General features: G+C 45.2%; 1 protein-coding gene across 1 annotated transcript; it reads left to right on the top strand.

The window, feature by feature from the left end:
- The first annotated feature begins 27,766 nt into the window (after nt 1-27,766).
- Nucleotides 27,767-64,017, top strand: RAMP3 (receptor activity modifying protein 3). Its single transcript, XM_064290249.1, has 4 exons — nt 27,767-27,853; nt 57,524-57,656; nt 62,606-62,857; nt 63,036-64,017. Exons 1-4 carry the CDS (start codon nt 27,793-27,795, stop codon nt 63,052-63,054), a joined length of 465 nt encoding a protein of 154 aa, XP_064146319.1. The 5' UTR covers nt 27,767-27,792; the 3' UTR covers nt 63,055-64,017.
- Nucleotides 64,018-71,714: the final 7,697 nt, after the last annotated feature.

Here is a 71,714-nt window from a genome sequence, read left to right as displayed (position 1 = left end):
CAAATATTATATGAGACCACTACTGTAAAAACTCATGAAAAGGTTCATGTACAAAAAGAAACAATATTTGATGGTTAAGAGGGAGGGGAGAGGTGGAGATGGAAAAACACTTAATAGATAAGTGGTAACTTTAGTGAAGAGTAAGACAGACGGTACACAGTACTGGGGAAGTCTGCACAACCTGTACAAGGCAAGGTCATGGTAGCTCCATGGACACATCCAAACTCCCTGAGGGGCCATATTGCTGGGCTGAGGGTTGTGGGGACCATGGTCTCAGGGAACATCTAGCTCAATTGGCATATCATAGTTTATAGAGAAAATGTTCTACGTTCTACTTTGGTGAGTAGCATCTGGGGTCTTAAAATACTGTGAGCGGCTATCTAGGATACTCCATTGGTCTCACCCCTTTGGGAGCAAGGACGAATGAAGAAAACTAAAGACACAAGGGAAAGATTAGTCCAAAGGACTGGTGGACCACATGTACCACGGCCAGACTGAGTCCAGTACAACTAGATGATGCCCAGCTACCACCACTGACTGCTCTGACAGGTATCACAATAGAGGGTCCCAGACAGAGCTGGAGAAAAATGTAGAACAAAATTCTAACTCAAAAAGAAAGACAAGACTTGCTGTCCTGACAGAGAATGGAGAAACCCTGAGATTATGGCCCCCAGACACCTTTCAGGTCAGTAATGAGGTCACTCCTGAGGTTCACCCTTCAGCCAAAGATTGAACAGGCCCATGGAACAAAACAAGACTAAAGCTGTGCACCAGCCCTGGGGCCGGGACTGGAAGGCAAGAGGGAACTGGAAAACTCGCAATAGGGAACCCAGGGTTGAGAAGTGAGCATGTTAACATGTTGCGGGGTTGTTAATCAATGTCACACAATAATGTGTGTACCGTTTGATGAGAAACTAGTTTGTTCTGTAAACATTCATCTAAAGTTCAATTAAAAAAAAATACACAGGTAAACATCTTTCTGGTATTCTCTGCTTTCAGCCAAGGTCCATCTTACATCAGCAATGGTATTCGTCATTCCACTTCCTCTTCTGAATCTGGCTTGAATTTCTGGTATTTTCCTGTTGAGGTACTGATTATAGATTAGAGAGAGTGAAATGAGTACATAAATGGTGGCAAAGCTGATTTTCCCACAGGGAGAGAATGTGGATAATGGGGCAGTGGAGGTTCAGTGGTAGAATTCCCACCTTCTGTGTGGGAGACCAGGATTCAATTTCTGGCTAATGCACTTCGCACAGCCAGTGAGTCTGTTAATGGAGGCTTGCAAGTTGCTATGATGCTGAACAGGTTTCAGTGGAGTTTCCAGGCTAAGATGGACTAGGAAGAAAGGCCTGGGAATCTACTTTCAAAAATCAGCCAATGAAAACTCTGTGAATCACAGCATTTGATCCCCAACCGATCATGGGATGGCATAGGACCAGGCAGTGTTTTGTGCAGTTGTGCGCAGGCTTGCCATGAGTCGAGGGCAGACTCGACAGCGGCTAACAACACTGCGCTTTTCCCATTGAAATGAATGTTTTTTTCCTACAGTGTTGAAGTCAAGTAGAAAGTTACAATTCCCTCAAAAATAGGGTATAGTATCTTAGGATGACATTTCTGGAAACAATTTCTGGAAAAGTCCAGGGTGTCAAGAAGGCTCCCCTGAGGAGAGCAGCAGTGGGCAAGGCCCCTCCCAGGCCCTTTGACAATTTTTTGAATTTTTCTTTCTTTTTTTTTTTTATTGTGCTTTAAGAAAATTTGCAATTCCAGTCAGTTTTTCATACAAAAGCTTATACACACATTGTTATGTGACCCTAGTTGCTCTCTCTGTAATGTGACAGCACACTCCTTCTCTCCACCCTGTATTTCCCGTGTCCATCCAACCAGCTCCTGTCCCCCTCTGCCTCACCATCTCACCTCCGGACAGGAGTTGCCCACTTAGTCTCATGTGTTGACTTGAGCTAAGAAGCACACTCCTCACCAGTATCATTTTATGTCTTATAGTCCAGTCTAATCATTGCCTGAAGAGTTGGCTCGGGAATGGTTTTAGTTTTGGGGTAACAGAGAGTCCGGGGGCCATGACCTCTTGGGTCCCTCCAGTCTCGGTCAGGCCATTAAGTCTGGTCTTTTTACTAGAATTTGAGTTCTTCATCCCACTTTTCTCCTGCTCCATCAGGGATTCTCTGTTTTGTTCCCTGTCAGGGCAGTCATTGGTGACAGCCAGGCATCATCTAGTTTTTCCATTCTCAGGCTGATAGAGTCTCTGGTTTATGTGGCCCTTTTTGTCTCTTGGGCTCATATTTTCCTTGTGTTTTTGGTGTTCTTCATTCTCCTTTGCTCTAGGTGGGTTGGGACCAATAGTTGCATCTTAGATGGCCACTTGCTAGTTTTTAAGACCCCAGACTCTGCTCACTACAGTGGGACACAGAATGTTTTCTTTTTTTGTTTCTTGATTTTATTTTTTACATTTTTATTGTGCTTTAAGTGAAAGTTTACAAATCAAGTCAGCCTCTCATACAAAAATTTGTATACACCTTGCTCTACACTCCTAATTGCTTTCCCCCTGACGAGGCAGCACACTCCTTCCCTTCACTCTCTGTTTTCGAGTCCTTTCAGCCAGCTTCTGACCCCCTCTGCTCTCTCATCTCCCTTCCAGACAGAAGATGCCAACACAGCCTTATATGTCTATTTGATCCAAGAAGCTCATTCTTCACCAGTATCATTTTCTATCCCATTGTCCAGTCCAACCCCTGCCTGAAGAGTTGGCTTTCGGAATGGTTCCTGTCTTGGGCTAGCAGGAGGTCTGGGGACCACGACCTCCAGGATCATTCTAGTCTCAGTCAGACCATTAAGTCTGGTGTTTTTATGAGAATTTGGGGTCTGTATCCCACTGCTCTCCTGCTCCCTCAGGGGTTCTCTGTTGTGTTCCATGTCAGGGCAGTCATCGGTTGAAGCCAGGCACCATCTAGTTCTTCTGGTCTCAGGCTGATGTAGACTCTGGTTTATGTGGTCCTTTCTGTCTCTTGGGCTCATAATTACCTTATGTCTTTGGTGTTCTTTTTTCTCCTTTGCTCCAGGTGGGTTAAGACTCATTGATGTGTCTTTGATGGTCGCTTGCTAGCATTTAAGACCCAAGACACCACTCTCCAAAGTGGGATGCAGAATGTTTTCTTAATAGATTTTATTATGCCAATTGACTTAGATGTCCCCTGAAACCACGGTCCCCAAACCCCCACCCCTGCTACTCTGGCCTTAGAAGTGTTCAGGTTATTCAGGAAGCTTCTTTGTTTTTAGTTTACTCCAGTTGTGCTGACATCGCCTGTATTGTGTGTTGTCTTTCCCTTCACCTAAAGTAGTTCTTATCTACTACCTAATTAGTGAAGATCCCTCTCTCGCCCTCCCTCCTTCCCTCCCTCCCTGCCCTCGTAACCATCAAAGAGTATTTTCTTCTTTGTTTAAACTATTTCTCCAGTTATTATAATAGTGGTCTTATATAATACTTGTCCTTTTGCACCTGGCTAATTTCACTCAGTATAATGCCTTCCAGATTCCTCCACATTATGAAATGTTTCATGGATTCATGATTGTTATTTATCGATGCGTAGTATTCCATTGTGTGAATATACCATAATTTATTTATCCATTCATCCGTTGTTGGGAACTTTGATTGCTTCCATTTTTTGCTGTTAGAAACAGTGCTGCAATGAACATGAGTGTGCATATATCTGTTCATATAAATGCTCTTAATTCTCTAGGATATATTCCAAGGAGTGGGATTGCTGGATCATATGAGAATGTTTTCTTAACACAGTTTGCTATGCCAATTGACCTAGATGTCCCCTGAAATCATGGTCTGCAGGTCCCTACCCTTGCCACTCTGTCCCTTGATGTATTAGATTGTATTCAGGAAACTTCTTAGCTTTTGGATTAGTCCAGTTGTGCTGACTTCCCTTGTATTTTGTGTTGTCCTTCCCTTCACCCAAAATAATTCTTGTCTACTATGTAGGTAGTGAATACTCCTCTCCCTCCCTCCCCATCCTCGTAAACACCAAAGAATGTTCTCTTCTGTGTTTAAACCTTGTCTTGAGTTCTTATAATAGTGGTGTCATATAATATTTGCCCTTTCGTGACTAATTTCACTCAGCATAATAGCTTTCTAGATTCCTCCGTGTTATGAGATGTTTCACGGATTTATCATGTTCTTTATCGTTGCCTAGTATTCCATTGTGTGAATATACCATAATTTGTTTATCCATTCATCAGTTCACGGGCACCTTGGTTGTTTCTATCTTTTTGCTGTTGTAAACAATGCTGCAATGAACATAGGTAGGCATGTATCTACTCATGTGAGGGCTCTTATTTCTCTAGGATATATTTCAAGGAGTGGTATTGCTGAATCATATAACAGTTCTATTTCTAGCTTTCTAAGGAAGTGCCAAATTGATTTTCAAAGTGGTTGTACCATTTTATATTCCCACCAGCAGTGTATAAGTGTTTCAGACTCTCCACAACCTCGCCAACATTTATTATTTTGTGTCTTTTGGATTAATGCTAGCCTTGTTGGGGTGAGATGGTATCTCATTGTAGTTTTGATTTGCATTTCTCTAATGGCTAACGATCGTGAGCATTTCCTCATGTAACTGTTAGCCGCTTGAACGTCTTCTTCGGTGAAGTGCCTGTTCATGTCCTTTGCCCATTTTTTAGTTGAGTTATTTGTCTTTTTGTTGTTGAGGTTTTGCAGTATCTTGTAGGTTTTAGAGATTAGATGCTGATTGGATTTGTCGTAGCCAGAAGCTTTTTCCCAGCCTATAGGTAATCTTTTTACTTTTCTGGTGAAGTCTTTGGATGAGCACAAGTGTTTGATTTTTAGGAGCTCCCAGTTATCTAGTTTCTGGTATTAGTAATGTTTTGCATACTGTTTAAGCCATGTATTACAGTTCCTAGCATTGACCCTATTTTTTCTTCCATGATCTTTATCGTTTTAGATTTTATATTTAGGCCATTGATCGATTTTGAGTTAGTTTTTGTGCATGGTGTGAGGTACGGGACTTGTTTCATTTTTTTGCAGATGGGTATCCAGTTATGCCAGCACCATTTGTTAAACAGACTGTCTTTTCCCCAGTGAACAGACTTTGGGCCTTTGCCAAACATCAGCTGCTCATACGTGGATGAATTTATATCTGGATTCTCAATTCTGTTCCATTGGTCTATGTTTCTGTTGTTGTACCAGTACCAGGCTGTTTTGACTACTGTGGCATTATAATAGGTTCTAAGATCACGTAGTGTGAGGCCTCCCACTTTATTCTTCTTCTTTGAGGCCTTTTCCCTTTCCATATGAAGTTGGTGATTTGTTTCTCCATCTCATTAAAAAATGCCATTGGAATTTGGATCCAGATTGCATTGTACGTATAGATGGTTTTGGGTAGAATAGACATTTTCACAATGCTGAGTCTTCCTATCCCTGAGCGCAGTATGTTTTTCCACTTACGTGGGTCTCTTTTGGTTTCTTGCAGTAGTGTCTTGTAGTTATCTTTGTATAAGTCTTTTACATTTCTGGTTAGATTTATTCTTAAATATTTTATCTTCTTGGGGGCTATTGTAAATGGTATTGATTTGGTGATTTCCTCTTCAATATTCTCTTTGTTGGTGTGGAGGAATCCAACCGATTTTTGTAAGTTTATCTTTTATCCTGATGCTTTGCTGAACTCTTCTATTAGCTCCAATAGTTTTCTTGTGGATTCTTTAGGGTTTTCTGGGTATAAGATCATATCTTCTCTAAATAGAGATATTTTTACTTCTTCCTCACCAATTTGGATGCCTTTTATTTCTTTATCTAGCCTAATTGCCCTGGCTAGTACAATGATGAATAAGAGTGGTGGTAAAGGGCATCCTTGTCTGATTCCTGTTCTCAGGGGGAATACTTTTGGAGCCTCTACATTTAGAATAATGTTGGCTGTTGGCTTTGTATAAATGCCCATTTCTTATGTTGAGGAATTTCCCTTCTATTCCTATTTTGCTGAGAGTTTTTTGTTTTTTTTTTATCACGAATCGGTGTTGGACTTTGTCAAACGCCTTTTCTGCATCAATTGATAAGATCATGTGGATCTTGTCTTTTGTTTTATTTATGGGATGGATTACATTGATTGTTTTTCTAATGTTGAACCGTCCCTGCATACCTGGTATGAATCTCACTTGGTCATGGCGAATTATTTTTTTGATATGTTGTTGAATTCTATTGGGTAGATTTTTTTTTCTTTTTAATTGTGCTTTAAGTGAAAGTTTACGAACCAAGTCAGTCTGTCATACAAAAACTTAAATACACCTTGCTCTATACTCCTAGTTGCTCTCCGTCTAATGAGATAGCACACTCCTTCCCCCGACTCTTTGTTTTCATGTCCATTTTACCAGCTTTTGACCCCCTCTGCCCTCTCATCTCCCCTCCAGAGAGGAGATGCCCACATAGTCTCATATGTCTACTTGATCCAAGATGCTCACTCTTCACCAGTATCATTTTCTATCCCATTGTCCAGTCCAATTCCTATCTGAAGAGTTGGCTTTGGGAATGGTTCCTGTCTTGGGCTAACAGGAGGTCTGAGGACTATGACCTCTGAGGTCCTTCTATTCTCAATCAGACCATTAAGTCTGGTGTTTTTACAAGAATTTGGGGTCTGCATCCCACTGCTCTCCTGCTCCCTCAGGGATTCTCTGTTGTGTTCCACGTCAGAGCAGTCATTGGTTGTAGCCGGGGACCATCTGGTTCTTCTGGTCTCAGGCTGATGTAGTCTCTCGTTTATGTGGTTTTTTCTGTCTCTTGGGCTCATAATTACCTTGTATCTTTGGTGTTCTTCATTCTCCTTTGTGCCAGGTGAGTTGAGACCAAACGATGCATCTTAGATGGCCGCTTGCTAGTGTTTAAGACCCCAGACACCATTCTCCAAAGTGGGATGAAGAATGTTTTCTCAATAGGTTTTATTATGCCCATTCACTTAGATGTCCCCTGAAACCATGGTCCCCAAACCCCTGCCCCTGCTACTCTGGCCTTAGAAGCGTTCAGTTTATTCAGGAAACTTCTTTGCTTTTGATTTAGTCCATTGTGCTGACCTCTCTTGTATTGTGTGTTGTCTTTCCCTTCACCTAAAATAATTCTTATCTACTACCTAATTAGTGAAAACCCCTCTCTCTCCCTCCCTCCCCCATCTCGCAACAATCAAAGAATATTTTCTTCTCTGTTTAAACTGTTTTTTGAGTTCTTATAATAGTGGCCTCATACAATATTTGTCCTTTTGCAACTGACTGCTTTCACTCAGCATAATGCCTTCCAGATTCCTCCACATTATGAAATGTTTCACAGATTCATGATTGTTATTTATTGATGTGTAGTATTCCATTGTGTGAATATACCATAATTTATTTATCCATTCATCCATTGTTGGGTACCTTGGTTGCTTCCATCTTTTTGCTATTGTAAACAGTGCTGCAGTGAACATGGGTGTGTGTATATCTGTTCGTGTAAAGGCTCTTAATTCTCTAGGATATATTCCAAGGAGTGGGATTGCTGGATCATATGGTAGTTCTATTTTTAACTTTTGAAGGAAGCGCCAAATTGATTTCCAAAGTGGTTGTACCATTTTAAATTCCTATCAGCAGCGTATAAGTGTTCCAGTCTCTCCACAACCTCTCCAACGTTTATTATTTTGTGTTTTTGGGTTAATGCCAGCCTTGCTGGAGTGAAATAGAATCTCATTGTAGTTTTGATTTGCATTTCTGTAATGGCTAATGATCGTGAGCATTTCCTCATGTATCTGTTAGCTGTCTGAATGTCTTCTTTAGTGAAGTGCATGTTCATATCTTTTGCTCATTTTTTAATTGGGTTATTTGTCTTTTTGTAGTTGATTGTTTGCAGTATCATATAGATTTTAGAGATCAGATGCTGATTGGAAATGTCGTGGCTAAAAATTTTTTTCCAGTCTGTACGTCATCTTTTTACTCTTTTGGTGAAGTCTTTGGATGAGTGTAGGTGTTTGATTTTTAGGAGCTCCCAGTTATCTGGTTTCTCTTCTGCACTGTTAGTAATGTTTTGTATACTGTTTATTTATGCCATGTATTAGGGCTCCTAGCATTGTCCCCATTTTTTCTTCCATGATCTTTATTGTTTTAGATTTTATATTTAGGTCTTTGGTCCATTTTGAGTTGGTTTTTGTGCACGGTGTGAGGTATGGGTCTTGTTTCATTTTTTTGCAGATGGATATCCAGTTATGCCAGCACCATTTGTTAAAAAGACTGTCTTTTCCCCATTTAACTGATTTGGGCCCTTTGTCAAATATTGGCTATTCATATGTGGATGGATTTATGTCTGGATTCTCAATTCTGTTCCACTGGTCTATGTGTCTGTTGTTGTACTAGTACCAGGTTGTTTTGACTACTGTGGTGGTATAATAGGTTCTAAAATCAGGTAGAGTGAGGCCTCCCACTTTGTTCTTCTTTTTGGTAATGCTTTACTTATCCAGGACCTCTTTCTTTCATATGAAGTTGGTGATTTTTTTCTCCATCTCATTAAAGAATGTCCTTGGGATTTTGATCAGAATTGTATTAAATGTATAGATCTCTTTTGGTAGAATTGACATTTTTATAATGTTAAGTCTTCCTATCCACAAGCAAGGTATGTTCTTCAACTTATGTCTCTTTTGGTTTCTTGCAGAAGTGTACTGTAGTCTTCTTTGTATAAGTCTTTTACATCTCTGGTAAGATTTATTCCTAAGTATTTTATCTTCTTGGGGGCTACTGTAAATGGCATTGATTTGGTGATTTCCTCTTCGATGTTCTTTTTGTTGGTGTAGAGGAATCCAACTGATTTTTGTATCTTTATCTTGTATCCCAGTAGTCTGCTGAACTCTTCTATTAGTTTCAGTAGTTTTCTTGAGGATGCTTTAGGGTTTTCTGTGCATAAGATCATGTCACCTGCAAATAGAGATACTTTTACTTCTCCTTTATATTGGCTAGAATTTTGTTGAGGATTTTTGCATCTAACTTCATGAGGGATATTGGCCTGTAATTTTCTTTTTTTGTGGTGTCTTTACCTGGTTTTGGTATCAGGGTTATGCTGGCTTCATACAATGAATTTGGGAGTATTCCATCCTTTTTTATGCTCTGAAATACTATTAGTAGTAGTGGTGTTAACTATTCTCTGAAAGTTTGGTAGAATTCTCTGGTGAAGCTGTCAGGGCCAGGACTTTTTTTTTGTTAAGTGTTTTTTAATTACCTTTTCAATCTCTTCTTTTGTTATTGGTTTATCTAGTTGTTCTACCTCTGTTTGTGTTAGTTTAGGTAGGTAGTGTGTTTCTAGAAATTTGTCCATTTCCTCTAGGTTTTCAAATTTGTTAGAGTAGAATTTTTCATAGTCTTCTGTTATGATTCTTTTAATTTCAGTTGAGTCTGTTGTGATATCACCCATCTCATTTCTTATTTGGGTTATTGGCTTCGTCTCCTGTTTTTCTTTTGTCAGTTTGGCTGATGGTTTATTGATTTTATTGATCTTTTCAAAGAACCAGCTTTTGGTCTCGTTAGCTCTTTCAATTGTTATCCTGTTCTCTATTTCATTTAATTCTGTTCTAAATTTTATTATTTGCTTTCTTCTGTTGCCTGAGAGTTTCTTTTGCTGCTCTCTTTCTATTTGTTTGAGTTGTAGGGGTAATTCTTTGATTTTGGCCCTTTCTTTTTTTTGGATGTGTGCATTTATTGCTATAAATTGGCCTCTTCTTTTGCTGGGTCCCAAAGTTTCTGGTAGGAAGTGTTTTCATTCTTATTGGATTCTATGAATTTCTTTATTCCATCCTTAATTTCTTCTATAACTCAGTAGTTTTTGAGCAAGATGTTGTTCAGTTTCCATGTGTTTGATTTTTTTTCCTTGCTTTTTCTGTTATTAATTTCTACTTTATAGCTTCATGGTACCCTGACCATTTTGAAATCACATCTCAGTTTTAGCCCTAGAGTGGGAGGGAGTGTGATGTAGGGCAGATTCAAGGAGGAAAGAGCCTCACTGAGGTGACAGACATTCCCTCGCTGCCTGCTGTTAGCAGTCTAGCTTACTGGGTGAATAGAATGTAAACCTCTCAGCCTGGGAGCACCTCCCCAGCTCCTAGTGGGGGGCCATTGAAAGGCTGTCCTTAGGATTAACCATAATGAGAAAGATGGAGGGTGGGATGGTGTGCTCTCCATGGTAGCCTCTGCCATCCCAGGCCCGGTGCCCTCATGCCTGGCCTGGAGCTGAGACCAACAAAACCGTGCATCCCAGTGAGCTGTGTGTGGCCTGAGGAAATGTTAGCAGAGGGAGTGGTTGGCCCAGAGCTCTGCTGTGTAACAGGACTCCCAGGGACCTGGAGCAGTCTCCAGCCTAACACTCCCTGTAATCTCTCCTTTGCCCTCCCTGTTACACTGGAACTCTTGTCAAGTTTACCAGGTCCAGGGTTGTGGACAGAGGCCTCAGCAACCTCTGAGCTCCAAGGCCTCCTCACAGGGTCAGTTCCTGCTTTTGTCCTCAAGCAGTAGGCCCAGCTGGCCCCTCTGAAAAGGGTCTGGCTCAGGAAAGCCCCTAGTGGCCCTGCTGTGGACATTCAGAGGTCAGCTCCATGTCTCCCACCTGCCAACTAGCTCTCCTTCCCTGTGAGCCACCCAGAACCTCCTTCCCCCCAGCTGCCTTCCCACCAGACTGGGGGCTGCTGAGGGCAAGACCTGTGCTTGTTTTGTTTCTCACAGCAGGTGCCCAGGACAGACAGACGGTGAGGCATGAAGAAGGGTGGAAGCATTATTAGCAACAGGCAGGAGGTATAAAGAGCTCTCTGGATCCAAGAGAGGAAGTTCTTGCTGAGAAGGTTTGGGGTCACACCTGGAGGCAAGGACCGGCAGCTCAGCTCGGTTTCTCTCATTGGAGAGGCTCCTTTGAAGGGGGCGGTGGTGGGACGGGGTGGGGGGGGTGGGGGGACACCAGGCCGTCAGACCCAGCCAGGTGCTGTGATTTACATGCTAATATGCTTGCGCTATCCTTCCCTGAGACTACTCAACCTGACTGGGGTGGGGGGACATGTATTCAACCTCACTGTGAAGTTGTGCAGACTGGGCCTTCCCAGCTACTGCCCCACCTGACTCTCCCAGCACCCGCAGGCCAGGTTGCTGAGCAGAGGTCACAGATATGTGTGAGGCAGGGCAAGCCTAGACCCCATATCTTGGTTTCCTAGCCTGGCGCCTTTTCTAAGATCTGGGACCTGAGTTGCCTCCTACATTTATGGGCACAGGCCTTGCATCCAGGCACAGCAGGGGTGAGTTCTAGGCCCACCCACCATCCACTTTGACCCTCAGCAAGTCTCTGTTTCTCTGCTGCCCCTCTGCTCACCTGGGACAGCTTCCCCTCACCTGACTGCCAGAGCACTACCCAGGCAGCCCTGCAAGTGCTTGGCAGGGGCCCTGGAATATCCTCAGCACTTCACACCCACCAGCCTTGCTGGGTCACCTCCGCTTTGACCGAAAACCCTTGTTTATAAATAGGGGACATTGAGCCATAGTAGATCAACCAGTGAGTTCTGTGCCTGGGGCCTCGCTTCAGCTCTACTCAGCTCTCCCCACCCCACCCTTGGCTGGCCTAGAGCCCTCAGGGAGCAAATTGGGAGGGAGAGCCCAAGGGCCTGGCCAGGTGCTGGTCCCAGGCCAAGGCTGCTGCTGTGTGGCTGTGACACCCTAGCTAGTGTGAGCTTGCATTTTGGGGGACGTAGTTCAATCCATAACAGCATCCCATACTTCTACTACTAAAAAAAAACAAACAAACCTGTTGCCACTGAGTTGATTCTGACTCACAGTGACCCTATAGGACAGCATAGAACTGCCCCATAGGGTTTCCGAGGAGAGTCTGATGGATGGGAACTGCTGACATTTTTTGGTTAACAGCCATAGCTCTTAACCACTATGCCACCAGGGTTTCCACCTCTACTACTACTAGTAGTAATAATAACTTTTCAATTGTTACTTACAGCAGTCCTTTTAAATGATGGTGGAAGCAATTATCCAAAGACAATCCAATCCCAATTCTGTAAGAAGTCACAGAAAACAAAATTAGGAGGTAGATGCCAAGTGCCAGAGGGTATTTTATTTTCCTGATTGTGTTCTTTATATTTTCCAAATTGTTGACAGTAAGAATGGGCTATCTTGTTCTGTGAACCCACATACTCACAGGTGATGGACATCTCAGAATGAGCACAGTTTGAGGACATTTGTGTCTCATGTGAATACTCAGCAAAGAGTGTCCACTCAATAGTCAGGTGGACACCATGGCTCATTTTGTGAATGTCAGTCAGCTGCCTTCCCCAGCAACACTGGATATCATCAAAATTTAATCTAATGGATAAAAAATGACTCCAGGGGTTAAAAAAATTTTTTTTATTGTGTTTTCTGTAAGGGTTTACACAGCAGTTTAGTTTTTCATTCAACAATTTCTTCACAAATTGTTCAGTGACATTGGTTATAGTCTTCACAATGTGTAAACATTCTCAGTACTTCCATTCTGGTTCTTGTGTTTCCATTAATCCAGTTTCCCTGGCCCCTTACATTCTCATCTGTGTTTTGAAGTAATTGTTTACTATTTGGTCTCACATAGATGATTTTTTTAAAGGAACACATTACTCATGGGTGATGTTCTATATTTTATGAGCCAATCTGTTATTTAGCTACAGGGTGACCTTAGAGGTTAGTTTTGGTTCACGGTTTAAAGAGTATTGCAGAGCAATAGTCTCAGGGAGTCCTCCAGTCTCAACCAGTCCCGTGTCTGGTTTTGTTTGTTTTTTTAGGAATTTGAGGTTTTGTTCCAGATTTTTTTCCCATTCTATCAGGATCCATCTATTGTGGCCCTGATCAGAATGGTTGGTAGTGGTAGCCAGGTACCATCTAGTTTTTCTGGTCTCAGGGTAGATGAGGCCGTGGTTCTCGTAGACTGTTAGTCCTATAAACTGGTTTCTTCTTTTGAGTTTTTGGTTTTCTTCTTTCTCTTTTGCTTCAGATGAGTAGAGACCAATAGTTGTATCTTAGTTTGCTGCTAATACACTTTTAAGACCATAGACACTACTCACCAAACTGGGATTAGAACATAAACTTTATGAAGTATATTACGCCACTTGATTGAGATGTCCTATGAGACTATGGTCCTAATCCTTCAAACCTGTGAGGAGCATCTATAACCCCAGTAGATATTTTAATTTTATATTTTCTCAACTACTGGTGAGGTTGGCCATCACTTTTATGCTTATTGGCCATTTTCATTTCCTCTTCTCCAACTTGCTTGTTTATATTCTTGTCTTCTCTTCTATTAGGTTATTATTGATTTGTAGGACTTCCTCATACCTTTTGGATATGAATCTTATGTGTGGAATTACTTTCAGTATTTTGTTTTCCTTTCCATTCTATGGTATTTTTTGTCTTATGAAAGATTTGAAATTTTATGTAGTTAAAATTATCTGCTGCTTTATAGCTTCTTGCTATAAGAAGGACTAACCTACCCCAAGGCTGTAAACACATGCTGCTATATTTTTGATAATACTTTAATTTTTTTTTTAACATCAGTTTCTTTTGATCCATCTGAAATTTTTATGCATATGATGTGTGGTTGGAGCCCTGGTGGTATAGTGGTTAAAAATTAGGCTGCTAACCAAAGTTTAGCAGTTTGAACCCACCAATCACTTCTTGGAAACCTTATGGGACAGTTCTACTCTGTCTTAGAGGGTCACGATGAGTCGGAATCAACTTGACGGCAATGGGTTTGTTTTTTTGGATGTCACGTTAAGAGTAAACTTAGTTATTTTCCTGAAAAGGTAATGAATTGCGACAGCACTATTTCCTCTTTGATTTGAAATGCTGCCTGTATCACATGCTGATTTCTCTATTTCATGGGTCTATTTAAGGCCTTTTTGTTCTGTTCCATATATCTATGTCCTCCTTCACTATTACTCTGCTCTAGCTTTACTGTATGTTTTGATGCAGTGTGGAGTAAAAGAAGGATATTGTCTCAGGCAGGGCTCTCTAGAGGAACAAAACCAGTAAAGTGTATAAACGTATAAATGTATATGTATAGAGAGATTTATGTCAAAGAAATGGCTTACTTGGTTGTAAAGGCTGTAATGTCCCAAGTCCGTGGGTTGGGATAGAGACTTCTACTGGTTCATGTAGCCACAGGGGCTGGTGAACCCAAGATCAGCAGGTCAGACAGCAGGGCTGTTGCTTACAGGCTGTTAAGATCAATGAATCCCAAGATTGGCAGGCAAGATTGCAGGTAAGCTGCTAGCTCAAGTCCCAAGAACTGGAGGTCAAATAAGCAGGAGCCAGCTGAAGGATCCAGAATGAATAAAAGCCGCTGAGCCCTGCCTGAATGTCCATCCACATAGATGCAGGCCACATGCCCAAGGAAACTCCCTTTCAGCTGATTGGCTGTTCACAGCAGATCTCATCATGCAGGTGATCACATATCAAATCTCAACAGAGAAGTGATCATAACATTATATGACTGCCAAAACACTGAGAATCATGTCCCAGCTAAGTTGACACACGATCTTAACCATCACAGATATATATATGGACAATATATGGAGTCAGAGGCCTGGACCATTGCAACTCTTCAAGGGGGTCTTCTTCACACAATTTTAAAGGTAAAGGTACTGAGATTTGGAGTTTAGGTGACTTGTGCTAGGGCACACTGGTAAGTGGCAGAGCCAGGATTGAATCTGAGATAGCCAGGCTCCAGAGCCATGCTGTTCTGCTTCAGTGTGCTAACTCCCAGGATGCATGCATGCTTTTCTGGAAATGTGAGCCAGGAGAGAGGTCATGGACAGAGATCTAGGTGGTTCGGAAAGGGTGCTCCATGAACAACTGAGCAACTTGGCCCTGAATATTGGAGTTACCCAGGCCTCTCTCCTGGGTCTTGCCTTCTCTTCACACTTTTCCTAGGAATTGCATGCTTTCCTTTGGCTTCAAGTACTATCTGGATGCCATAGACTTCCAGGCTTATTTCTCCATCCCAGGCCTCTCTCCTATACTCTAGGCCCAGGCATCTAACTGAACCCTGGACTTCTCCACTGGGAGACCCACAGGCATCCCAAATGCAACCTGCCTAAAGCAGAATACGTCTCCCCTCAGGCTTATACCTCCCCCTTTCTTCTCCTTGCCCAGTAAATATCACTGTGGTATGATGGATCACTTTTATGTGGCCTCTCTAGCCATGGTCTTATAACTACCACCAAATGATTGGGTGAGACTATGCAAATAAGGTGCTTGTGGTCCACTAAGGGATTGGACAGCTTGTTAATAATGCAAATAAGGTGCATGAACCCTAACAAGGGGATTGGTCAGTTTTGCCATCCTGCTAGGCTTACAATGAGCCATCTCAGAGGTGGAACGGGGAGACCTCACTTGCACCAAGAAGAAAAGAATGGAGTGCAGTGCATCCTTTGGACCTAGGGTCCCTGTGCTGGGAAACTCCTAGACCTAGGAGATACACAGATAGACAGCTGTAACACCAGAGAAGCAAAAGATGGCGAGAAGCAGCAGTAGAGAGATGGTAGCAACAGAACAGAACCAGGAGAATGGTGCAAGATGGTGCAGTGGGCTTCCTGGCCCATGGAGCAAGTGGTTACAGTGAACGTGCCAGCCCAAGGAGTGAGATAGCTGAAAGCCTTTGGCCAGGAGGCTTCCTGGTGGAGTGGGGTACCCCCGGGGCACTTAATGGCGGAGGTTAAGAGCTTTGTAACACTTGCCCGAGGCAGAGGCCGGGCTGAGGGGCTGAGAGGCTGAGGGCCCGAAGGAGGCCTGCCTGTGGGCATGGCTGAGAAGTGGCTGTCCTGATCCTGAATTGTAACCTGTTATTTCCCTAATAAACCCCATAACTGTGAGTAGGATCTGTGAGTTTTGTGTGGCCATTGAAACAGCTAATTGAACCCAGCAGAGAAGTAGAGAGTGCCATGAGAGGGATGGCTGGTGTAAGAACTGGTAAAAAGTTTGGAGAGAGGAGGTATACCTGACCTCTACTTCATAGGAATCAGTCTTGGGCTGTTGATCTTGATTCTCCTTCCCCCTTGTGAATTTAAAGGAGGTCAGATGCCTCAGCCACAGAGTTTTTAGTCACCAACATCCACCCATTTGTTTGAACAGAAAATTTGGGAGTCACCCTTGACTCCTCACTCTCCTTCATTGCTACATCCAATTAGTCCTCAGGTCCTACCAGCTCTGCTTCCAAAATATGCATGTCCCACCCACCCATGTGCTCCGTCTCTACCACCACTGCCCTGGCCTGAGCCACCTTGCCCCTCCAGGGCCCCTGGCTTTCACATGTGCTCCTATCTGACTAGCTCTCCACACAGCAGGCAGAGAGGTCTGCTTAAAACACCTCACTCCAATCAACTTAAAATAACATTTAAATTCTTTGCCCTGTCTGTCAGGATTTGATTTTATTTTGGCCTTGCCCAAACTCTTCTCTCTGGCTTGCTCCATACAGCCACCTTTGCCTTCTCCATCACACTCTGACTTCAGGATCCTTTCATGTGCCATTCTCCCTGTTTGTTTTCTCTCTTTTCCTGCACCCTCCGCTCCTACCCATGCCATCGGCAGCCTCCTAAAGGTCTCCAGCTTAAGCCTTATTCCTCAAAGGGGCCCACCTTGCCCCCATCTAAAGCATGCACCTACTTCCCTGAACCTCCCAATCCCAAACTCAGACATTGATCATATTTGTTTTTTTAGTTTTAGCTTGTGTTAATTTCCCATGGTTGCATTAACAAATTACCACAAATTTAGTGGCTTAAACAACAAGAATTTATTATCTTACATTTTATATGTATGACATGGGTCTCCTGGGGCTAAAATCAAGATGTCAGTGGGCTGAGTTCCTTTCGGGAGACTCTGGGGGAAAATCTATTTCCTTGTTCATGTGGGTCGTTGGCAGAATTCAGTTCCTTGCAGTTGTAGGACTGAGGTACCAGTTATGGATTGAATTGTGTCCCCCCAAAATGTGTGTCAACTTGGTTAGGCCATGATTGCCAGTATTGTGTGGTCGTTCACCATTTTGTCATCTGATGTGATTATCCCATGTGCTGTAAATTATAACCTTTATGATGTTAATGAAGCAAGGTTAGAGGCAGTTATGTTAATGAGGCTGGACTCAATCTACAAGATTAGACTGTTTCTTGAGTCAATCTCTTTTGAGAGATAAAAGAGAAAATGGAGCTGAGGGGAGAGGGGCCTTATGGGAGTGGAGCACGCCCTTTGGACCCAGGGTCCCTGCATTGAGAAGCTCCTAGACTGAGGCAAGATTGATGACAAGGACCTTCCCCCAGAACCCAACACAGAGAAAAAGCCTTCCCTGCTAGCCGGTGCCCTGAATTTGGACTTCTAGCCTCCTAGACTATGAGAGGATAAATTTCTGTTTGTTAAACCACCCACTTGTGGTATTTCTATTATAGGAGCACTAGATAACCAAGACAGTCCCCACTTCCTTTCTGGCTGTCAGCTTCTAGAGACCACCCTCATTCCTTAGCTCCTGGCCCCATTCCCCCACCTTGAAAGCCTGTCATGGTCGGTTGAGCCCCTCTCAGGCTTCTAATCTCTCTTTCTTCCATCTTATCTCTCTAACCCAGCCAGAAAAGTTTCTCTGTTTTTAAGGACTCATGTGAGTAGGCTGGTCCCATCTGGATAACCCACATTCTCCACATCTCAAAGTCTGTACCTTCATTGTTCCCATTGCCATCGAGTTACTGGGTGGAAACCCCAGGTTCTTGCTCAGTATGACTCTTACTGCCCATAAACAAGAGTCTGAGGTGTGAGAGAGCAGGAGAGGCACCTTTATTTCCTTGTACAAGGAAAAGGAGTTGGTTGGAGCTGCTGTTGCCAAGACTGCTCCCCAACGGTGAGGAGAAAAATTACTTTTACAGGGTTTTCAAGTGGGGAGCTCATACAAGTTACATCAGAAACATTCTTAATCATACTAGACAGGCACAATGGAGTTTACATATCATTTCTGAGCAAGAGCAGAATTTAAATGCAAAGCTGGGGGTGGAAGGGTGGGGAGGAAGCCCAACAGAGGAGACAGGACTTTCAAAGCAACACTGTTGGGGGTGGAGTGGGGGTAAGCCAAGCAAAGAAAACAAGATTTTTAATGTAACACTGAGGCTCTGTCTCATCAGCACATCTGCAAAGTCATGTAAGGTCACATAATCACAGGTCCCAGGGCTAAGGTGTGGACATTCTTGGGTGGCATTATTCTGCTGACCACACTGTTCTTCCTCTTTCACTGAGATCCAGAGGCTCGTCTTCTCCTCAGGGATTTGTGATATGGAAACAAAACTAACAGGTAGCATGTGGCCAGAGGTTCCCCAGGCCTGTGTTTCCCTAGTCCTCTTAAAACAGTCGTCCAGGAGCCCAGAGATACATGCCTGGGAGGCCTCATGACCTTGGCAAAAGCTGTTTCTTGCTTTGCAGTTGTCACACGGGAAGAGGTTTCCTGCCTCTCCCTCTCTGTTCTGTCAGCTTCACCACTGGCTGCTGCATCCTGTTACAGGAAATCAAAAATGTGTGCCTTAACAACAATCCCTTAAATTGGCATTGTGCTTTTCAGTTTCCAAAGTCCCTTACCTCCCATCAGCTTTGGGAGAGGCAGGGCAGGCATTTCTATTTTCCCATTTAACAAATGAGCTCACTGAGAATCAAAAGAAGTGAGGACATTTGCTCAGGGTCCCAAACTGGTCCCTGCCACCCAGCTCTGACCCTTCGCACGTGTCACGATGTTATCCAGCAGCAGCAGGGCAGATGCAGAAGCCAGATCAGGGAGCTAAAGGCAAAGTCAAGCCTCAGAAAATGACTATGTTTATTTTTTCCAGCTGGGGCCCAACAAAGCTCACGCGTGTACAGTCATACTCACACTTTACATGCCACATAAAGACATGCTCGCAACACGCATATCAGATATCCTCCACACACAGTCACACGACACAACACACTCACAAACCACACGACACACTCCACAGGCATGTAACACATCCATACACCCTGCACTAGCATACGCGTGCTCTGCAGTAATTCATACACTCTCCCATAAACCCACGCTCATACTCACACGTACAAACACTAAGATGTACACGACACACACCACAGTCCATACACACACACACACTGCACCACACAGACACACACACACTGCACCAACCCTCACTATCCCACACACAGATGTGCACACATCACACACACCATATAAACATGCACACACGTAGATGCAGGCACATGACACACACACCCACACACACACACCCTCAAAACTCATAGCACATATACACGCATACCACATACGCCTGCCACATATTCTAGAACTACCCAGTACATTCACATATGTGTAGACACACACATGTAAACACACACATTCACAATACACATATTACATAAAACCTGCCACATGCCACATACACCACTATAAGAAAATGAGATAACAGAGACAAGTAGAATGGAACATAAATTAAAAATCATCCCAAATCCCTTCAGATCCAGCTATGATGAACACTGATAATATTTTGGTATATTTTCCTCAAAACAGTTGCTGATGGGTTTTATGAAAATGAAGTCCAAATTAAAGATTTTGCTTTTCTAAACTTGCTTTTTTTTCACCTCAGAGGAAATGGAGAGCTAATTTCCCTGAGACCAGAGGGTTGTTGGGGAATAGGTGAGGATCAGGAGCCTCTCTTCCCAGGGCTGTGGGAGAACAAAGATGATCTCCACCATAACCTCCTTTTCAGATAGATGCTTCTGCTGGTGTCATTGCAGGTCCCATGGCCCAGAGACACACCCGCATCCCCAATCTTGATGGTGAGGGCAAAAAACCAAAACCAAGCCCATTGGGGTCAAGTGAATGCTGACTCATGGTAGAACTGTCCCATAGGGTTTTTAAGGGGCAGCCGGTAGATTTGAGCTGCTGACCTTTTGGCTAGCAGCCAAACTCTTTACCACCAGGCCACCAGGGTTTCCAATAATGACAGCCAAAAAAAAAAAAACACAAACCCCCACAGCTGTCAAGTCCATTCCTACTCATGATGAGGACCACGAGGAGGGATAAAAAACCAAAAACCAAACCCAGTGCCATCGAGTAGATTCCGACTCATAGCGACCCTGTAGGACAGAACAGAACTGCCCCATAGAGTTTCCAAGGAGCACCTGGCGGATTAGAACTGCCGACCCTTTGGTTAGCAGCGATAGCACTTAACCACTAGGCCACCAGGGTTTCCAAGGAGGAGGGATATACAATTAAAAACAAGTTTGTCCAGCAGGGGGAGCTAACCACTCATGAATGTTCTCCCCTCTCCTGCTTGGTTTCCAAGCCTGAGCCTCCTAAATTCTAGAACTTTGAAGAAAAAACTACCAGAACAAATCTAGTCTACTCCGAAATCCCTAGTGGCTCCCATGCTCAGGTTTTTGGAGACGTGTGGCTTGTGGAGACCCAGGAAGAGACATCTATTTCAGGAGAGGGAGGTGAAGGCAAGGATTCTGTTCTTTTCTCTGATCTAATAGAAATACATCATGGTTTGGGTCAGGCGGATCTTAATCCTCAAGGTGACATCTTTGCTTTTCAACACTTTAAAGACATATTTTGCAGCAGATTTTCCCAATGCAATGTGTCGTTTGATTTCTTGACTGTTCCTTCCATGGGTGTTGATTGTGGATCCAAGTAAAATGAAATCCTTAACAACTTCAATCTTTTCTGTTTATCATGATGATGCTCATTGGTCCAGTTGTGAGGATTTTTGTTTTCTTTATGTTGAGGTGTAATCCATGCTGAAGGCTGTGGCCTTTGATCTTCATCAGTAAGTGCTTCAAGTCTTCTTCACTTTCAGCAAGCAATGTTGTGTTGTCTGCGTAATTCAGGTTGTTAATGAGTCTTCCTTCAGTCTTGATTTCCCGTTCTTCTTCGTATAGTCCAGCTACTCGGATTATTTACTCAGCATACAGATTAAATAGGTATGGTGAAAGAATACAACCCTGACACACACCTTTCCTGACTCTAAACCATGCAGTATTCCCTTGTTCTGTACAGACCACTGCCTCTTGGTCTATGTGCAGGTTCCTCATGAGCACAATTCAGTATTCTGGAATTCCCATTCTTTGCAATGTTATCCATAATTTGTTATGATCCACACAGTCGAATGCCTTTGCATAGTCAATAAAACACAAGTAAACACCTTTCTGGTATTCTCTGCTTTCAGCCAGGATCCATCCGACATCAACAATGATATCCCTTGTTCTATGTCCTCTTCTGAATCTGGCTTGAATTTCTGGCAGTTCCCTGTGGATGTAATTCTGCAAATGCTTTTGAATGATCTTCAGCACAATCTTACTTGCATGTGATATTAATGATATTGTCTGACAGTTTCTGCATTCAGTTGGATCACCTTTCTTTGGAACAGGCATAAATATGGATCTCTTCCAGTTGGTTGAAGTAGCTGTCTTCCAAATTTCTTGGCATAGACGAGCAAGCACTTCCAGGACTGCATGTGTTTGTTGAAACATTACAATTGGTATTCCATCAATTCCTGGACTCTTGTTTTTCGCCAATGCCTTCAGTGCAGCTTGGACTTCTTCTTTTAGTACCATCGGTTGCTGATCGTATGCTACCTTCTGAAATGGTTGAATGTTGACCAATTCTTTTTGGCATAGTGACTGTGTATTCTTCCACCTCTTTTGATGCTTCCTGTGTTGTTTAATATTTTCCCTGTAGAATCCTTCAATATTGCAACATAAGGCTCAAATTTTTTCTTCAGTTCTTTCAGCTTGAGAAATGCAGAGTGTGCCTTTTGGTTTTCCATCTCCGGTTCTTTGCACATGGCTTTATAATACTTTACTTTGTCTTCTTGAGCCACCCTTTAAAATCTTCTGTTTAGTTCTTTTACTTCATCATTTCTTCTGTTTGCTTTAGCTACTGGAGGTTCAAGAGCAAGTTTCAGAGTCTCTTCTGACATCCATTTTGGTCTTTTCTTTCTTTCCTGTCTTTTTAATGACCTCCTAATTTCTTCATATATGATGTCCTTGATATCATTCCACAACTCATCTGATCTTCAATCCCTAGTGTTCAATGTGTCAAATCTATTCTTGAGATGTTCTCTAAATTCAGGTGGTATATACTCAAGTTTGTACTTTGGCTTTCATGGACTTGTTTTAATTTTCTTCAGGTTCAACTTGACCTTACATATGAGCAATTGATGGTCTGTTCCACGGTTTGTCCCTAGCCTTGTACTGACTGTTGATACTGAGCTTTTCCATCTTCTCTTTCCACAGATGTATTCAATTTGATTCTTGTGTATTCCTTCTGGAGAAGTCCAAGTGTATAGTTGCCGTTTATGTTGTTGAAAAAAGATATTTGTAAGGAAGAAGTAGTTGATCTTGAAAAATTTTATCATGTGATCTCTGGCGTCATTTCTATCAGCAATGCCATATTTTCCAACTACTGATCCTTCTTCTTTGTTTCCAGCTTTCACATTCCAACGACCAGTATTTATCAGTGCATCCTGATTGCATGTTCCATCAATTTCAGACTGCAGAAGTTGGTAGAAATCTTTAAGTTCTTCATCTTTGGACTTAGTGGTTGGTGTGTAAATGTCTGTGCTGGGGGTAGGCATTTCATATTCCCAGGGGGGCCCAGAGGGGCAGTTGAACTCCTTTCTGTTGTCTCAAATCTTGAGGATCTGAGGAGTGTGTGAGAACCTTGGAACAGCCACTGTGGGGATACATAGTGGCTCCCGGTGGAGCTCAGTTGCCCCTCACCTTTGGGGCCCTGGGTTCTCTCTCCTTTCCAGGTGATCCTTCTCTTGTCCACTGGGCCAAGGATCCTCTGAAAACTGTGGATGGTGTCTGGTTTGCCAGGCCAGACAGGAAGGTAGGACCACTTGGGCTCATCCTGGAGGCTCGGGCCTATGCCATAGGGGCTCAGACCTCACCCAGGGGTCTTGTGCCCATCAGGGAACTGAACTCCCTTGGGAACCTGGCATGTGATCCCAGGAGCCTCAGAGACTTATGGGGTCTGCTTTTGGGATCTGAGGGAACTTCCAGACTCTACAGTGAGTGCGTTTGCACATTGACCCTTCTGGGTGGTAGGGAAAGGTGGGTCCTGTGGCTGTCAGGGGAGAGAGGAGGAATGGGAGAGTAACCTCACAGAACCAGTGTCTGTAGGACGCTGAGGGAAGAGATGAGTCTGATGGTCTCCTTTCACAGATACAGTGTGCTAGGGCCCCTGGGGATCCCAGTCGGAGCCAGTGCCAGACACATGGGGGTAGGAAGACATCAGCGTGCTGTTCCCAGCCTGCCCTGGTGCCTCCCAGAAGAGCCTCTCTGTCTCTTGTGTCCATGAATCACCATTGCAGGAGCCCTGCCTGGACCTTTGTCTTACCACTGACTTAGAGATGAGGCAGCACAGCTATTCTCCTGTTTTCAGATGAAAGAACCTGAGGTTTCCTGAGAGTCTTATATTAGACAGTAGTGTCAGCTCCTTGGGACCCAGTACAGATGTCTTTCACACCAGCCCTGCTCTGAAAGCCCCACCTTGCCCAGAGCCAAAGGTAGCTGGGCCTGGGGTGCGGTCTGATGCTCCAGTTGACACCAGGACCACTGGGGTGACATCATGACTGCTGGAATGCGGGTAGATAGGGAACCTGATTTGTATGAGTGTCCTCAGGCTCCTGGGGGAGGGGTGGAAACGTGGTTTACAGAAGGTTTAGAAGCTTGGGGGTGGGTTTCCATAAAAGCTTATTAGCTACATGTTCAGGTCTAAGGAAGGAAGGGGAGTTGGTAGGGAGAAAAATACCCTTGGCCAAACTTGTGTCCACTCTCCTTCCTAGGGGCAGGGGCTGAGCTGGACCACTTTCCTCTGGAGGAGTTGGAGGGGACTGGCTGAAGGCCACATGTAGGAGGTATAGCTGTTCTCAGGCTCCCGGACCATGCAATTCCTACTAGGCACTGTGCTCTGAGCCCTGGCAGGAAGAGCAGCGCTCATGGCTATGTGTGAGGCTGCTGGGGGTGGGGGTGGGGGGAGAAAGGTGGGAAGGGGAACCCGGAGCAGGGTGGAGTGTACCTGGAAGGTCTGCAGTTTTGCAAGAATCAGCTCACAGGTATCCCAACATGGGTGGGTTGGGGAAGGGGTGATCATTGGCTGAAGAGAACCTGGAGGCAACATGGAGAGATCCCCACTCCTGAGCTCCTCCTCTCTGCTGGGAGCAGACAGGGGAGGGGAGATGGCTTCTTCTGAGCAGCAAGCATGTGGACTCAGGGGCAGAACGACCTGGACAGTTAGAGCTGTCCTGCCCATGGGCCTGTCCCTCTTTCTTGGAGGGGCTGCTGCTGACCTCTGAGACTTTGTCCCATTCCTGAGTCCTAGGAGCTCAGTAGGCCCCAAGGAAGGGGCTGTCTGGTGAGGTGGGGCTTCCCTGGAGGCACCCTATATGCTGCAGTGGAGGGGCAGCGGCAGGGACAGAGCCACCTGTGGTCTTACCCAGCCTGAGCTCTTGGAAGTCACAGCCTCTCTGAAACTGTTAAGCATGCTACTGTCCTCACATAGCACTGATGAATGCCAGCACCTCCATCTCCTCACATGGACGGGTAGCTGAGGAACAACTGACCCCAAAGGCCTGCAAAGCGGGGCTGCCCTTACCGGCCCTGACACCTCATGAACCTCCTTCTTCAGCTCACCATCCCCCTCAAGCCGGTCGTTCTGCATGTCCTGTCCTGTTTGTCTAGGGACACTAGGCTCTTTAGTGGCATCTCCATTAGTTGTCAACTGCTTCGGCACAAACCATCCCAACAGCCAGTGCCTTATTCACAAAGTCTACTATTCTGATTGTTCTGTGGTTGACTGGGTTCAGTGGGAGGTCTTCCTGACCGTGAGTGTCAGCTGAGGTTGCCCACAGGCCATGTTTGGCTGGAACGCCCCGGTAAGCTCACATGCTTGGCCCCCGCCCCCAGGCCCTGGTTGTTGGGGTGGGGTGGGGGGTCTAGTTGGCATCTTCACAGCATGGAGCTCCTTTTGAGAGGGAGAAAGTGAGAGCTGCCAGTCTGCTTAAGGCCTGGCCGTACAGTGCCCAGACATCACTTCTGTGAATTCTCTGGGTCAACCCCAAGTCAAGGGGAGTGGGGTGAGGCTCACCTCTTGATGAAAGGTGGGGCAAAGGCTGTGATAGTCTTTACTCCGTGGCACACTGTCCCTCCAGGCCTGTCTTCTTGAGTATATCACCAAGTAGAAACCCCAGGTTCTTACTTGGCATGGCTCATATTGGCCAATAAATGAGAGACCAAGGTGGGAGAACAAAAATGCACCTTTATTTCATTGTACGAGGAAATGGAGTCAGTTGGAGCTTACTGCTGCCAAGACTGCTCAAGGGGTTATAAGCAGAGAGTTCATACAAGTTACATCAGCAACATTTTTAATCATACTATGCAGGCACAATGGGGTTTACATATAACCTCCAAGCAAAAGCAGGATTTGAACACAAAGCTGATGGGGGGGGGGGCCAGGAAAGGAAATGATTTTGCAATACAACACTGTAGGGGAGGAAGCCAGGTAAAGAATACAGCACTGTGGGTGTCTGTCTCAAGCAGGCTTTCACCTTCCAGCCTGTTTTTGTTCTCTAGTGCTGCTAGAACAGAAATACCACAAGTGGATGGCTTTAACAAACAGAAATTTATTCTCTCACAGTCTAGGAGGTTAGAAGTCCAAATTCAGGGTGCCAACTCCAGGGGAAGGTTTTCTCTTTCTGTTGGCTCTGGGGGAAGGTCCTTGTCATCAATCTTCCCTGGTTGAGGAGCTTCTCAGCCCAGGGATCCTGGGTTCAAAGGAGCTGCTATTCTTCTGGCTCTTGTTTCTTGGTGGTATGAGGTCCCCCATGTCTCTCTGCTCGCTTCTTTTTTATGTCTCAAAAGAGACTGGCTCAAGACACAATCCAATCTTGTAGATTGAGTCCTGCCTCATTAACATAACTGCTGCTAATCCCATCTCATCGATATTATGAGGATAGGATTTACGATACATAGGAAAATCACATCAGATGACAAAATGGTGGACAACTATACAATACTAGAAATTATGGCCCAGCTAAGTTGACAGATATTTGGGGGGAACACAATTCAATCCACGACACAGGCCTATACAGGCTGCCGTAAAGCCCGGCCCTGCGTGCCTTGTCCCAGGCTGCATGTTGGCTTCCCGGTGAGTAGGTGGGCTGCCTGGCTCAGAATCTGGGAAGGCTAGGTACATGAAAGTCCTCCCCTTTCCCAGCCACTCAGCACTTCCTGGCAGCAGGATGTGGGGCCCTGCCTGAGGAGCTCCCAGTCTCGAATAGGCAAAAGATGATAAAGAGCAGGCACCTGGGGCAGCAGGATGGGCAGGAGCAGATAAGAAGAAGGGAGAGGAAGGAGACAGGGTGTGCACAGGCAGAATGGGGACAGAAAGGATCCTCACTGGGGTCTGATTCCCTGAGGCCAGGACTGGAGCCCGGAAGTGGAAGGGGGAGTGGGAGCAGCAGGGTTGTGTCTGTGTGGATGGGAGGGGCATGGTGTACCTCTTGCTGTGGCTGTGCCTCTCACTAGCTGGGTTAAAAACCAGCCTACAAGTTGGTAAACACCTGCTCTGTCCTAGGCTGTGGGCACAGAGTACAGAAATGGGGGCCCTTGCCTGTCAGAGGCACAATGACAGAAGTGAACAGAGGCCAGTGTATCTCATGCAGCAACTTACTGTGGGCCTGGAAGAAGGCTTCATGGAGGAGGGGTACTGGGCTTGAGCTGAAGTGTGGATAGGGCTTTCCAATGTTGGAGTCAGGTCTTGGTAGGGAAGAGCATCCAGGTAGAGGGAAAAGCCTCAGCCCAGGTCAGAAGGTAGAGCAGAGCTAAGTGATCCCTGTCTGCCCAGGGGAGCTCGTCCCCAAGTACTGGCAGAGGCTCTGGGCTGCTGTCCGGGTTGCCATCACCTGATGGCTAACATGCTGTCACACCGTGCTACTGTGCGGACTCCGGCCAAGGACTCTCCAGTAGTGTGAGTATGGGAGCCTCCTGGGATGCTGCCTGGACACCTCGTCCTGGGATATCCTCTAGGTTTGTCTTGGTTGGAGCAGAGTCAGAGAGAGGGGCAGCTGGCAGGTGTCCCTCAGAGGAGCAAGCAGCCCAGTCACCTCACCCTTTGACCCCTGCTCTGCGCTGGGAGGCCTTTGTTTTGGCATGATGAGTCTCACTGGAGGCTCTGTGGTCGCCCGCTACCCCTGCCCCCTCCCCACTGCTCTCGGGGAGGGGCCAGGCTGAAAGACTTATCAACTTTTATTAGTTTGAGTTTTCCTTGAAACAATTCTGGCTTCAGCCAGAATTTCTTCGGTGAAAAAGCACAGAAAGCCCTGATTCCTCACTAAATGGTCTTTCTAATCTCCCGCCCTTCCGGGACCCCGCTTTGCAGAACAAGGGAAACGCCAGCTCTGCTCACGCAGAGGCTGCAGTAACTCGGAGCTGGGCGGTGGCGGTGAGAGGCCCGCCGCACCCCGCCAGCACCCGGTCCCGCACTCTGCCGCACCGAGACCACACCCCGGTCCCAGGCTTGCGCACCCTCCTCGCCGGCCCCACCCCGGGGCTGGAGGGAGTCGGGGCGCTGCGGGGCGAGCTCGCGCCGGCCTTGCCCCTCCCCTCCTAGCCTAGGCCCGGCTCCCCGGCGCCCCCCGCAGCCGACGCGCAGCGGGCAGCGAGCCAGGACCTCGCCGTGCCGCAGCCAGCCGGACCATGGAGGAGCTAGCGCGGCGGCGCCCGCAACTTCTCCCGCTGCTGCTGCTGCTGCTTTGCGGTAAGGAGGACGTCGACCGGCCTGGGGGCGAGGGGGTGCCCCAGCTTTCTGGGGGCGGCGAAGAGGACGCTTGCAGGCCCGCACCTTTCCCCGTATCAGCGCCTGGCTGCGCCGGCCGTGCGTCTGAGTGCCCGAGCAATCCCGGCCTCCGCAAAGGGGGGTCCCTTCACCCGGGGCCCGCGAGCCCCAGGCTCTGCGGGAGATCCCTCAACCTGTCTCCTCCCCCCGACAGAGGGTACCCGGGAGAGCTGTCTGCCCCAGGAACCGGGGTGGGAAGGGAAGCGCGGGGTCTCGGCAGCTTCTGCTGGGCCCGCGGAGCTGCTCGGGAAAGGGCCTTCTCGTCCTGCCCCCGCTGCCCCAGGTATGCGGAGACCTTACCAGCCCCGCATCCCGAGGAGGGTCTGTCCAGGCAGGTGGTGAGCGCCCTGTTACAGACCTCCCGTACCTGTTGACTTGATGCCCACGCGGAGGGGCTGCGGATGAGAGAAATACAATTGAGTAGTATCATGAATTGAATTGTGTCTCCCAAAAATGTGTTATCAATTTGGCTGGGCCATGATTCCCGGTATTGCGTGATTGTCCACCATTTTGTCACCTGATGCGGTTTTCCTATGTGTTATAAATCCTATCTATGATGTTAATGAGGGGGGGCTGGGCGGCAGCTATGTTGATGAGGCAGGACTGTACCTACAGGATTGGATTGTATCTTGAGCCGGTTTCTTTTGGAGTTTGTCATGGATTGAATTGTGTCCCCCCGAAAAGGTGTGTATCAATTTGGTTGGGCCATGCTTCCCAGTACTATGTGGTTGTCCTCCATTTTGTGATTGTACTTTTATGTTAAAGAGGATTAGGGTGGGATTTTGAAAACCTTACTAAAGTCACATACCTAATCCAATGTAAAGGGAGTTTCCCTGGGGTGTGGCCTGCACCACATTTTATCTTACAAGAGATAAAAGGAAAGGGAAGCAAAGGGGGAGTTGGGGACCTCATACCACCGTGAAAGCAGTGCCCGGAGCAGAGTGCATCATTTGGACACCGGGTCCCTGTGCGGAGAAGCTCCTAGTCTGGGGGAAGATTGATGAGAAGCCCGAGAGAGAGAAAGCCTTCCCCTGGAGAGGACGCCCTGAATTTGGACTTCTACTTTACTGTGAAGAAATAAATTTCTCTTTGTTAAAGCCATCCACTTGTGGTATTTCTGTTAGAGTCGCACTAGATGACTAAGACAGGTAGGAAGTAGCCCCTTGTCCCTTTTGTTCTCTGCTCCCTGAGGACAGCCTTTCGGTGAGAGTGTGTGTGGGATCTGCAGTAACTGGGGAAGGGGAGGCAGCTTTCTGCCTGGCTAATGCCTCCCTAGCAAGAACATGTGACTCTGGGGAGGAAACAGTACTCACAAAATGGGAATGAATGGAATTAAAACCTCCTTTTGAAATGTCTTACTGAAGAATTTATCCAAGAAAAAACAAGATGTTTGTGTTTCAGGGAAAGGCAGCCTTTGCTTTAGTCTGAAGGGTGCTTGATGAGGCCTGGGGGAGCTGAGCGAGCTGATGGGAGGGGTCTGATCTGGGAGGGGACCTGGTGCTAGAAGAGCTGGCCAGGGTCGGGGGACTCGGGGTCTGTTCCACCTGGGTGGTGCCTCCTGTGTCCCCTTGATGTGTTCCTTTCCCTTGCTGGCCTCAGTTTCCCTGCCTCTAAAATGAAGGGTTGGGCCTGTTCGCCAAAACCTTAGCTTTGCCGATTTACAATTCTGTGGTGGAGGTGGGAAGGGGTGGATTGACCCATTCCTTCCCCTCACACCCTGAAGTCTGGGCTGCTGTCAGTTAGAGTTGTCTTGGCGTGGAGAAGATGTGATTTTATTTATGTTCCAGGGTGGGAGCCTTAGCAGGGAGTCACTGTGTCTACAGACCCAGGGTTTGCTGGAGAGGGTGTGTGGTGGCTTCCAGAAATCAGGAATACCCCAATTTGGGATTTCAGCAGCATTTAAAGGTGAGGTCCCTGTGATGGAGCTTTTTGTCCACATAAGGGAAAGGAGAGCCTTCTGAGTTCCTTCAGCGGAAAGTTGAGGCTTTCCTGACCCACCTCTAGCTTAGGGGTAGATGTGGACAAAAGGCAGAAACTGATGTAGTCTTTTGCATTCATGCTAATCCTGGTTCTGATGTGAGCCCAGTTCGTACAGGCTGCCCTCTCTTCCTGTTTCTTATCTCTTGGATGGTGTGACCTGGCCAGAGTGAGGATCTCAGAAATTGGAGCTCATGAGTAAGACTCTGAGAGCACCCAGACCTGCTCAGGGTCATACACAGTCTTGCCAGTGGTGGACCAGCACCCACATTGGCCCTGGACTTGGGAAGGAAGGTGGAAAGCTGAGTGTCTTAACTCCTAGGGCTGTGAGGCTGGGCTTTTGGCTGTCCGTGCTCCGATATTCTGTAATCTCCAGAGCTGTGTTTTGGGCCCCAGCAAAGTGGGGGGAGGCTTGGCCCTGCCCAGAGTCAGCAGAAGTGGTTTATATGGTTGGAAGAATGGTCTTCTATTGACTGAAGGTTCAGTTTTTTTTTTTTATTAACTTTTATTGAGCTTCAAGTGAACGTTTACAAATCAAGCCAAACTGTCACATATAAGTTTATATACACCTTACTCCATACTCCCACTTGCTCTCCCCCTAATGAGTCAGCCCTTCCAGTCTCTCCTTTCGTGACAATTTTGCCAGCTTCCAACCCTCTCTATCCTCTCATCCCCCCTCCAGACAGGAGATGCCAACACAGTCTCAAGTGTCCACCTGATACAAATAGCTCACTCTTCATCAGCATCTCTCTCCTACCCACTGTCCAGTCCCTTTCATGTCTGATGAGTTGTTTTCGGGAATGGTTCCTGTCCTGGGCCAACAGAAGGTTTGGGGACCATGACCGCTGGGATTCCTCTAGCCTCAGTCAGACCATTAAGTATGGTCTTTTTGTGAGAATTTGGGGTCTGCATCCCACTGATCTCCTGCTCCCTCAGGGGTTCTCTGTTGTGCTCCCTGTCAGGGCAGTCATCGGTTGTGGCCAGGCACCAACTAGTTCTTCTGGTCTCAGGATGATGTAAGTCTCTGGTTCATGTGGCCCTTTCTGTCTCTTGGGCTCTTACTTATTGTGTGACCTTGGTGTTCTTCATTCTCCTTTGCTCCAGGTGGGTTGAGACCAATTGATGCATCTTAGATGGCTGCTTGTTAGCATTTAAGACCCCAGATGCCACATTTCAAAGTGGGATGCAGAATGTTTTCCTAATAGAATTATTTTGCCAATTGACTTAGAAGTCCCCTTAAACCATGGTCCCCAAACCCCTGCCCTTGCTCCGCTGACCTTCGAAGCATTCATTTTATCCCGGAAACTTCTTTGCTTTAGGTCCAGTTCAGTTGAGCCGTGAAGGTTCAGTTTTGATTCATTTCTCCAAAGGGTCCAGCCAGGAAGATGCTGGCCTTTGCCTTTGTCTTAGGCTTGGTTCTCTGGAGAAGCAAAATCAGTGAAGCCTATAAATATATATAGAGAGATTTATAGCAAGGGAATGTCTCATGTGGTTGTAGAGGCTGGAAAGTCCCAAGTCTGGGGGTCAGACTGGAGGCTTTTCCTGACTTATTTGCTGCAGGGGCTGGCAAACCCAAGATCAACAGGTCAGATAACAGGCCTCTGGCTCACAGGCTGCAGAGGCTATTGAATCCAGAGATTAGCAGGTGAGACAGTAGGCCACTGGTTCACTGGCTGAGGAGGCTGACAAATCCCAAGATCGGCAGATAAGCTGCTAGCTCAAGTCCCAAGAACCAGAGGTCAGATGAACAGGAGCCAGCTGCAGAATCCAGAGCAAGTAAAAGCCAGTGAGCTTTGCCAGAAAGTCCACTTATATTGGATGTAGGCCACACCTTCAAGGAAACTCCCTTTCAACTGAATGGCTGCTCATAACAGATCTCATCATAGAGATGATTACATTATATCAGATCTCATTTTGGAGGTGATTACATCATTACATAGCTGCCAAACTACATTATAACTGCCAAACCACTGAGAATCATGGTCCAGCCATGTTGATTCACAACCTGAACCATCACGACCTTTAAGCTTCCAGGGGACCTCTGAGAATTCCAAACCTGTTTTATCAGAAAGTCCTTGACACTGTGCATCTCACTGGGAATCATAAAGCCCAGCAAGCCCAAATGACACCTTTGCAGCTTCTTGGTCCTAAAGTCATAGAGCACTTCTCCTTTAGCCTCAGTCTCCGCACGTGTACTGTATTGCCATCCTAGCAACTGTAGTAGGTCATTGTGACCACCAGTGTGATTCATTCCCCTAAGTGAGACCTGGAGTATGGGGGTCAGTGTTTCCACTTATGTGGGGGATGAATGGGAGTGCTGCCAGTGTGGCCTGGGCTTGTGGGCAGTACTGGTCTGCTGGCGAGCAGTGCCTCAGTGGTGTAGCCTCAGATGGAGTACTCCTGGTATGGGGGTGTAGGTGGTGCTACTGTTTTTCTTATCATCAGTAAAGATAATGACACACATCCTGCTGTGTCACGTTGGATTCGGTTGAGTCACAAAGGCTCCAGTGAACAGGTTAACTGCAGTGATCGGAATATCATGTAGTGGTGCAGTGACTTGAAAGAGGTTGCAAAGAACAGGACCATGGATTTTTAGGCCTAGAAGGTGCCTTGGAGGTCATCTGGTCCCACTCTTTGTGTTATAGATAAAGAAAGTGAGGCCCAGCAACGGGAAGTACCCCAGATTGCAGGGGCTGGGACAGAACCAGCTTAGAAACCCTGGTCCCCTGGGGACAGACCAGCCTTCGCCCACTTGCAGTTGCCTCCCGATGCCTTGGTGGTGCTTATATCCATCTCATGAGGACGAGAGCTCATTTATGTCATTTCTAATGACTGGCCAGAGAATGCCCTTCTCCTGGAAATGTATCTGTTCATCATCTTGCAGGGTCTGGAAGTCACTGAGACAAAAGGACTGCATTTTTTTGTTTCCCCAATAGAACCAACCCAGGTGACTTTCTACTTGATTTAACTCCTTAGACCTTGACTAATGCAGCCAGTAGCCTGTGTGGCAGTGGCCTGGTTTTCTTGGTGTTGTCAGGAATCCAGGTCTTTCCCCTGGGCTGAGGGATGTCGAGAGCACTGCCAGAAAGCTTGGTTTGTGCACATCCATAGGGGCTGGCGGAGCACAGGAGACCCCTGCAAGGGTGCTGAAAGGATCCTCTCAGGAAATGGCAATGGCCAGGTCCAGGGAGGGGCAAAGGGCTGGACATAGAGAGTGGCCAGGTGGACTTTTAAGATGGGGACCTGGCAGGGAAATGATGGCAGGGAACAAAAGCTGGCAGGGAAATGATGGCCTTAGGAAACGGGTGCTGATTTTGACAACAGAGCTCAGGCTATCAGCTGCCATGGTCATTGCCTCTGCCTCTCAGGGTTATTAATGCCAGGCCCGCCAGGGGACTGGGCCCTAGGCTGTCTTCCTGCCAGCAGCATTGGCAGTGCAGTGGGGCAGGATAGTGCCCAGGGCATGCTGTGGCTTGGACACCGACTCTGCTTTTGGCCTTGGGAGATTCATTTCTCCCTTAAGCCTCAGTCTCCCCATCTTCAAAGTGGAGGAGAGAAGGTGGTTTTGAAGGGCCCTTCCCAGGATAGGTGCTAGCCCGAACATCAGCACGTCCTTGGAAATGCAGGCCAGAAGGGAAGGAATGGAAGGTGGGGGTGGGTGAGGAGAAGGAGCACCCTGAGCAAGGAGCTGAGATACAGCCGTGCCAGCCTCAGGGTGAGTAGGGGCTCTGCTAGCACACTGAGGGTGGGAACTGGGATGGGTGTTGGCTGACCCAAGGGAACATCCTACACAGAGGCAGCTCCCAGGTGGGCTGCCTGAGCTTGGATCTTTTTATGATAAAAAAACATAAAATTTTCCATTTTAACAATTTTTAAGTGTACAATTCAGTGACATGAGTTACATTCACCATGTTGTACAACCATCACCACTGTCTATTTCCAGAACTTTTTCATCGCCCCCAAACAGATACTCATGCTCCTTGAGCAGTAACTCCCCATCTGCCCTTCCCCAGTCCCTGGTAACCACTAATAAACTCATTTCTGTGCATTTGCCTGTTCTAGATATTTCATGTAAGTGGGATAATACAATATTTGTCCTTTTGTGTCTGGCTTATTTCACTCAGCGCAACGTGTTCAAGGGTCATCCCTGTGGTGGCATGTATCAGGACTTCGTCTCTCTTTATGACTGAGTTTGAATCATGACCCTCCCATTATGTCTTATTGAGCTGGAAGGTAACCTTCCCTTGCCTTGGTGCTCCTGGCTTTAAGTACCCGTCTCTAACGTTGTTGTGGGACTAGAGAGTTAGACCACATCAGAATGGGGGCACTCAGTGAATATTAGTCAGTACTGAGGGAGGTGGAGATTCGGGGGCTGAAGAAGAAGGAGTATGAGAAAAAGAACTGCCAGATTGGTGTCATTAGTTCTGTTTTCAGGTGAGGAACTGAAAGTAGCTTCTATCAGGGATGGAGGCAGAGGCCTGCACATACCCAGGGTTATCTGAGCCCTGATTGGTGCTCTTCGTTTTTCTCCCCCTCCTCACTGATGACTCAGTGGTTAAGAAATCGGCCGCTAACCAAAAAATTGGCAATTTGAATCCACCAGCTGCTACTTGGAAACCCTATGGGGCAGTTCTACTCTGTCCTGTAGGGTTGCTATGACTTGGAATCAACTCAATGGCAACGGGTTTGGATTTTTTAGTTTCACCACCCGGAGTGTGGCCTCAGACCTGCACAACTGATGTCACCTGAAGCTTGTTAGAGATCCAGTCTTGGGCCCCACCCCTGACCTACAGGATTAGAATCTGCATTTTGCAAGACCTCCAAGTGGTTTGGTGCACATTAAAATTTGAGAAGCATGGTTTCCATCACTTGTTCTGAACGCTGGTTGCACGTGGGAGTCACTTGGGGATTTTAACAAATACTAATTTGGGTTTCCGCACACTAGATGCTCTGGTGTAGTTGGTCTGGGATGTGGCTTGGGTGATTCTAGTAGCTGAGTTGGGGTGCCTTTGTTCTACCCACATGGGTAGAGAGACGTGGGGACTGGATCCTCAGCCCAAGGAGCTCTGGGTTGGCTTATCTGCTGGGAGAGAGGAGCCAGCTTCGGAGAGGAGTGGCTTGGCTTCTGCATTCAGAAGGCTTCTATTTCAATACTTGTTTCTTTCAAAGGTCTTCATAACCTAGAGCTGTGCTAAAATAGGATTGGGGATACCAGCTTGGAGAACACAGAAGCAGGAACTGCTATAGCCTGGAGAGCCTGGGAGAGGGTCGTGGTGAAGAAAGACAGTCTACTATGTGGAGAGGGGGGTGCTGGGCACTCCTGGTAAAATCATGGCATGTTGGAAGTTCAGCCTGTGGTTGGGGCCAGCGGGGAGTACTGGATGGGGGTGGCTGGGAATAGCAGGTTGGCCCAGGTGGTGACAAGTCTTGAAAAAGATTTCTTAGGCTCACAATTATTAACTGATGAAAGTATCTGGCTCTGGGCTGGGCCAGGCCAGGCCAGGGTTGAACGTCTGGTGGGTGGTGTGGTCAAGCTCCACGTCCCTTACTGCAGAGATGGCGGAGGCTCCCCTCAAGAAGACGCCAGCTTTGGTCTTTGCTTGTGGTTGCCTGGAACTCTGTGATGCCAAGGATTCTGAGGCCATTTTGGGTTCAGTGGGAGTGTGCTGTGGGTTAAAACCCACCTTTCCCTTTCCATAGGCTTTAAAATAAACTCCAGAGGCCTGAGGCAACCTTCACCCGATCTGGCCCTGGGGTCTACCTGTCCAAACCCTACCAACTGTGCGCTTCCCACCCCCCATGCCCTCCTCTACACACACAGTATGTTCCAGCTACACTGACTTTCTGCCTGTACCCTGGACACGTTGCTCCTGTTGAGGTTTTCTGTATTTCTCCTGCCTTTTTTGTTGACCTGTTCTGTAAGTTATGGAGAGAGGAATATTGAGATCTCCAACTAGTAAGGTGGATTTGCCATTTTCTTCTTACAGTTCTATGAGTTCTTGCTTCATGTATTTTATGCTCTGTTTTTAGGTGCAAAAATGTTTCTGATTGTTATGTCATCTTTATGAATTGGGCCCTTTATCATTATGAAAAGACCCTCTTTAGCTTTGGTAGTATTCTTCACTCTGAAATCCACCTTGATATTAACATAATAACTCCACTTTTAAAAAATTATTTTTAGCGTGGTAAATATATATTGTCTTAGGCTGGATTCTCTAGAGAAGCAAGCCAGTAAATTGTATGTATATATATATTTATATAAAGGAAACAGCTGACGTGATTGTAGAGGTTAGAATGTTCCAAGTCTGTGGATCAGGATAGAGGCCTTTCCCAATTCACGGAGCTGCAGAAGCTGGTGAACCCAAGGTCATCAGGTCTGTGAGCAGGCCCCCACTCACAGGCTGTGAAGGTCGAGGAATCCCAAGATTGGCAGACAAGACTGCAAGGTTTCTCCTGATTCATGTAGCTGCAGGAGCTAGCGAACCCAAGATCAGCAGGAAGGGGAGCAGTACTCTTGCCCGTAAGCCATGAAGATCCATAAATCCCAAGATGAACAGGTAAGCTGCTAGCTCAAGTCCCAAGAACCAGAGGTCAGACAAGAGGCAGCTGCTGGATCCAAAACAAGCCAAAAACCTAGGCAAGGGGAGCAGGAAGGAAATAGGTGGCGGAAGGTGGAGAGATGAAGGCTGAGGGGATGGTGAGCCGCCATAGGCCCAACCCCTGCCAATACCACTCAGCAGGTTCCATCATGGGGGTGATTACATATCAGATTTCAACAAGGAAGTGATCACAACATTATACAGCTGCCAAAACACTGAGAATCGTGGCCCAGCCAAGGTGACACACAATCTTAACCATTATATATATATATATAGAAAGAAAACATTTGCCATTACAGCGTTTTTTACATGTACAATTCAGTCACATTAATTATATTCATCATTTTGTGCAACCATCATCACTATTTGTTTTCAAATTTTTCCATCACTCTTAACAGAATCTCAGTGCCCCCTAAGCAATGACTCTCTTTTCCTTCTCCATCTCACCTCCGTTAACCACTAATAAACTGGCTGTATACACTTGGCTATTCTAGATAGTTCATATAAGTGGTATCATGCAATATTTGTCTTTGTGTAACTGACTTCACTCAGCGTGATGTTTTCAAGGCTCATTCATGTTGTAGCGTGAGTCTGGATTTCAGTTCTCTTTATGACAGAGTAATATTCCATTGTATGTATGTACATTTTGTTTACCCATTCATCTGTGGATGGGCATTTTAGGTTGTATTCACCTTTTGGCTGTTGTGAATAGTGCTCCAATGAACATGGATACACAAATATTTGCCTTTCTGCTTTTAATTCTTTTGGGTATATACCTAGGAGTCGATACCTGTTGTTTTCCATTTTTTAAAAATTATAGACATCTTAGTGGGTATGAAGTGATATCTCGTGGTTTTGATCTGCGTTTCCCTAATGACCCTCACGTGGAAACTCTGGTGGCATAGTGGTTAAGTGCTACAGCTGTTAACCGAAAGTTGGGAGTTTGAATGCACCTGGTGCTCCTTGGAAACTCTGTGGGGGCAGTTCTGCTGTGTCTTGTAGGGTCTCTGTGAGTCGGAATTGACCTGATGGGCATTGGTATTGGTTGGAACAACCCTCTAATGTACAGGGCCATCAAAAAAGAGGAAGACCCTCAATAAGATGGAATGACACAGTGGTTGCAACAACGGGCTTAAGCATAACAACAATTGTGAGCATGGCGCAGGACTGGGCAGTGTTTTGTTCTGCTGTGCATAGATTCAGAATTGACTCAACAGCATCTAACAACAACAACAAATGACTAATGAAAGAGCCTTGGTAGTACAGTGGTTAAGTGCTCGGCTGCTAACTGAAAAGTCAGCAGTTTGAACACGCCAGCAACTTTGAGGGAGAAAGATGTGGAAGCCTACTTCTGTACAGATTACAGCCTTGGAAACCCTATAGAGTAGTTCTACCCTCTCCTGTAGGGTTGCTATGAGGGAAAATGACTTGATGGCAACTGGCTTTAATGACTAATGATGGCCAGAATCTTTTCATTGCTTGATGACCATTTGTATTTCTTCTTTGGTGAAATGACTCTTCAAGTCCTTTGCCCATTTAAAAAAATGATTTTATTAATTTTGTTGTTGAGAATACACATTGCAAAACATACACCAATTCAACAGTTTCTACATGTACAATTCAGTGACATTGATTATATTCTTTGAGCTGTTCAATGATTCTCACCCTCCTTTTATTAGTGTTTCCTCCTGCATTAACATAAACTCACTGTCCCCTAAGGTTCCTATCTAATCTTTTGAGTTATTGATGTCAGTTTGATCCCATATAGTTCTTAAAAGAACATAATGCTCAAGGAAGACATTTTTTACTAGTTAAGCTATTGTTTAGTTTTAAGAAGACTTCAGGGGATTTTTAAAAAAAAAGTTCTTATTGTGGTTTAAGTGAAAGTTTACAAATCAAGTCAGTCTCTCATACAAAAATTTATATACACCTTGCTATACATTCCTTATTGCTCTTCCCCTAATGTGACAGCACACTCCTTCTCTCCATTCAACCAGCTTCTGACCCCCTGTGCCTTCTCATCTCCTCTCCAGACAGGAGCTGCCCACATAGTCTCATGTGTCTACTTGATCCAAGAAGCTCACTACTCACCAGTATCATTTTCTATCCTATAGTCCAGTCCAATCCGTGTCTGAAGAGTTGGCCTTGGGAATGGTTCCTGTCTTGGGCTAACAGAAGATCTGGGGTCTGTGACCTCCGGGCTCCTTCTAGTCTCAGTCAGACCATTAAGTCTGGTCTTTTTATGATAATTTGAGGTCTGCATCCACTGCTCTCCTGCTCCATCGGGGGTTCTGTCTTGTGTTCCCTGTCAGGAAAGTCATCAGCTGTATTCAGGGGATATTTTTGGTTTAAGGTTTAAAGATTATCTCAGGGAAATAATTTCAGGGGTTCATGCAGCCTCAATAGCTCCAGAAAGTTGGGAGTTTATAATTCTGTTCTACATTTTCCCCCTTTTGATCAGAATTCTTCTATAGAATCTTTGTTCAGTAACGGTAGCTGAGCACTGTCCATTTCTGGTCTCATGGTAAAGGAGGCAGTTGTTCATGGAGGCAGTTAGCCACACATTCCATTTCCTCCTCCTATTCCTGATTCTCCTTCTTCTTCTGTACCTCCAGGTGAATAGAGACCAATTGTTGTGCCTTAGATGGCTGCTTGCAAGCTTTTAAGACCCCAGGTGTTATGCAACAAACTAGAAGGTAGAACAGAAGCACTAAGCACATTATTAGGCCAAGTACCTGGGGTGTTCCATGAAACCATGACCCTAAACCTCCGAACCAAGGAACCAAATCCCGTGAGATGTTCGGTCGTACATAAGCAACCTCAGCAGCTAGTCTGTGTCTCTCTCTTTTTTGTTGTTGTAGTCAATATGTCTATCACACAACTTTTGCCAATTCAACTTTTTATAGGTGTACAAGTTATTGACAGCAATTATAATAGGCTGTGCAACCCTACCCTTGATTAATGAGTTTTTTTCCATCACTGTTAACCCCTCTTCTCCCCCTCCCTCTCATCCCTGATAACCACTAATAAACTTTGGTCTCTACACATTTGCCTTTTCTTATTTTTTTTTGTATAAGTGAGGTCTTACAATATTTGTCCTTTTGTGAGTGGCTTATTTTGCTCAGCATGTCTTCAACCTCCATCCATACTGTAGCATGTATCAAGATTTCATTCTTCTACTGACTGAGTAGTATTCCATTGTATGTATGTACCAGATTTTGTTTATCCATTCATCTATTGATGGGCAATTAGGTTGTTTCTACCTTTTGGCTATTGTGAACAGTGCTGCAGTGAACACTGGTGTACGAGTCTCTTTTTGAGTCTCTGCTTTCAAATCTTTTGGGTATATTCTTAGGAGTAGAATTGCTGGGTCATATGGTAGCTCTGCATTTTATTCTAAAAATTTTATGATTTTAGTTTGCACGTTTAGGTCCTTATTCCACTTTGTATTTGTTTTTTGCATATAGTGTAAGGCATGGACCCTGTTTCATTTTTCTGCATGTGGACATCCAATTTTACCAACATTATTTATTGAAGAGACTCTTCTTTTCCCATCAAATGGAGTTAACTACCTTTTCAAAAATTAGTTGACCATGGATGTGTGGGTTTATTTCTGGACTCTCAATTCTATTCCACTGATTTATGTGTCTGTTATTCTACCAGTACCAGCTTGTTTTGATTACTGTAGTTGGATAATATGTTTTAAAATTGAGGAGTGTGAGTCCTCCTATTTTGTTCTTCTCATTCAACCTTGCTTTTGCTATTTGGGGTCTCTTGCCATTCCATATAAACTTGAGGATTGGTTTTTCCATTTTTGCAAAGAAGGCTTTCATGGATTGAATTGTGTCCCCCCAAAATACCTGTCAACTTGGCTAGATCATGATTCTCAGTATTATAGATTGTCTACGATTTTGTCATCTGATGTGATTGTAAATCCTATCACAATGATGTTAATGAGAGGGATTAGCGGCAGCTATATTGATGAGATCTACAAGATTAGGTAGTGAGATATAAAAGAGAGAAGCAAGCAGAGAGGCATGAGGACCCCATACTACCAAGAAAGCAGTGCCAGAAGCAGAGTGCGTCCTTTGGACTTGAGGTTCCTGTGCTGAGATGCTCCCAGACCAAGGGAAGACTGATGACAAGCTTCTTCCTCCAGAGCTGTCAGAGAGAGAAAGCCTTCCGCTGGAGCCGGCTCCCTGAATTCTAACTTGTAGCCTACTGGACTGTGAGAGAATAAATTTCCCTTTTTTAAAGCCATCCACTGTGGTATTTCTGTTATAGCAGCGTTAGATGAACAAGACAAAGGCTGTTGGAATTTTTATTGCGATTACGCTGAATCTATCAATTGCTTGGAGTAGTACTGACATCTTAACAATACTAAGTCTTCCAACCCAAGAACTCCTTTGACCATTTTTTGATTGGATTGTTTGTCTTTTTGTTATTAAGCTTTAGAAGTTCTTTATATATTCTGAATGTTAAACTTTTATCAGATACACATCCAAGTAAAATGAAATCCTTGACAACTTCAGTATATTTTTTATCATGATGTTGCTTATTGGCCCAATTGTGAGGATTTTTCTTTTTTTAATGTGGAGGTGTAACCCATACTGAAGGCTGTTGTCTTTGATTTTCATCAGTAACTAGTACTTCAATTCCTCTTCACTTTCTGCAAGCAAGATTTTGTCATCTGCATAGCAGAGGTTTTTTTTTTTTTCTTGGATCAACAATTAATGCCCATGGAAGCAGCAGTCAAGAAATCAAATTATATATTGCATTGGGCAAATCTGCTGCAAAAGATTTCTTTAAAAATCTTCAAAAGCAGAAATGTCACTTTGATGACTAAAGTGTGCCTGTCCCAAGCCATAGTGTTTTTAATTGCCTCATATGCATGCAAAAGCTGGACGATGAAAAAGAAAGATCGAATGGACCCATTTGAATTGTGGTGTTGGCAAAGAATATTGAATATACCATGGACTGCCAGAAGAGTAGACAAATCTGTCTTGGAACAAGTACAGCTAGAATGCTCCTTAGAAGCAAGGTTGGTGAGACTTCGCCTTGCTTACTTTGGATATGTTATCAGGAGGGACCTATCCCTGGTGAAGGACATCATGCTTGGTAGAGGGTCACTGAAAAAGAGGAAGACCCTCATCGAGATGGAGTCACACAGTGGCTATGACAGTGGGCTCAAACATATCTACTGTTGTGAGAATGGGGCAGGACCGGGCAATGTTTTGTTCTGTTACACATAGAGTTGCTATGAGTCAGAACCGACTTGATGGCACCTAACAACATCAGTTATACAGTTCCAAAAAATATTCTCCCAATCTGTAGGTTATTTCTTCACTCTGTTGTTCTTCACTTTGTTGATGAAGTCCTTTGATAAACAAAAGTTTCTTATTTTGATAAAATCTCATTTATTTACCTTGTCTTTTATTGCTTGTGCTTTTGGTGCCATATCTAAGAATCCATTGTTAAATATTAAGTCCTGAAACATTACCCCTATGTTTCTTTCTAAGAGTTCTATGGTTTTAGTTCTTACATTTAGGTCCTGAAATCATTTTGGTTGATTTTCATATACGGTGTGAAGTATGAGTCCAGCTTTATTTATTTTTCATGTGGAAATACAGTTGTCCCAAGAAACCAAACCAAACCCATTGCTGTTGAGTCGATTTCGACTCATAGTGACCCTATAGGACAGAGTAGAACTGCCCCATAGGGTTTCCAAGGAGCGGCTGATGGATGAACTGTTGAGCTTTTGGTTAGCAGTTGAGCTCCTAACCACTACACCACCATCGATCCAGCCTGAGCTCTTAACCACTGTGCCACCAGGGCTTCCAGTTGTCCCAGCACCATTTATTAAGGAGACAGTCTTTTCCCCACTGAATAGACTTATCACCCTGGTTGAAAATCAGTTGATCATAGATGTGCAAGTTTATTTCTGAACTCTCAATTCTATTCCATTGGTCAATAGTCTATCATCATACCAGTACCAGTCTGTTTTGATTACTGTAGCTTTGTAGTGCATTTTGAGACTGGGAAGTGTAGTGCATTCAAGATTGAGTTGGCTATTCAGGGCCCTTTGCAGTTCCATATAAATTTGAAGGCTGGCTTTTCCGTTTCTGCAAAGAAGACTGTTGGAATTTTGATGAGGATTGAGTTGAATATATAAATTGTTTTGGGCAATATTGACATTTTAACAATATTAAGTCTTCCAACCCAGGAAAATGAATTGTTTGTCGTCTTTAGGTGCTTTTGAATTTGTTCTGACTCATAGCGACCCTATGTAGAACAGAATGAAACACTGCCCGGCCCTGCGCCATCCTCACAGTTGTTCCTATGTTTGAGTTCATTGTTGCAGCCACTGTGTCAATCCATCTTGTCAAGAATCTTCCTTTTTTTTGCCGGTCCTCTACTTTACCAAGCATGATGTCCTTCTCTAGGGACTGGTCCTTTCTGATAACATGTCCTAAGTACGTGAGATGAAGTTTCGCCATCTTTGCTTCTAAGGAGCATTCTGGCTGTACTTTTTCCAAGACAGACTTGTTCTTTCTTCTAGCAGTCCACGGTATATTCAATATTCTTCACCAACACCGTAATTCAAAGGCGTCAATTCTTCTTCAGTCTTCCTTGTTCATCTTCTAGCTTTCGCATGCATGTGAGGCAATTAAAAATACCATGGCTTGGGTCAGGTGCACGTCAGTCTTCAAAGTGACATCTTTGTAGTTGGACCCTGGCCTGGTTCTAACTGATGGTATTGAGCTTCTCCATCATCTCTTTCCACAGATGTAGTCAATTTGATTCCTGCGTATTCCATCTGTTGAGATAAAGGTGTACAGTCACCGTTTACATCGTTGAAAAAAGGTATTTGCAATGAATAAGTCGTAGTTCTTGGAAAATTCTATCATATGATCTATGGTATCATTTCTTTCACCAAGGCCATACTTTCCAGCTACTGATCATTCTTTGTTTTCAACTTTTGCATTCCAATCACCAGTAATTGTCAGTGCACCTTGATGGCATGTTTGATCAATTTCAGAAGTTGGTAAAAATCTTCAGTGATTAGGTCTTCCTTAGTTTCTTTCAGTAATGATTTATAGTTTTTGGTGTAAAAGTTTTTCACTTTAGTTCAATTTATTCCTTGGTATTTGGTTCTTTTAGATGCTACTGTAAATGGAATTGCTCCCTTAAATTCCTTTTGAGAATGCTTGTTGCTGATGTATGGAAACCCAACTGTTTTGGGGTGTTGACTTTGTATCCTGTCACTTTGCTGTATTTATTAGCTCTAGAAGTTTCCTTGTGAAGTCTTTGGGATTTTCTGTACATATGATTATGTGTTAGTTTAAAGGGATAGTTTTACTTCTTCCTTCTCAGTTTGTATTCCTTTTATTTATTTTTCTTGCCTAATTGCTTTGGCTAGGACTTCTAGTACAATATTAAATACGAGTGGTGAGAGCTGACATTCTTGTCTTGCTTCTGATCTTAAGGGGAATGCTCTCAGTTTTTCTCCATTGAGTGTGATGTTAGCTGTGGGTTTTCCATAAACACCCTTTATCAGGTTGAGAAACTACCCTGGTCTTCCTCCCTTTTTGACTGTTTTTTATCACTAAAGGTGGCTGGGTTTTGTAAAATAAATGCCTTCTCTGCATTGATTGAGATGATCATGTGATCCTTTTCCTTTATTCTATTAATGTGGTGGACTACATTGATTGATTTTCTAATTGTGAATCACCTTTGTATTCCTGGAATAAATTCCACTTGATCACAGTGTATAATTCTTTTAACATGCTTTTGGATTTGGTTTGCTAGCATTTTGTTAAGAATTTTTCCATCTATATTCATAAGAGATATTAGCCTGTAGTTTTCTTTTCTTGTGGTATCTTTGTCTGGCTTTGGTATCAGAGTAATGCTAGCCTCATAGTATGAGTTAGAAGGTCTTCCCTCCTCTTCTGTTTTTTGGAAAAGTTTCCGAAAAATTTGCCCAGTCTGTTCATTATTTCAGTTTCCATAAATACAATTTCTCTTTTTCTTGAATAGGCCATCATTTCCAGTTTATTTGTGTGCCTTGTGATTTTTTTGTTGAACATTAGAATTTTACAAGATGGTGTGTTGTTGTCAACTGCTGTTGAGTTGGTGCCCAACTCATGGTGACCTCATGTACAATGGAATGAAATGCTGCCTGGTCCTGTCCCAAGGTTGGTTGTGGTTTGGATCATTGTGATCTACAGGGTTTTCACTGGCTGATATTTGGAAACTGATTGCCAGGCATTTCTTCCTACTCCATCTTAATCTGGAAGCTTCGCTGAAACATGTTTAGGCATAACAACATACAGTCCTCCACTGACAGATGGCTAGTGGCTATGCATGAGGTTCATTGGCTGGGAATCAAGCCCAGTTCTCCTGCATGAAAGGTGAGAATTCTACCACTGAACCACTAATGCTTCATATATGTGTAACAAAACATCTATAATTTTAACATCTTTTTTTTTCAATTTTTATGGTGCTTTAAGTGAAAGTTTACAAATCAAGTCAGACTCTCACACAAAAACCCATAAACACCCTGCTATATACTCCCAGTTGCTCTCCCCTCAATGAGACAGCACAATCCCTCCCTTCATTCTCTCTTTTCGTGTCCATTTTGCCAGCCTCTGACCCCCTCTACCCTCTCATCCTCCCTTCAAACAGGAGATACCAACATAGTCTCATGTGTCTACTTGATCCAAGAAGCTCATTCTTCACCAGTATTATTGTCTATCCCATAGTCCAGTCCAAACCCTGTCTGAAGAGTTAGCTTTAGGAATGCTTCCTGTCCTGGGCTAACAGAAGGTCTGGGGACCATGACCTCAGGGGTCCTAGTCTCAGTCAGACCATTAAGTCTGGTGTTTTTACAAGAATTTGGGGTTTGCATCCCACTGCTATCCTGCTCCCTGAGGGGTTGTCTCTTGTGTTCCCTGTCAGGGCAGTCATCAACTGTAGCCAGGCACCATCTAGTTCCTCTGGTCTCAGGATAATGTAGTCTCTGGTTTATGTGGCCCTTTCTGTCTTTTGGGCTCATAATTAACCTGTGTCTTTGGTGTTCTTCATTCTCCTTTTCTCCAGGTGGGTTCAGACCAATTGATGCATCTCAGATGGCTGCTTGCTAGCGTTTAAGACCCCAGACGCCACTCTCCAAAGTGGGATGCAGAGTGTTTTCTTAATAGATTTTATTATGCCAATTGACTTAAATGTCCTCTGAAACCATGGTCCCCAAACTCCCACCCCTGGTACGCTGGCCTTCAAAACATTCAGTTTATTCAGGAAACTTCTTTGCTTTTGGTTTAGTCCAGTCGTGCTGACCTCTCCTGTATTGTGTGTTGTTGTCTTTCCCTTCACCTAAAAGAGTTCGCATCTACTATCTAATTAGTGAAAACTCCTCTTCATTCCTCCCCTCTCCCCCCCATAACCATCAAAGAATATTCTCTTCTCTGTTTAAACTATTTCTCAAGTTCTTATAATAGTGGTCTTATACAAAGTTTGTCCTTTTGCAGTTGACTAATTTCACTCAGCATGATGCCTTCCAGATTCCTCCACATTTTGAAATGTTTCATGGACTCATCATTGTTCTTTGCTGAAGTGTAGTGTTCCACTTCCCCATGTGTCTGTCAGTTTGTCGTACTGTGGGGGCTTGCGTGTTGCTGAGATGTTGGTAGCTATGCCACCGGTATTCAGATACCAGCAGGGTCACCTATGGAGGACAGGTTTCAGCTGAGCTTCCAGACTAAGACAGGCTAGGAAGAAGGACCTGGCAGTCTACTTCTGAAAAGTATTAGCTAGTGAAAACCTTATGAATAGCAGCAGAACGGTGTCTAATATAGTGCCAGAAGATGAGCCCCCCAGGTTGGAAGGTGCTCAAAAGATGACTGGGGAAGAGCTGCCTCCTCAAAGTAGAGTCAACCTTAATGACGTGGATGGAGCAAAGCTTTCGGGACCTTCATTTGCTAATATGGCGTGACTCAAAATGAGAAGAAACAGCTGCAAACATCCATTAATAATTGGAACCTAGAATGTACGAAGTACCAACCTATGAAAATTAGAAATCCTCAAAAATGAAATGGAACGGATAAATATCAATATCCTAGGCACTAGTGAACTGAAATGGACTGGTATTGGCCATTTTGAATCGGACAATCATATAGTCTACTATGCTGGGAATGACAGCTTAAAGAGGAATGGTGTTGCATTCATCATCAATAAGAGCATTTCAATATCTATCCTGCAGTACAATGCTGTCAGTGATAGGATAATATCCATATGCCTACAAGGAAAACCAGTTGATATGACTACTATTCAAATATACTCACCAACCACAAGGGCCAAAGATGAAGAAATAGAAGTTTTTTATCAGCTGCTGCAGTCTGAAATTGATCGAACATGCAGTCAAGATGCATTGATAATTACTGGTGATTTTAATGTGAAAGTTGGAAACAAAGCAAAAAGATCAGTAGTTGGAAAATATAGCCTTGGTGGTAGACACAATGCCGGAGATCGAACGATAGAATTTTGCAAGACCAACAACTTCTTCATTGCAAATACCTTCTTTCACCAACATAAACAGCAACTATACACATGGACCTCACCAGATGAAACACACAGAAATAAAATTGGCTAAATCTGTGGAAAGAGACAATGGAAAAGCTCAATATCATCAGTCAGAACAAGGCCAGGGGCCGACTGTGGAACAGACCATCAATTGCTCATATACAAGTTCAAGCTGAAACTGAAGAAAATCAGAGCAAGTCCACGAGAGCCAAAATATCACCTTGAGTATATCCCACCTGAATTTAGAGGCCATCTCAAGAACAGATTTGACGCATTGCACACTGGTGACCAAAGACCAGATGAGTTGTGGAATGACATCAAGGACATCATACATGAAGAAAGCAAGAGGTCACTGAAAAGACAGGAAAGAAAGAAAAGACCAAGATAGATGTCAGAGGAGACTCTGAAACTTGTTCTCGAAAGTCGAGCAGCTAAAGCAGAAGGAAGAATTGATGAAGTAAAGGAACTGAACAGAAGATTTCAAAGGACCTCTTGAGAAGATAAAATAAAGTATTATAATGACATATGCAAAGAGCTGGAGATGGAAAACCAGAAGGGAAGAGCATACTCGGTGTTTCTCAAGCTGAAAGAACTGAAGAAAAAATTCAAGACTCGAGTTGCAACAGTGAAGGATTCTATGGGGAAAATATTAAATGACACAGGAAGCATCAAAAGAAGATGGAAGGAATACACAGAGTCATTATACCAAAAATAATTAGTCGATGTTCAACCATTTCGAGAGGTAGCATATGATTGGGAACCGATGGCACTGAAGGAAGAAGTCCAAGCTTCTCTGAAGGCATTGGCGAAAAACAAGGCTCCAGAAATTGATGGAATATCAATTGAGATGTTTCAACAAACAGATGCAGCGCTGGAGGTGCTCACTTGTCTATGCCAAGAAATATGGAAGACAGCTTCCTGGCCAACTGAGTGGAAGAGATCCATATTTATGCCTATTCCCAAGAAAGGTGATCCTACCAAATGTGGACATTATAGAACAATATCATTAATATCACACACAAGCAAAATGTTGCTGAAGATCATTCAAAAATGGCTGTAGCAGTATATCGACAGGGAACTGCCAGAAATTCAGGCCGGTTTCAGAAGAGGATGTGGAACCAGGGATATCATTGCTGATGTCAGATGGATCCTGGCTGAAAGCAGAGAATACCAGAAGGATGTTTACCTGTGTTTTATTGACTATGCAAAGGCATTCGACTGTGTGGGTCATAACAAATTATGGGTAACATTGCGAAGATGGGAATTCCAGGACACTTAATTGTGCTCATGAGGAACCTTTACATAGATCAAGAGGCAATTGTTCGGACAGAACAACGGGATACTGATTGGTTTAAAGTCAGGAAAGGTGTGCGCCAGGGTTGTATTCTTTCACCATACCTATTTAATCTGTATGCTGAACAAATAATCTGAGAAGCTGGTCTATATGAAGAAGAATGGGTCATCAGGATTGGAGGAAGACTCATTAACAACCTGCGTTATGCAGATGACACAACCCTGCTTGCTGAAAGTGAAGAGGACTTGAAGCACTTACTAATGAAGATCAAAGACCACAGCCTTCAGTATGGATTACACCTCAACATAAAGAAAACAAAAATCCTCACAACTGGACCAATGAGCAACATCATGATAAATGGAGAAAAGATTGAAGCTGTCAAGGATTTCATTTTGCTTGGATCCACAATCAACTGCCATGGAAGCAGTAGTCAAGAAATCAAAGACACGTTGCATTGGGTATATCTCCTGCAAAGGACCTCTTCAAAGTGTTGAAGAGCAAAGACGTCACCTTGAAGACTGAGGTGCGCCTGACCCAAGCCATGGTATTTTCAATCGCATCATATGCATGTGAAATCTGGACAACGAATAAGGAAGACCGAAGAGGAATTGACGCCTTTGAATTGTGGCGTTGGCGAAGAATATTGAATATACCGTGGACTGCCAGAGGAATGAATAAATCTATCTTGAAAGAAGTACAACCAGACTGCTCCTTAGAGGCAAGGATGGCGAGACTGTATCTTACATACTTTGGACATGTTGTCCGGAGGGGTCAGTCTCTGGAGAAGGAGATCATGCTTGGCAGAGTACAGGGTCAGCAGAAAAGAGGAAGACCCTCAACAAGATGGATTGACATAGTGGCCGCAACAATGGGGTCAAGCATAACAACGATTGTAAGGATGGCACAGGACTGGGCAGTGTTTCATTCTGTTGCGCATAGGGTCACTGTGAGCTGGAACCGACTCGACAGCACCTAACAATAACAACAAGTATTCCATTGTGTGAATATACCATAACTTATCCATTCATTCATTGATGGACACCTTGGATGCTTCCATCTTTTTTGTATTGTAAACAGTGCTGCAATGAGCATGGGTGTCCATATATCTGTTTGTGTAAAGGCTCCCATTTCTCTAGGATATATTCCAAGGAGTGAGACTGCTGGATCATATGGTAGTTCTAGTTTTTTAAGGAAGTGCCAAATCGATTTCCAAAGTGGTTATACCATTTTCCATTCCCAGTAGCAGTGTATAAGTGTTCCAGTCTCTCCACAACCTCTCCAACATTTATTATTTTGTGTTTTTTGGATTAATGCTAGCTTTGTTGGAGTGAGATGGAACCTCATTGTAGTTTTGATTTGCATTTCTCTAATGGCTAATGATCGTGAACATTTCGTCATGCAACTGTTAGCAACCTGAATGTCTTCTTTAGTGAAGTGTCTGTTCATTTCCTTTGTCCATTTTTAAATTGGGTTGTCTTTTCGTAGTTGAGTTTTTGCAGTATCATGTAGATTTTAGAGATAAGACGCTGATCGGAAATGTCATAGCTAAAAACTTTTCCAGTATGTAGGTAATCTTTTTATTCTTTTGGTGAAGTTTTTGGATGAGCATAGGTGTTTGATTTTTAGCAGCTCCCAAGTTATCTAGTTTCTCTTCTGCATTGTTAGTAATGTTTTGTATACTGTTTATGCCAAGTATTAGGGCTCCTAGCTTTGTCCCTATTTTTTCTTCCATGATCTTTATTGTTTTAGATTTTATATTTAAGACTTTTACCCATTTTGAGTTAGTTTTTGTGCATGGTGTGAGGTATGGGTCTTGTTTCATTTTTTTGCAGATGGATATCCAGTTATGCCAGCACCATTTCTTAAAAAGACTGTCTTTACCCAATTTAACTGGCTGGGTCTTTTTAAAATATCAACTACTCATATGTGGATGGATTTATGTCTGGATTCCCAATTCTGTTCCATTGGTTTACGTATCTGTTGTTGTACCAGTACCAGGCTGTTTTGACTACTGTGGCGGTATAATAGCTTCTAAAATCAGGTAGAGTGAGGCCTCCCACTTTGTTCTTCTTTTTCAGTAATGCTTTACTTGTCTGGGGCTTCTTTCTTCCATATGAAGTTGGTGATTTGTTTCTCTATCTCATTAAAAAATGTCGTTGGAATTTGGATCGGAATTGCATTGTATTAATAGAATGCTTTTGGTAAAATAGACATTTTACAATGTTAAGTCTTCCTATCCATGATCAAGTTACGTTTTTCCGCTTACGTAGGTCTTTTTTGGTTTTTTGCAATCGTGTCTTGTAGTTTTCTGTGTATAGGTCGTTTACATTTCTGGTAAGATTTATTCCTATTTTATCTTCTTGGGGGCTATTGTAAATGGTATTGATTTGGTGATTTCCTCTTTGATGTTCTTTTTGTTGGTGTTGGAATCCAACTGATTTTTTTATGTTCATCTTGTATCCTGATACTCTGCTGAACTATTAGTTTCAGTGGTTTTCTTGAGGAGTTTTTAGGCTCTTCTGTGCATAAGATCATGTCATCTGCAAGTAGACATACTTTTTTTTACTTCTTCTTTACCAGTCTTGATGCCCTTTATTTCTTTATTTAGCCTAATTGCTCTGGCTAGGACCTCCAGCACAATGTTGAATAAGATGGTGATAAAGGGCATCCTTGTCTGGTTCCCGATCTCAAGGAGAATCCTTTCAGACTCTCTCCATTTAGGGTGATGTTGGCTGTTGGCCTTGTATAAATGCCCTTTATTATGTTGAGGAATTTTCCTTTTATTCCTATTTTGCTGAGAGGTTTTTTTCATGAATGAGTGTTGAACTTTGTCAAATGCCTTTTCTGCATCAATTGATAAAATCATGTGGTTCTTGTCTTTTGTTTTATTTATATGATGGGTTACATTGATTGTTTTTCTAATGTTAAACCATCCCTGCAGAGCTGGTATGAATCCCACTTGGTCATGGTGAATTATTTTTTTGATACGTTGTTGAATTCTATTGGCTAGAATTTTGTTGGGGATTTTTGCATCTAAGTTCAAACAGGATATAGGTCTGTAATTTTCTTTTTTTGTGATGTCTTTGCCTGGTTTTGGCATCAGGGATATGGTGGCTCCATAAAATGAGTTTGGGAGTATTCCATCCTTTTCTATGCTCTGAAATACCTTTAGTAGTAATGGTGTTAATTCTTCACTGAAAGTTTGGTAGAACTCTGCAGTGAAGCCGTCTGGGCCAGGGCTTTTTTTTCTTGGGAGTTTTTTGATTACCTTTTCAATCTCTTCTTTTGTTATGGGTCTATTTAGTTGTTCTACCTCTGTTTATGTTGGTTTATGTAGGTAGTGTGTTTCTAGGAATTAATCCATTTCTTCTAGATTTTCAAATTTGTTAGAATAGAATTTTTCATAGTAATGTGCTATGATTCTTTTAATTTCAGTTGGGTCTGTTGTAATATCCCCCATCTCATCTCTTATTCGGGTTATTTGCTTCCTCTCCTGTTTTTCTTTTGTCAAGTTGGCCAATGGTTTATCAATTTTTTAAATTTTTTCAAAGAACCAGCTTTTGGTCTTGTTAACTCTTTCAATTGTTTTTCTGTTTTCTTTTTCATTTAGTTCTGTTCTAATTTTTATTATTTCCTTTCTTGTAGTGCTTGAAGGTTTCTTTCGTTGCTCTCTTTCTATTTGTTCAAGTTGTAGGGATAACTCTTTGATTTTGGCCCTTCTTTTTGGGTGTATGCATTTATTGATATAAATTGACCTCTGAGCACTGCTTTTGCTGTGTCCCAAAGGTTCTGATAGGAAGTGTTTTCATTCTCATTGGATTCTATAAATTTCTTTATTCCACCCTTAATGTCTTCTATAACCCAGTCTTTTTTGAGCAGTTTCCAAGTGTTTGATTTCTTTTCCCTGCTTTTCTGTTATTGATTTTCACCTTTATGGCCTTATGTTCAAAGAAGATGCTTTGTAATATTTTGATGTTTTGGATTCTGCTAAGGCTTGCTTTATATATGGTCTATTCTAGAGAATGTTCCATGTGCACTAGAAAAGAAAGTATGCTCGGTTGCTGTTGGGTGGAGTGTTCTGTATATGTCTATAAGGTTGAGTTGGTGGATTGTGGCATTTAGATCTTCCATGTCTTTATTGAGCTTCTTTCTGGATGTCCTGTCCTTCACCGAAAGTGGTGTGTTGAAGTCTCCTAGTATAATTGTGGAGCTGTCTGTTTCACTTTTCAATGCTGTTAGAGTGTGTTTTATGTATCTTGCAGCCCTGTCATTGGGTGCATAAATATTTAATATGGTTGTATCTTCTTGGTATATTGTCCCTTTAATCAATGTATAGTGTCTTTCCTTATCCTTTGTGGTGGATTTAACTTTAAAGTCTATTTTGTCAGAAATTAATATTGCCACTCCTGCTCTTTTTTGATTGTTGTTTGCTTATGTATATTTTTCCATCCTTGAGTTTTAGTTTGTGTCTCTAAGTCTAAGGTATGTCTCTTGTAGGCAGCATATGGATGGATCATGTTTTTTTTCTCCATTCTGCTACTCTCTGTCTCTTTATTGGTGCGTTTAGACCATTAACATTCAGCATAATTATGGATAGGTGTGAGTTTAGTGTTGTCATTTTGATGTCTTTTTTTGTGTGTTGTTGACAGTTTCTTTTTCCCATTTAATTTCTTTGCTGAGTAGTTTATATATTGTCTTTTCCTCTTATTCGTTGTTCATTTTGTTTCTGCTGAGTCTCTATTTTTTTCTTGTATCTTGTTTTGATGAGTTGGATTGTTAGTCTCCTTTGTGGTTACCTTGATATTTACACCTATTTTTCTAAGTTTAAACTGGACTTTTATTTCTTTATGTCATCTTGTATTCCTTTCCATATGGAAGATCTAGGACTAGATTTCTTAGTCCCTCTTTATTATTTTAATGTGGCCTTTTTTTACATAATGACATAGCTGTTTCCCTGTTTTGAGTGTTTTTTTTATCTTGATTTATTTTTGTGATCTCCCTGTCTGGATTGACATCTCATTGCCTTGTCCAGTGTTCTACTCTTAGGTTGGTACCTGATATTATTGATTTTCTAACCAAAGAACTCCCTTTTGTATTTCTTGTAGTTTCGATTTGGTTTTTACAAAATCTCTAAACTTCTGTTCATCTGGAAATGTCCTAATTTCACCTTCATATTTGAGAGACAATTTTGCTGGATATATAATTCTTGGCTGGCAATTTTCTTCCTTCAGTTTATTTTTTATATAAGTCATCCCCTCGCCTTCTTGCCTGCATGGTTTCTGCCAAGTAATCTGAGCTTATTGTTATTCACTGTCCTTTGTAGGTGACTTTTTGTTTATCCCTAGCTGCTCTTAAAATTTTCTCTTTATCTTTGGTTTTGGCAAGTTTCATTATAGTATGTCTTGGTGACTTTCTTTTAAAATCTACCTTATGTGGAGTTCGATGAGCATCTTGGATTGATATTTTCTCGTCTTTCATGATATCAGGGAAGTTTTCTGCCAACAAATCTTCAACAATTCTCTCTGTATTTTCTGTTTTCCCTCCATGTTCTGGCACTAAAATCACTCTTAGGTTATTTCTCTTGATAGAGTCTCACATGATTCTTAAGGTTTCTTCATTTTTTAAAATTCTTTTATCTGATTTTTCTTCAAATATATTGGTGCCAAGTGCTTAGTATCTTTATGGTTACCAATTGTGTCTTCCACTGGCTCGATTCTACTCCTCTGACTTTCTACTGTGTTGTCTAATTCTGTAATTTTATTGTTAATCTTCTGAACTTCTGATTGCTGTCTCTATATGGATTCTTGCAGCTTATTAAATTTTTCCTTATGTTCTTGAAGAACCTGTTTCATTTCTTCAACTGTTTTTTCTGTGTGTTCCTTGGCTTGCTCTCCATATTGCCTGATCTCCTTCCTATGTCTTGACGAGTTCTGTATATTAATCTTTTGAATTCTGCATCTGGTAATCCCAGGAAGGCACTTCCGTCCAGAAGACACTTTGATTCTCTGTTTCAAGAGATTGTTGAAGTGATCATGGTTTGTTTCTTTATGTTGTTTGATATCAATTGTTGTTTCTGAGCCATCTATAATTTATTGTATTAATTTATTTTATGTTTGCTTATTGTATTGTAGTTTCTTGCTTTGTTTTGTTTTGATATGCCCAAATGCGTTGCTTCAGTGAGCCAGCTGGATTATTTTTGCCTTTGGGGCTCTGACGTCCTGTCACCAGATGGCTAGAGCTGTTATCAGGTATATAAGCCTATGAGTCCATTCACTTTTCTTGTGTGGTTTCAGCTCAGGTAACCAGGTAGCTGGTCATCAAGTGTGTGGTACAGGCTTTGTCCTAAATTCTTAGAGGGGAAGGGGTCATTGGTGTAGGTGCCAGTGTCTGGTTGCAGCAGGGAGTCATGCTCTGAACAATGCAGGAGGCTGAGGACCATCCCCCAAGTGTCTCTGAGGAAGGCGCATCCATTTTCCCTAGAGTGTACAGATGGGTGGGTTCTGCAGAGGGACCATGGGCACCCAATGCTTTTGGTTGTAAGGACTGGGAGGTATCAGTTATCCTTGGAACCCTGTCATGGGTGGCTGGGTGACCTGAGTGGAGCCACCGGTCCTTAGGGCCCTGATGTGGGAAGGTGAGGACCCTATTTAACAGGCAAAGCCATATCAAATATCAAACACCCTCCTTTCCACTGCACAGCTTAAACAGTTGCAGTCTGCCAGCAAGGGCCTATTCTCCTGGAATAGGCCCATACAGGTCCATGCAGAGGGGAAGGTATTCAAAGTCCATTGACCATTTATGCCTGGACAGGAGCCGCTTCTGTCCTGAGCTCCCCAGGTTAGTGGAGCTGGCAAATTGTTTTTTCCCCCTTTCATAAATTTATTCCTTCTGCAAGTCTGGGAGCATGACTCAGGGTGCTCAAATGGGGCTATCCTAGGTCCAGGGAAATCAATAGCCACTGAAGCTGGCTTGGGGTCGGATGGTACGGTAAAATATCCGCAAGTACTTAGCTTTTGCTGAAAGCGCCATTCTTCTCTGGTTCTGGAGGTCTGAGTAAGTTGTGCAGCTGGCTGCTTCTCCCTGAGAAAACTGCGGCTGAATGCTACCACCAGCCCACTGCAGCCACTTCTGGGAATGGTGCCTGAGGGCTCCCCATGATTCAGGTCCGGCAACTCCACTCCACTTCTGAACGATCTCTCTCTCTCCCTGCCACTCAGTCCATTTTCTAACTTTGCCTATGATTTTCAGGGGTCCTACCTTGTCGTAAATATAATTGTTTTGCTTGATTTTTTTGGTCTTTGGTGTAAGAGGGATTGCCAGAAGCATCCTCCCTCCCATTTCAACATCTTCAAAAAAAATTTAAAAATGTTTTATTTTCATATTTTCACAAGATTATTTTTTAATTTGTATTTTTTATTGTGGTGAGTGTATATATATAACAAGAAAATAGCCATTTCAACATTTTTTCAATGTACAATTCAGTGACATTAATCACATTCATCGTGTTGTATAATCATTACCACTATCCATTTCCAAAATTTTCCATTATCTATAACAGAAGATTGGAAACCCTGGCAGCATAGTGGTTAAGAGCTATGGCTGCTAACCAAAAGGTCTGCAGTTTGAATTCACCAGGTGCTCCTTGGGAACTCTATGGGGCAGTTCTACTCTGTCCTATAGGGTGCCTATGAGTCAGAATTGACTTGACAGCAGTGAGTTTGGTTTTTTGTTTTCTAACAGATCAGTGTTCCCTAAGCAATGATCCTCCTCTTCCCCCTCATCCTCTTTGCCCATGGTATTGAAATCGCCATGCTGTCTCTCTTTTGATTACTATTTGCATGGGACATTTTTTTCCCACCCATTTACTTTCAGCCTATTTGTATCCTTGGGCCTAAAGTATGTCCTTTGTACACAACGTATAGTTGGGTCATGCTTTTTTTTTTTTTTTTTTTTTTAATCCATCTACCACCCTCTGCCTTTTGATTAAGGCATTTAGTCCATTTACATTCATTGTAATTACAGTTGTAGTTTCTTAGTGCTGCTATAACAACAACAATACACACACACGTGGATGGCTTTAACAAACATTATGAGGCTAGAAGTTCAAATTCAGAGTGCTGGCCCTAGGGGAAGGCTTTTTCTTTCTGTCAGGTCTCTTGTCTCTTTTCAGCTTCTGTTCTTTGGTTCCTTGGCAATCTTTATGTGGCCTGTATCTTCCCCTATGTTTGTGCCTAATATGCTCCTTTTATATCTCAAAGGTGATTGATTTAAGACACTTTACACTGACATGGTCTCACTAACATGACAAAGAAAGCCCTATTCCCAATACACAGGTACAGGGGTTTAGGATTTACAACATGTATTTTGGGTGATACAACAATTACCCATAGTGAAGGAAGGTACCCACACAGGCTTCCCAGAGATACTGGGAACTTGGGGTTCTCCTTGTCCTTACCCCACCCAGCAGGACAAAAGCGTGGGTCTAGGTGAGCCCCGAAGGCCTGTCTAAGTGCTGTTAGGCTAGATTTGGAACTTTTAAGTTTGGACAGTCACAAAGGGAACCCACCCCCCCCGCCACCTGGAGCTTCTGCCTTGGCCGTCCTCACCTCTTGAGGACTTTGGCTCAGGCCTCCCCCTTCCCTCCCTCAGCCTTCCCTCCCTCCTCCTCCTATTTCTCCCTCCCTCTAGTCTTCTTCTCTCCCTTCCTCCTCCCTACCTCCCCTTTCACCTCTTCTGCCCTTTCTCCCTCCCTCTCCTTCCCTCTCACTTTCTCACTCCCTCCCCCCTCTCGTCTTTCTCCCTCTATCCCCCTTCCTCCCCCTCTGTTCTTTCTCCCTTCCTCTCCTCACCTCCCCCCTGCTCTTCCTCTCATGCTCCATTGGGCCTGCAGACGCAGACTTTCTGCTTGTCTTCTTGTCTTTATGGGACATGCCCATAGGCCATATCCTCCTTTCTGCTGTGATTCCAACCTCTCCTTGGCCTAAAACTAGGGCTGAGGTAGGAAGACTCCAGCCTACCCCTCAGGCAGCCCTTGGGGAACTGCTCTTGTAGTCGTTCCCAGATGGTGGCATCTTGGCCTCCAACCAACTTGCAGGCTGGCCTGGTGGGCCTCAGTGGGATTCTCATGCTGCCCTCTCTGTATAGGTTCATGTCCCCGAGTGGATGGCTGCGATGAGACACGCATGATGGAGAAGCTGCCCCGCTGCGGGAAGGCCTTCGCAGACGTGATGCAGGAGCTGGACATCTGGAAGTGGTGCAACTTGTCAGAGTTCATTGTGTGAGTGCCCTGTCCAGGAAGGCCTTTTGGTACCCCTCCCCACTGCCCAGCCTTTCCCCAGCACTACATTCTAGCAATGCAAAAAGGAACGCCAGGCTGCTCCTCACCTGCAGCCTGTTGTGGGTGCCCTCGCTAATGCCCACTTCCCTTTTGGAATGGGGTTGCGCTGGCTGGTCTCCTTGTGCCAGTCTTCAATGTACTATGCTGGAGGGAACTGCAGTTGGTGGCCAAAAAATCTTGAAGAAGCCGAATTCACCAGTCTTTCCTTGGTGTAGTGGGGCAATAACTTATTGAGGAGGTTCCAAGTTCTCAGGGAGCCCAAGGTTTTTATCTCCTTGTGATCACTGTTGGCATTGAAGCTAATGTTTCCTTGGGAATCCCCGATGGGCTGGACCTGCCCTTGCCTTGCTGCCCACCCACACCGTGCCCTTTCCCACACTGGTCCCTGCCCAGGACTTCCCCAGTTTGCCTTGGTCACTCTGCTCATCAGTTACGATACTGCCTGGAGTCCCATGGTCCAAAGCCTCCTAGACCCTGGGTTTGCCAAGGCAGCTGGAGCCCTTTCTCTTCTGCACCCCAGGCCTGGCTTCCTGTCCTCGATGGCTCTCCGCATGGTTTCTCTGCCGTGTTTTCTATACAGTTGTTCATTTTGGGCTTTCATCGAAGCTGGCAGTGCCCCCAGAAGGTCTAGCAGACTCAGCACTCCACCAGCTCTTGATCTCCACTCCTGGGGCTGCTGGATATCTGACAAAGACCTCTGACACAGAAGATAGAGACAAGACAACAGAACCAGGCAAGAGGAGACTGTGTAGCAAGAAGATAGCCTTCAAAATCCTAGCTAATATTTTCAGAGAGATGAAATACCACACCCTGAAACAAGAACAGGCTGTTATGAAAAAGAAGCACTCAGAGACAAAGAAGTGCCCTTGAAAATTAAAAACAGAAATAAAAAAACTGAATGCAAGAGTTGGAGGAGACACATTGAGGAAATCCCCTAGAAAATAAAGCAAAAAGACAAAGAAGTAGAAGAAGAAGACAAGGCAATTAGAAGGGTGGCCTTGTAAGTAGCGGGAATTCTAGAAAGAGAGAGATCAGGGAAAATTGAGGAGTTGTTGTGAGTGGAGTAATTCAGGGAGCTTTTGTAGAGCTGAGGGTGGGAGCCTGCAGACTGAGAGGGTTCACCCAGCCCAGCGAGGGGACCTAGAAGTAAAGAAAACTGCTACCTGTGTCCAGGGAGACAAAAAACAGATGCTAGGTAAAAGATCATGGGGGCATTGGTGATTTATTGGTTCATTGTCCTTCCATGTTGGAGACCTGGGTTCAATTTAATGCACCTCATGCACAGCCACCACTTGTCTGTCAGCGGAGGCTTGGCTGTTAGTATGACGCTGAATAGGTTGCAGTGGAAATTATAGACTAAGATCGACCAGGAAGAAAGGCTGGTGATCTACTCCTGAAATTCAGCTGATGAAAACTATGGATCACAATGCAATCAATCATGGAGATGGCACAGCACTGGGCAGTGTCCTAGCTGGTCCACGAGACAGCCCTGCCAGGTGATGGGATGAGCCCACTGCTTAAACTCCTCTGTGGCCTGGCATGGCTTCGCAGAAGGGCTCTTGTCACCCCCCACGGCAACCAAAGCATGTCCTCTCCTGGGAGCCTCCACCCAACAGCAGTACTCCGGCTCCTTCCTTACCCACTTAAGGCAGTGAATGCAACTGAGGCTTCCAGAAGAGACATTCTATTGCTTAGGAACACATGTACAGACATCATGTAGAAATCAGCCAGTGTTACCTGGGTGGGGAGAGGGAGTTGTGATTGGGGGTGATGCTGATGCTCATCTGTTCTGAGCAGGCTGTGGGCTCACATTCTCTAAGCTGTGTGCTGACACCTAGAGCTGGAGGGAGGGAGAGTGGTTCCCAGAACCGGACTGAAGCAGGAGGCCACAGGGCCCGGGTGCCCCAGGGGCCCTTGAGAAAAGATAATGTGCAAATAGTTGTCCTTATTAATAATCCCCAGATTTTGTATTCCACCTGAAAGGAGGTTGGTAAGGTAACAGGGGTTAGAGGTCATGTGTTAAAACTTGTGCACTGATTTCATCCTCCTGCTGTGCAGCTAGGGGAAGCTAGGAAGCCTTGGTGTGCAGACTGTGAGCCCAGTGGCCTTGGGCCTGCCCTTGCTGGGCCTCTTTCCTCTTCTGTAAGATGGGAGGGGAGTAGGAGATGGAATAGATGATTTTCTTACTACTGGATGGTGAGCATTTTGTGACTGCCAGGCAATTTACTATCCCCCCACTCCCCACCTAGTGTACTGCAGAAGGCCCATGTGTAGGAGAGCTCCCCTGACGAGCACACCTTAGACCCCTTTTAGCTCTGGCCTTTTGTAACTTTCTGCCATGGACCCAGTTGTCTGACTTTCTGGTGTCTTTACTCAGAAAAGCATTTGCTATTGTATATGTAGCCTGTTTCCAGCTTCGTTGAGAGAAGCCAGCTGTGTGTATGTTTACATGTGGCCCAGTGAACTGATCTCCAGAGCCTTGCCAGCACTTCCGGCACACGGCAGCTGTGTGCCCTGTGTGCCCTGTGTGCAGCTGTGATCCCTGAGTGCCCACCCTGTTCTAGGCCCTGTTAGGTGCCCTATTAGACACAAACACCCTTGTCCTCTCAACCACCTGGTTGGGTGAACATTATTAACCCCATTTACAGATGAAGCAACTGAGGCCCCAGGGATGTTAAGTAATATGCTAAGTCACAAAATGGCTACTGACCTAGCTGGAATTGGAGGAACCCAGTCACTTTGTCTCTAATCCTAAGCCCTAAACCACTTTTCCATACTGTCTTCTAGAATAGCCCCTGCCCTGTGGTGTCCCAGCTGACAGGAGTGGGGTGTGGAGATCAAAGGTGACTTCCACCCCTACCCCCACTGTTCCCCAGGATCTGTCTGCTCTAAACTTGGGGGTCGACTCTGGGGGTCTCAGCCTCACCTGAGACCTGGGCTGATGGTTGTCAGGTGCATTCCTGGGATAACAGTACCCTGAGAAGGCTTGGCAGGCAGTATGGGAGTTACCAAGAATCATGGTTACAAGCAGATGCTGAAGACTTTCAAAAGCCAAAGGCCTTTGCATGGCCAGGAAGAGTGATATGCTAGAGGCTTCGGGGTTCCTGGATCAGGGGCTGGGGGTGGAGTGGGCAGTGGGGTCACTCTGGGTCACTGAGTTATGGCCCTATAGGAAGAGCAGGTTTGGAGGAGATGATGGGTTTGTCTGTGGACATGTGGTGTTGAGGTGCTGTGGTCCCAGGAGCCTGGGAGACATGTAATAGAACATGTAATAGGGCCCTATTACAGCCCTTCTGTCCAGAAGGGGAGGGGTAGCCTACCCCCTTTACATCTGTCCTGTGGCCAGTCTTGGCCAGGCAGCTGGGCAGTGCTGGCCTTGGGCTGAGCTGGATGGTGGCTTAGCAGATGCCAGTCTCCAGAGCATCCTGGAAGGTGGCAGCCAGCTCAGGTACAGCTGGCTGTTAGGAAGTTGTCATTACGTTTAGCAGAAACCTGCTGGACCATGCCTCAGGCCCAGGAGACACTGCTGTGGACACAGGTTTGAGACCGTTACCTTTGTCTGGCTTTTTTATGCCGGGAGTTGGCTCTTGATGGAGTTACATGGAAGAGCAGAGATGTGGGCCTGAGAACAAGCATGGACTCTGTCAGGAGTCTGGCTGGAGACTTGGCCTGGGTCCACCTGGGCCCTTCCGAGGGAGGGATGGACATTAGGAGGACACTGAGACAGGGGAGTCTGCCACTCCCCATTTCCTACATCCTTTCTGATTCTTGTGGGAAAAAGGCAGACAGATGCTCTGTACAGGAAGCTCCTTGAAGGGAAGTGGCTCCTTCCTGTTTGTGGGTCAGCACAAGGGCTACTTCTCTGGGGCAGCCAGAGTCCAGAAAGAAGGAGGGTTCACAGGGCCACAGGACTGCCCTATTATAGCTCTTCTGTCCAGGAGGGGAGGGGTAGCTGCACGCCCCCACCTCTGTCCTGTGGCCAGTCCTGGCCAGGCAGCTGGGCAGTGCTGGCCTTGGGCTGAGCTGGGTGGTGACTCAGCAGATGCCAGTCTCCAGACCATTCTGGAAGGTAACAGCCAGCTCAGGTACAGCTGGCAGTTAGGAAGTTGTCATTATGTTTAGCAGAAACCTGGGTCCCTCCGAGAAGCTTGGCCTGGTGTGTCTGCTGGGCCTACCTGGGTGATGTGGAGGGACTCTGGGAGTGAGCCTCAGGCATAAATAACCCAAACATGGTGGGGGCATGAGGGTTGGGCAAGGGGCCCGTGGGACCTCAGGTTCTGGGAACAAGGAATCATTTAAGGCTGAATAGTATGTGGTTAAGGATCCCCTGGTGGCACAATGGTTAAGTGCTTGGCTGCTAACCAAATGTTGGCAGTTCAAACTCACCAGCCGCTCTGTGAGAAAAAGATGTGACAGTCTACTTCCATGAGGGTTACAGCCTTGGAAACCCTATGGGGCAGTACTGTTCTGTCCTATAGGGTCACTGTGAGCCTGAATCATTTCGACAGCAATGGGTTTGGTTTAGAATACTGTTGAACAGAGGCTAGAGGAGGCAGGAGCATGGGCAGCGATGCGGGCGTAGGAAAGTCCAGGGGGCAGGGCCATGCCCAGAGAGCTCCTTGGGGGGGACTAGAGGATGACTCCAATGGCATGGATGACCCTTCAGAGGTCATGGGATGGCTGTCACAAGGGCACTTCCAGTCCAGCTTATCCTGTGCCACTTCTTCACATGAAGTCCCAGAAGTGGAGGGAACCCTCCCAAGGCTGCACTGAGAGTGGGTGGCCAGGCCACGATAGATCCCAGCCACTCTCATCTTCCTCTGGCCCCTGTTCCTGCCCAGATAGACCCTGGGTGGGGGGACTGCCCCTCATGCACACTTTGCCTGCAGGTACTATGAAATCTTCACTGCCTGCACCGAGGTGGAGACCAACACTGTGGGTTGCTATTGGCCCAACCACCTGGCCGAGGGCTTCATCACCCGCATCCACAGGCAGTTCTTTTCCAACTGCACAGTGGAGAGGACACACTGGGAAGACCCCCCAGATGAGATCCTCATCCCGCTCATCACCGCACCCATCCTGCTGACAGTGGCCATGGCCGGTTTGGTGTTGTGGTGCAGCAGGAGCAGCGACAAGCTGAGGTGAGTGAGCCATTCTCTAGATCTTGCAAACCGCGGTGGGGTGCTGTGCTCTGGCCACAGACTGGGGTCTGCACTTGGGCGTACTCCATGGCTTATGGATGATACCCTCACAGCCCACAGCTTGTGGCCTGGCTGGAATACAAGCTTTGCATTCAAGCTCTTTACTTTGTTTTTCTAGTCAGTGGAAGGAAACGTGATCCAGGCTGGAGCTTGTGTCTGAGGACAGCAACTGCTGCTGCCGCCCTCTGAGCCCCTCCAGGTGGGGCCCACACCCAGCCCTGACTCAGCCCCTGCCCTGGGCCCTCTCCTGCCTCATTCCCAGTCCAAGCTCCAAACTCATCTCCAACCCCAGGCCCATCTCCAGCCCCAGGCCCATCTCCAGCCCCAGGCCCACCTCTAGCCCCAGCCCCATCTCCAGCCCCAACCTTGAGTCGTCTTCAGCCCCATCTCCAGCCCCAGGCCCGGCCTGCCCCAGGTGGAGAGTGCTTCTGGCCACAGAAGTGAGCAGCTCAAAGCATGTGAGCATTGTTCCTTGGCGTGGAATTCCTGACCTCTCCTGGTGAAGAGGCCCTGAGGGTCACATTGCACAGCTGGCACTAGTTGGATGAGTTGAGGAACCAGGGGCTGGAGTCTCCACAGGAGCGATGTGGGGCCTGCATATCTGTCTTCTGGCTCTGACCTGATTCTGGGGCGGCTGGGGGCTGAGGTGTGAGAGCCCCTCGTGGCCTGCCTGGATGCTCGCTGGCCAGGCCTCTGCAGCATGTATCCCCTCTGAAGGACACTTGTGTCTGAGACCTTCCCATGCTGACCTCCGCGTGTTTGTGCCCTAGGGGCTTGGGCTCTGCCTCTGTCATCTGTGCTCCCTCTGATTAAAGATAAATCCTTATTGCTTGGGTATCCTGTTTTATTTTCAGGTCTTCACCGGGATGGTGGGTCTCCTGGGACTGACAAGCTCCCCCCAACCCACCATTTTATAGGTCCCAGAGTTACAGGTTGTCAGGGCATAGGAGGACTCGAAGTTTTATAACAGGAGAATGTGGGCTGGGAAGGAGGCGCCCTGTGGGGCTTTGAGGATGGAGGGCAGCTGTGGTCTAGATCCAGCTCCTTCTGCTTCCTCCAAGAGGCCCCTGACGGGCCTGCTGGGGAGGGGGCCCTGGCCAGGTATGGACAAAATGGAGTTGGCCCTGGAGGCCCTAGAGCAGCAGGGGTAGGAGAGCTTCATCTCCAGGCCCTGATGTCATTGTCAAGCCCCCTGATCTGTGGAAAAGAACATGAGATTATGAGTGGAATGGCTGCTGGTTCTGCAGGGAGGTCTGTGGAAGCACTCTGGAGACCAGCATCCATGTAGACAGAGCCTGTACTCTGCCAGCCACCCTGCACACCTGGGCCCTGCTCTGGGTGGGGCACAGAAACCCAAGCCCTCTCTCTTGGACACTCTGGCACGCACCAAATGGGAGGTGGCACTAGCTGGTCCCTCCAGGGATGGGGCTTTGACAGGGGAGCTGGGGGACAGGAAATTCCAGGTGTCAGGAATGGCACGAGCCTGCCGGCATGTGGGGTGTTAGGATGTGAACCCAGAGACTGTGTGAGGAGAGAAAAGGCTGGTGGCTTGGGGCTTTCATCTGTTGGTGGTCACAACCCGCAGTGAGATACGTTCACCCTCTAACCTGGAGCACACCATACCTGTGCATGTGCATACCTGAAACCCCATGTCCTGAAACGCTTCCTGTGTACACGGGGCATGCTCTGACTCACCGGGCCTCTCATGGGTTCCCTAATACACCTGTGGGTCGTGGCCTGCAGTTAAAAACACACAGCACCAGAGTGAGTCCTGGTGGTGGGTGTGGGTTGGGGAGGAAAGCTGGGAGGGGCTGGAGTCAGGGTGAGGGGGCAGAATGGAGGGGTAGCTATGAGGACCAGAACTGGGACCAGGACCAAAGCTCTGATTCTCTTCACGGGAAGGGGTGCTGGGGTGGCTCATGGAGTCCAAGGGGGCTGACAGCCAGGCTGTGGCAGCTCTGGGACCTCTGCAGCAGCTCTGGGTCCTTTACAGCAGCCCCAGGACCTCCACAGCTCTGGAACCCCTGTGGCAGGGCTGCGGTCAGGCAACTTGCCTCCAGCCCCTTCATCTCCCTGGTGTTCACATCAGTGTTAGCACCTGGGAGACAGGTCTGGTGCTCACTCCTATGGCCAGGGCTGGGGCCTGTCCCTAGCAGAGGGGAGGAAGAGGGTCGAGAGGCCATCGATCACCTCAGGTGGTGTGGTAGGGGAAACATAGGCCACAGCACCTGTGTGTGTGTTGGGGCTTAGGGACAAGCTGGTCTTCTCCGCAAGGGTGGGCTCCTTGTCTCTTGCCTAGCCTGAAGCTGGATGCACAGTGGGCTTGCAGTCTGTGTGGTGGCAACATTGCATTGGTGTTGGGGTCTGGGGCCCTGGCGAGAAAACTGGGGGTCAGATTTGGGAGCCAACAGTGTCCTCAAGGTGCCTGAAGCCATGCAGTATGTAAGGTCACTAGGGAAAATGTTAGTGTAACCGCCTGAACAGGAATAGGACTGGGTCAGGTCCATGCCCTGCTTGGTGCAGCCTGTCTGAATGGAAAAGCAGACACAGCTGTTAAGGCAGAGTGAAGATGTTTATTTAGTTGGCCAAGTAAAGGAGCTCACTGGGACCTGTGTTGCCAAGATGGCTCCCTGAAACTGGGTGGGAGCCAGCTTTTGTGGTTCCGCTAGGTAAGCAGAATCAGGAAGTAATACATATTCACAATTCCTTGCCGATTATTCATTGTGGGGCAGGGCTAGGAATTGGCAGGAAGTGACTGACTGACCCTTCACTTCTAAAATGGGCTCGGCTATCACATATGACATAAGTCCAGTACTTTTTTGTTCCTTGATATGAGTCTTTTAGTTCCTTGGCATGAGTTCTCCAATCTGTCTGTGCATATCTGGTGGTCTGGCACCGGTTCTCCTGGAACTTGTTTGTGACCCTTATATGCAAAATTTCCTGAAATTAAAACAATGTGAAGAGTAAAGAAATGGTCACTCTTAGTCATACAGTTCTGATCTGAAGCCCCAATACAGGGAAGTGGTGAATCCTAGTCAAATAGTTCTGATCTGAAGCCCCAATATATCCTGCCCTTATTGCAAGGGCAGGAATGGGGTTTATTAACCACCTTATTAGGGGTGAGGATGGGGGTCTTCCCGGGACAGTGTTAGAAGGCGTGCCATGAAGGAGGTGAAGGGGGCAGGACAGCTGGCTCCCCATGGAGGGGGTCACAGCCAGGAGCACGGGTCCATCAGGACTGAGCCAAGGAAGCCCAGAGACCACTGCTAGGACTTCCTGGAGGGGAGGGGGGTGCCCTAGGAGCATCATTAGCCCCACCTGCTGGAACAAGAGGGTTGGAGCAGAGACCCCTGCCTGGGGTGGGGGTGCAGTGGGGGAATGTTGTCTGGCCAGAGCTGTTTGTATCTGCAGACTGCATGGGAGCCACAGGCACCCGTCTGTCTCCCTGCCTCCCTCCCCTCCCCCTTGCCTGCTGGAGCCATGTCTCCTACTCCGCAGCACAGTACCAGCCCCCTAGTGTCTTCCTACTTGCTGGGGAGAGAGGTATGCTTACCCCAAGTGTAGAGTGCCCAGAGAGAGGCAGACTGAGAGGCCTGGGGGCTTTCAGGAAGGCTCATAGAGGAGGAAATTTTTAGGTTGAATCTCTAAAGGTGAGTAGAAGTTTTCCATTCTAGGAGGAGAGCATCATGGGCATGGCCTAGAGATATGGAGGACCATGGGGTGCGGGGGGGTGGTAGAGCCTGGGGTACATGGGGGGATATAGGGAAGTGGCAGGAGATAAGATGGGAAATGTGGGCTGGGGCCAGATTTGGGGAAGGGAGCTGGGGTGGATTTGAGGTGACGCTGTCTCCAGATGCACATTGTTTAATTCAGAGTCGGCTTCTCACACGAGGCCTCTGTGTGCCTTTCCCTTCCCCACCCATTCCGTTCTAGAATCTTCCTGCAAGCCTCTTTTCTGTACCAGGCACCGCTCAAGGCCTGAGAAGACGGTGATTGAGGGGCCACTGTTTCTGTCCTGCAGGTGATCCTTGTAGTCCTGCAGCTGAAATCAACACCGGTGGCAGCTAATAACCTTGTCCACTTTGAGGCTGGGCTGGTAGGGAGCGGCCTGTGAGGGATGCGTGACCTTCCTTCCCTGACATGCTCGCGTGCAGTCTGCTTTAAAACAGGCATCAAATCCACTCTGAGGTGCTAGACTAAAGAAATGGTTATCATGTTCATACAAGGTATTGATTGTGTCCTTACTCATAACAGTGAAGAGTTTATTGATTACATAAGTTATGGTTTTCTGCCAGTGAGGGAATTTTATGAGCTTTGTTGACCCAATGGGTTAGCAGAATTTTAAAAGACCCAGGAATTTCTTATGATATATAACACATGAAAATGTGGTATAGAAGATCTGCTTTCAGAAAGGAGATTTGTGGGTCCGTTCCCCAGTGAAACAATCACAACTGGAGAAAATAAATAAAAAACACCAACCATTTAAAGATTCTGGAAATTGTCCTAAGGCTATACTGCAAATGAAGAAACATTTATTCAAGAAAATGTACTAAATATCAAAAAGAACAGCTAGAATCTGTAGCACTTGAGCAATTCCCTGTTGCCTCCTTCTTCCACACCGTGATCCAGCTCAGTGTGACAGAGGCTCCACTCTGGGTGGATGTGGTCAAGAAGACAGGGCTCCCTTTTCCCCAGCTCCCAGTCAAGAGGCTCCGTTTCCACTCAGCTCCCAATTATCTTGATATGGTATCTCCCTGAGAGGGGCATGCTGCCTGCATCTCTAATCCCCTCAGCTCTGTGGTTGTAGAAGCTAAATTCCAGGCACGTGTAACTGAGAGGTGGGGGCTCCCTTTTTCCACCAAGCCCCCACTGGCAGGTCAGAGGTTGTACCTCAGGGATGGGAGGCTTACCCTGCCATCTTTCCACCCTACCACCACTGCCCTAGCTTGCTTGTAAAGCAGAGGTTCTATGCCAGGATGCATGACTCTCAGAGGTAAGCTCAGAAGACCATAGGCTACTGCTTCCTGTTTGTAAAGTAGGGGTGGTTTACTCCTAGAGAAACAGGCCACTGTTGCCACCCTCCAGCTAAGAGCAATGGCTCATCGATTTTTTCCCCTGGAGGAGAGGCAAGCCATAAGGACAGAGAGCTCTGAAGCACTCTTCAAAGGATCTGACTTTATTTAGAACAGTGTGATAAAGTTCAAGCCTAAGGGTGCCCTTGAAGATAGTGGAGATTTTGGTGGTAAACAATTAAGAGGAGGCTGTTAGCTCCATGAAAACAACATGCTAGTTTACCAGACAGAATCAGGGAAATAGACAACTAAGAAGAGCCCTCCTGGGGTTAGAACAAATCTCAAAGACTGGCCTCAAAAACTGTCCCTGCAAAGGGAACCAGATTTACCTGGATCAGAATGTGGAACAGCTCATGCCCCAGGGTGTTGTCAACAATAAGAACAATCGGCTAGCAACTAGTAGAGTTTAGCAGCTGAATATTATACCAACAAAGGCAGACAGACTAACAAAGAGATCAGGAAAAGAGACAGCCAAAGACATTCTAAACTCACTCTCATCCCAGGGTGACTGTGTCCATGCCCAAAGCTTCACCTTCTGAGGGGTGACATCAGAGGCTTCATATTGTGAGGGAAATAGACATCACTAAAATAGTCTAGCCAAATCACTAAACAAATGAACAAGCAAACAACAACAACAAGCCCCAGAGAGGAGCAGTCCAGTACCCATAGTTGCTACAATATATTATCTTAAATGTCTACTTTCCAACAAAAAACATGGAGTGTGCGAAGAAAAAGGAAAGTACAACCTATATACCAGAAAAAAAAGTGGGCAACTGAAACTTCCTGTAGGAGTGACCAGGTGATGAATTCAACAGAAAAAGATTTCAAAGTAGCCATTATAAACATGTTCACATAACTTAAAAAAAGCAAGATTAAAGAAGTAAAGAAAGGTATAACAATGTTGCATTTAACAAATAGAGACTATCGGTAGAGAGATAGAAATTTTTAATAAGAACCAAATGGAAGTTCTGGAGTTAAAAATACAATAATTGATATTAAAAATTCACTGGAGAGACTCAACAATAAATATGAACTGGCAGAAGGAAGAATTAGCAAACTTGAAGATAGATGGATAAAGATTATGCAAGCCAAAGAACAGAAGAATAAAGAATTGGAAAAAAAAAAAACAGAGCCTCAGAGAAATGTAGGACATCATTAAGCAAACCAACGTATGTTTAATGGGAGTATCAGAAGGAGAATACAGAGAAGGTAGAAGAAAAAGTATTCGGAGAAATAATGGCTGAAAACACCCCAAATTTATTGAAAAACAATAACCTACACATTCAGGAAGCTCAACAAACTCCAAGTATCCAAGTAGGATACATATATACAGAACTACAAACAGACACATTGTAGTTATTATATAAATAAGCCAAAGATGGCCTCTGTGTATTGGCCCCAGTTTGTTTACTTGTTCGTAACAAGCATATTTTTAATCACTTAGAACTTGGCTGCTTTACATACCCCATGGAGCTGTACCCAATATCTGCCACCCAGATAAAACTTTGCAGTTATAAGGACCCCAAGCTGCTGCCCTTTGGAACTTTCTGACTCAGAGATATTTCATCTGCTGCTAAAGAACATTGCCTAAACACACATAAGTCCCCCTTTTCTCCTATCTCCTGGGAGTTCCCTTGCTCTCTTTCCCTCCTGGTGGCTCCCTCAACTGCTTGCTTTTGGAGGGCTTCCTGCTTCAGAAAACTGTTGCTGGCATGTGAGGTACCAATGCGTCAGCTCCAATAAGTAGTTTGTGTACAACACTGCTGTTTTATAGTCATGCCTTTTTCCTCGACCAACCTCAAATTCCCTCAAACTCACCACAGTAGTAAAAATGCTGAAAGGCAAATATAAGGAGAAAATCTTGAAAGCAGCCAGAAAAAAATGGTGTATCACATACACGGGAAATCCAATAAGAATAATGACTGACTTCTCAGCAGAAGTGATAAAGGCCAGAAGGCATTGGGATAATGTATTCAAAGTGCTCAAAGAAAAAACTCAACCAAGAATCCTATATCCAGCAAAGCTACCTTTCAAAAGTGAAGGCAGAGTAAAGACTTTACCAGATAAACAAAAAATTGAGAGAATTTTTTGCTAGTAGACTCGCCTTTACAAGAAATAGTAAAGTAAGTTCTTCAGGCCTATCCCTTGGGCCCACACCATACAGAAATGTATTATATTTGCCAAAAGAAGCAGAAACGAGGTGGATGGGAACAAAGCTGTAATGGGCTGAGGACATGAGTGCATATGGCAAAGTAATAGTTATAACAATGTATTGTTGGGTTGTAAGATGATCAGATGTGATATGCATAACAATATTACTACAAAAAGGAAGAAAATGGAATAGAACAGTATAGGAGTAATGTTTCTATATGTTACTGGAATTAAATTAGTATAAATCTGAAGGTCATTCTGGTAAGATGTATCTGGTAAACCCTAGAGCAATCACTAAAAAATATATAGTGAAAATATCATTAATGAAATTAAAATACTGCCATAGAAAATATTCACTCAATACAAAAGAAAATGGTGAAGGCGGGGCCAGGGTGGTAGAGTAGTCAGATGCTTCCAGTGGTCCCTCTTACAATGTAGACCCCCCAAAATAAGTGTATTGACTATTTATGACGATCTAGGAGGCCTGAACATAGAAGGCAAAGTTGAAGAATTGAACTGAGTGGCAGGGGGAGGGAGAGACAGTTCAGAAGTAGTGAGGAGTTGCGAGACCTGACCTGGCAGGAACTGGCACCCCACAGGCTGGATCCACTGGCACCAGCATGGTAAGACATGCAGTGGTGTTTGGGACATGTTTTCCACATCGGGAGAGACCAAGTGGCAGAGAGTTCACCTACGCCTCGAGGATCAGCGAAAAGTGGCACTCTCAGCATAAGATAAGTACTTGTGTCTAATCTACTCAATGGACCAAAAAACACTCCTTTGGGAAAAACTCTCTCCCAATTAACTGGCCCCTCCCCACTTTGCACAGGGCCCTGAGCTGGGTTCAGTGATAGCCTCTTTCCCTGGGCTGGAAGTAAGACTGGTTGTGTGTCCTGAGCCATCCTCCTGACCTTGGAGAAGGCACAAATTAACAAACAAGGGGAAAAAATAATCTGCTGGCTCCCCTAAGTTGGGATCTCAGGGCAGAAACAGCTCCTCTGCCGAGGCACAGGCATAAGCAGTCCATGGACTTTAAATGCGTTTCACCCCTGCATAGACCCGTGTCGGCCCATTTCAGCAGCATAGGCCCTCATTAGCATGGTACAACAGGGTATATACCTGAAGTCTAACTTTGATTGTTTCAGCTATATGGTGAAGAGGCAAGCTCACGACATTTGACACTGCTCTGCCTGTTAAGCAGGGTCTTTACCTACCCACATCTAGGGCCTGAGGACTGGTGGCTTCACCCATGCCACCTGGCCATGCTCAACATGGGTGGGTCCAAGGATAAGTGGTGCCTCCCAGTCCTTACAGCCAGTATCACTGGGTGTCCATATTCTGGCTGCTAAACCCACTCACCTAGGTGCTCTAGGGAACAGGGACACACTTTCCTCACAGACACTGAAGGGCGGTTGTCAGTCCCCTGCCTTGCTCAGTGAATGACCCCCTACTGCAGCCAGATTATCTGTGCCCACATCAATCACCCTTGCTCATCTAAGACTGTAGGTGAGAGCCTGCACCACACACTTGGTGACCGACTACCTGGACACCTGAGCTGAAGCCATACAAGAAAA

Source organism: Loxodonta africana, chromosome 8, assembly GCF_030014295.1.
Source record: "Loxodonta africana isolate mLoxAfr1 chromosome 8, mLoxAfr1.hap2, whole genome shotgun sequence".
NCBI classification, from domain to species: Eukaryota; Metazoa; Chordata; class Mammalia; order Proboscidea; family Elephantidae; genus Loxodonta; species Loxodonta africana.
The sequence above is the reverse complement of the archived record's forward strand: the minus strand, read 5'-3'. Positions and strand labels throughout refer to the sequence as shown.

Coding starts and splice junctions, on each gene's coding strand:
- RAMP3 (XM_064290249.1), top strand. CDS start 27,793: ATGGAGGAGCTAGCGCGGCGGCGCCCGCAACTTCTCCCGCTGCTGCTG. Junction 27,854..57,523: donor GCTGCTGCTGCTGCTTTGCG/GTAAGGAGGACG, acceptor CTCTCTGTATAG/GTTCATGTCCCCGAGTGGAT. Junction 57,657..62,605: donor AACTTGTCAGAGTTCATTGT/GTGAGTGCCCTG, acceptor CTTTGCCTGCAG/GTACTATGAAATCTTCACTG.